Source organism: Crinia signifera, chromosome 8 (genome assembly GCF_055691185.1).
Source record: "Crinia signifera chromosome 8, ASM5569118v1, whole genome shotgun sequence".
NCBI lineage: Eukaryota > Metazoa > Chordata > Amphibia > Anura > Myobatrachidae > Crinia > Crinia signifera.
This window is the reverse complement of record NC_139224.1, coordinates 196,979-269,067: the sequence shown is the minus strand read 5'-3', so window position 1 is coordinate 269,067 and position 72,089 is coordinate 196,979. Positions and strand designations below refer to the sequence as shown.

Here is a 72,089-nt window from a genome sequence, read left to right as displayed (position 1 = left end):
TTCTTATTTTTCCTTTTTGTTTTTTAAATTATTCTCTATTGCCGGCGCCTAGCGACTGGTGCTCTGGTCGATGGCGCCCTTCCCTACCTCTGAGAAGTTTTTTTCTCTATTTCGGGATTTAGGTATGCCTCAGGTTGGGTGGGGTATACAGGGTGGGTTTGGGTGGTCTTTTCTATAATTAGCAATACTTTTATGATACTACTTTTTATGCTCATGCGTCTGTGCTGTTGCGGGTGGGTGGGGTGGCCGATCCTGCACTTACATTTGCCCCATACTCCCTTTACTATGGCTAAGCTCACCTTTCTTAATTGGAATGTGCGTGGGTTAAATGACAAGATTAAAAGATCACTAGTACTCAGCCACATAAAATATACCCCTGGCAGTCTTTTTAAATTAAACTCACTTAGTAGGAACCACTTAAAAAGCCCTGGGTGGGTTGGGCCTATCATTCAACACACACTTCAGCCTCTAGAGGAGTTTCTATTCTTATACATAGAACTGTGCCATTTTGTATGGAACAGGTACAAACGGATCCGGGTGGGCGCTTTATTTTTTTTTTTAAATGTACACTTAACTCTCTGTTATCTTAGCAGCAGTGTACATTCCACCCCCCTATACACATGAAATTCTTAAAAAATTAGCTGCATTCATGACCCTGTATCCTTCCACTCCTATCATATGCTTGGGCGATTTTAACAACGTTTTAAACCCTCAGTTAGATAAGCTATCCACTGTTGATTTCCCCCTCACATACTCTCTCATCTTCATTCTCTGAACTGCTCCTTGAGATGGGCCTGGTTGATGCCTGGCGAGAGAAATACCCAAATACGAAACAATACTCTTGTTTCTCTCTCCTATTCCTCCTCGAGATAATTATTGCCCCGGGTTACCCAGATTAAATATGAAAGCAGAGGCATCTCCGATCACTCTCCCCTTACATTATCCCTCGATTTTGGCTGTCAATCTGGTCAGAGGATCTGGAAACTCAATCCCTTCTGGCTTGAACGTATAGGTCCACCTTCCGAACTTGAGGCTGAGTGGGAGGAATCTTTTATGCATAACTCTTCCAGTGTCTCCCCTATGCTCTTATGGGATGCCTTTAAGGCGGTCGCCAGGGGTACCCTCATCCAGACTATATCTGCTTTAAAAGCTCAATATAGGAGGCGGGAGGAGGAACTGGAGCTGGCCTGTATTACTGCTGAGCTAGCCTATTTGTCAGACCGCTCAGAGATGTCAAAAACCGCATGGCTGATGGCCCAGAGGGAATGGACCTCATATCTGGAAGACAAGGCCAAATATAAATTATTATTCTCCTCCCACTCTGCCTATGCCACTGGAGACATGCCGGGTAGTTTCCTGGCACATCTAGCTAGAGGCTACCGTCTCAATAATACGATAGTTGTGACATAACGTCCTGATGGTTCCCGAGCAACACTTACACCAGATATTGCAGACGCCTTTGTCGCTTTCTATAAACAATTGTATAACTCCAAACTGGACACTACCCCTGCGGATCTAAGAGCTTATATCCGTAATATTCCCCTTCCTTCCTTATCAGAGGACGCCTTAGCTTTCTTAGACTCCCCACTGACCTTAGATGAAGTAACTTCTGCCATTAAATCCTTCCCCGCTAAAAAAGCTCCAGGCACTGATGGCATTCCAGTGGATCTATATAGAAAACATTTAGATTTCCTCGCTTACTGGACCTGTTCCAACAGCTCCTGATGCAGGATTCCTTCCCGCCCTCTATGTCCGAGGCCCTAATTGTTCTCATCCCCAAACCTGGCAAAGACCCCACCCTCCTCGAATCCTACCGTCCAATCTCCCTGCTCCCCACGGACATTAAGATCCTCGCCACCAGGCTGAACCAGGTCATAGAACACCTTATACATTCGGACCAGACAGAGGTTGATTTATGGGGCATGAACCCAATCAACTTACACCAACTCTTTACCCATCTGTAGTTCCCTCGCGGGGACTCCCGCTTCTCGTCATTGTATCCCTGGACGCTGCTAAGGAGTTTGACTCTGTGGAGTGGGATTTCCTCTGGGAGGTAATGACTCGAATGGGTATTGGCCCTGTGTTTATTAGATATATCAAACTGCTTTATTCTGGACCAGTGGCGAGGATCTTGGTCAACGGTTTTGTTTCTCCCTCTTCCCCTTTATCTAGGGGCACTAGGCAAGGTTGTTCCCTCTCCCCAGCCCTATTTGCTATCGCAATTGAACGCCTGGCGTGCTTGATTAGACAATCCCCTGTCATACAAGGCCTTACCTATTGTACAAGGGAGGACAGGATTGCACTATATGCAGATGATATTCTGTTATTTTTACAGAATTAAGTTTTCTCCATGCCTGCAGCTCTTCCGCTTATTGATCTGTATGGGAGATTTTCTGGTCTTTCGATCAACTGGGACAAGTCCTGTATTATGCCCCTGTTGGGGGAAGGGGTGCCCCTCCACTCCAGAAATTTCGTTACCCCTCCAATGGTCAGACTCCTTCAAATATTTAGGTGTCCTGATCTCTAATGATCATTGTCAATTTATACCATTAAACCTTGATCCTTTGATAACAAACCTTTGCTCTAAAATACGAATTTGGACTAAGTTGCCATTAACTCTAACTGGCCGAGTAAACTTAATTAAAATGGTTTTCCAGCCTAAACTTTTGTACATTCTCCAACAGTCCCCGGTGTACATCCCCCAGGGACTCTTCCATACAATCAATGGCCTGCTCTCATCCCTCATTTGGGCCCATAAGCGTCCACGTATTAAGCTCACTGTAATGACTCGCCCTAGAGACAAAGGAGGTTTGGGGCTCCCGGCGCTTAAGATTTATTACTACTCAGCCCAGTTGATATTTATTCGACAGTGGCTCAATGAATGACTCCTCTGCCCTCTATGCCCAACTCCTTTCACAAGCGTTCCCGAATCTATCCCCTCTACAAGTCCTGCTCAGTGCTAGCACAAACTCCACCGTCATCCCCTTAGTCAGACAAGCAATTCTGATTTGGAAACAGGTTCACCGTATGATGGGTGGGCAGGGCTGGGACCCTGAAACTTCATTAGATAATTATCTCTGCTTACCTGAACTAGCTCTGTTAGAAGTCACAGCAGTCTGGGCTCGTATCTCCTTGCTTGGCGACTTATACAAAGATAATGGCCTTAAAACCCTACACTCTGATTTCTCGGTACAAAACTCACTTTTTTAGATATCTACAGCTGCGTCATGCCCTTTCTGCCCAATTTTATGCCGTACCTCCAACACTTTTAGATTCCGCGGTGAAGACAATGGTTTTGAATTCCCCCGATTTCCATTTAATCTCCCATTTATTTTTTTATTTGCATTTTCTTTTAAAAAATTATTAACATACAAAAAGGACCCTCCCATCTTTTGGCGTCCTAAAGAGGTACATTACATAAAGACAAAATGACATTAACATTTACAATACATATACACTTATACACTTATACAAACTACAAGTATTGTTGACTGGGTGGATTGCTTATAGTATACTTTCCTAAGTCTAAATATGCAACGGTATGGGCCATTCTACCCTCGGGCTCCTCCCACCTGCTAATTTCTCCCTAATATTCTCTTCCGGGAGATCTCCCAATCTATCCATAGTTTTGTGTTCCTATCCTTTTGATTTTCCCCTAAGGTATCCATCTTATAGCTATATTCAATTTTGTTTATTACTTTCTGGGAGGATGGTACTAGTTCTTGTTTCCACAGTTGTGCAATGGTCGCAATTATTGCGGATATTATTTGGTTTAATAGATATTTCTTTGAGGCTGTTAAGCCTTCTGGGGCAATATGTAGTAGTATCAACTGTGGTGTTAATTGTATTACCAAGCCCAGCCTCTCAGCTAGCAATATTTTAATATCTGCCCAAAAGCTCTCTAATTTCACACAAGACCAGAATATATGCTTTATATCCGCTCTTTCCCCGCATCTCCAACACCCATCTGGGTGGTCAGGGGAGAAACTATTGATTTTAGCTGGGGTATAATAAGTTTGGTAAAAGATTTTAAAGTACCTTTCGATATGCACTATGGATTTGGACATATGATTAATTGTCTTAAATAGTTTTGACCATTGCTCCACTTCCCATTCGAAGTTTAGCTTTTTTTTCCCACTTTTGCTGCCATATCGTTTTCCTTTTATACTCCTGTTCTTCTTTGGTTAGAGTTCTATACCAAAAAGTGATTCCTCCCCTCTTTTTCAATCCATATATATGGTGTAAGTACTCTGCAGGGAGTGATGTCCATTCCCTTGAGGAAAAGATGTCCGACTGCAAGTAGTGTCTAATCTGCAAAAATTTATAAAAATCGGAATTTGGGACACCAAATTTATTCTTAATCTGTTCAAATGACATTAATTGTTTATTAATATATAGGTCTGCGAGTATTTTTATAGAGAGTTTTCCCCATGCTTCTAAGTCCAAATTTGGGATAATTTTTGTTAGGGCACCCAGAGGTAGATGTGCTATCGGGGAACCTAGGAGGTTTATTGTTTCTAAGAATTTATGCCAATTGTGGAGTATAGCTCTCATACCTTTCGGTAGATCGCTACACTGGTTTCCGACAGCAGGTGGGAGCCATATTAAGTGTTCAAAGGGAATTGACGGTTTGTTATCCACTTCTGGGTCTGGTCTTAGATCTTTACCCATAGGGCCACATACTACCTTAATTTGATCAATAAGAGTGGCTGATTGGTATAATACTAGGTTCGGCAGCGCGAGGCCACCTCTATCCTTTGGGAGCATTAAGTATTTCTTAGTTATTTTAGCACGTTTATTCCTCCAGATATATTTATTGAGTATGCTATTAAATCTATCCACCCAATATTTAGGGAGTGCTTTTGGGAGGGCACGGAATAGATATAATAGCTTCGGTAGTAAGAACATTTTCAGCATAGCAATTCTACCCATTACTGATGCCTCTATGTTCATCCAGGTATTATTTTTTGTGTTCAGTTGGTGGAGAAGAGGGGCAAAGTTGAACTCTATCAGATTCTCCTTCCATCTAAATCTTTATTTTCCTTTCAGAAAATCTCGCTCCTTAGGATCGAGATTTAGTGGAAGAGCCTCAGATTTATCTGTATTCAATTTATAATATGATACTCTAGAGAATTCCTGAATAATATTCAAGAGCACAATCAGAGCATGCTTAGGGTTTGTCAGGAAGAGCAGCACATCGTCTGCATATAATAGTATTTTATGCTGGAATTTATTTATTATGGGACCCGTCAGTTCTTTTGCTTGCCTAATGGTTTCTGCTAGTGGTTCGATCGCTAATACGTAGATTACTGGGGAGAGCGGGCAGCCTTGTCTTGTCCCATTTGTGATCTTAAATTTGAGTGACAAGAAGCCATTACAATAAACTCGTGCAGATGGCGGTGAGTATAATGCCAGGATAGCCTTCACAAAGCTCCCGTCAAATCCATATTTTTCCAAAGCTTTCTCCATGAATATCCAGTTTAAGCAATCAAAAGCTTTTTCTTCGTCCAGAGACAGAACCACCAGCTGAAAATCTTTCTTAACTGCATATTCCATGATGTGTATTGCTTTATGAATATTGTGTATACCTTGTCTCTCCCGGACAAACCCTGCCTGTTCTATCTTTATTAGATCTTTTAACATTGGGGTAAGTCTATTAACTACCATTTTGGCAAAGATTTTAATATCAGTATTAAGTAATGCAATTGGCCGATAATTATTAGGGAGTGTGGGGTCTTTCCCCTCTTTCGCTATCATGACTATCTTTGCTTCCAGCATCTCTTCTGGGAATTTTCCCGTTCTGTTTATTTCAAGAAAAACCTGGAGTAGGGTGGGCGCTATTTCGTTCTGAAAGTCTAGAAAGAAGTTGTTAACAAAGCCATCTGGCCCCGGTGTTTTGTTTAATTTAAGAGTTTTTATTGCGCCCATTACCTCCCCCAAGTTCCACGGGGCATTAAGCTGTTCCCTCTGTTGCTGGGTTAATTTTGGCAATTCTATGTCCGCAAAAAAAGCATCTATTTGCTTTGGGGATGGTTGAAATGTCTGTCTTCCCTCAGATTATATAATTTACTCAGATAGTCTGCGAAAATGTTAGACATTTCCGCTGGGTTAGTTATTTTTTCCCCTTTTTTATTATATAATGTAGTTATTGAGCTTTTAATCCTTCTGCCTTTGATTTTTTTAGCCATAAATTTATTAGCTTTATTGGCCTCCCCATAATATTTTTGTTTGAATCTATCCATTTGTCGATTTATTTGTTTAATATTTAAAGATTCTAGCTCTTCTCTTATCTTAAGGAGATCGGTCAATATTTGATCATTACTTGGTTGTTCTTGATGGCTTTTCTCAAGTTTTTTAATTTGCTCTTCAAAGTTAATAAGAATTTGTCGTTCCTGTTTTTTTAATCTGGATGATTTTCCCCCGAATTACTGCTTTCAAGGCACACCACATATTTATTGCATTAGTTTGTTGAGGATTGTTGAATATGAGATATTCCTCTAAGGCTTCTTTTAGTACTTTTTTTGTATCTTGTGCAGAAAGAATATAGTTTGGGCAACGCCAACTTCTAGGCATTATGTTAAATGCCATATGTTGCCACACAATTAAGAGGGGTGCATGATCAGAGAGCGTTTTTGGCAGAATGTCCTCTCTTTTTATATTTTGCAAGGTAATCCTATCCGTGAACACAAAATCTATTCGCGAATAGGATTTATGAACAGCTGAAAAGAACGTATAATCCCTAAGGGTCGGGTGGAGTACTCTCCAGATGTCATACATTCCGGCTTTATGTGTAGTATCGTAAAATTTGTCCACAAGATTTTTATATACATGGGCTGATCTTGAACTTTTCTGTTCTGATTTATCCAGTTTAACATCTTACTAAGTTAGTCTCCCAATACAAACAATGCTCCCTCCGCTATCGAGTTGAACTTCTTCCAAAAAGCTCTCAAAAAACCCATCTGTGAGCTATTAGGCACATATACTGAGGCAATTGTGACATTTTTATTATTAAGGTTCCCCTTTAGTATTAAGTATCTTCCTTCTTTATCAGTTATTTGTAAATCTATCTTTATCTTAACCTCCTTTTCTAATCAGTATTGCTACTCCCGCCTTTTTCCTTAATGCACTTGAAAAATAGGCCTCAGTATATTTACCGTCCCGCAGACTGGTTTGCTGCACTTTTGAGAAATGAGTTTCCTGCAGGGCTGCAATCCCAACATCTTGATCATTCAAATATTTCAAAATTTTCCACCTTTTTTGAGGGGAGTTTAACCCTTTCACATTCAGGGACATCAATTTCATCAGGCTACCCATATCGTTGCATAATCTCTATTTCGGTAATTCGTTTCCGCCCTGTCAATACACATAACACATACAAATACACATTTCCCATCACCCAAGACAATAAGGTGCTATGTCCCGCACCAAAGAACTCCCCTCTTAAGGAGAGTCGCATAAACATTATTAGGGGGTAGCAACTATATTTTCCCCCTCTCCTAAGTCCAAATTTCTTATAGTTATCCGAGGCCCGTACTTAACTGAGCTCATCAGGTTTCCTCCAACCATTTATGCTAGGGCCCTAGATCAAGGCCAATAGTGGGGTCGGGGCCAGACATGAGGAGAGGGGGAGGGGGAGGGAGCGGGGGAAAAAAAAACCCCAGCTTGGGGACACACACAGGCAAGGAGAAGACGGTGAATTATGGTTCCCATTTATTGGGATCAACAGTTTTCTATGGTGCTATGTGTGATTCCTACTCTTAATCTATACAGTGTATACGTGCACCTAATTCCCTTCATTTTTTAATCCTCTATGAAATAAGGCTTTAAGTGATATCTCTCTTCTTGGCATACATGAAGTATTTTTAGTGTATCGGTCCTTCCGTGATCACACCATGGAGAGGAACTACTCTATTCGGTGTCCCTTTATATGTGAACTAAGGTTAAGCTTGGCTGTGGGCTTCATACATTTCCATCAAATGCTAACAGTGAGCTGTGGAAAAGAAAAAGAAAAAAAACAGAAAAAAGGGGGGTTCAAGGGGTGAGGGTGGAAGTAGATTTGCTAACACAGGCAGGGAAGGAATACTGACATCTCCAATCATCTGGTGTACCATTCCCCACTTCTTTCGAACCCCTTCTGTTCAGGAGGGAGGTAGTACCAATCTTTTTATATACAACGCGATGTCACCCCTCCTTCTCTTTTCTCCTTCCCCCTCTCTCCCTTCTTCCTTGTATTTCTAAATAAAACATCATATACATTGTTAAGTGCAGTCTAAAATCACCGTGAGAGGTGGCTATTAATATCTTCATTCTCCTATCTTTATTCTAAGATTCGAGCATAAGGCTTATAGGTTACATCATTCATCTATAGTCATCAACTTAAGTATGGCAGACCCCCCCAAAAAAAAGGAACCCTAAAAGGACTCCCTCAGTACCTCCCCTCCCCCCCCGGCTCCCAGTCCCAAGCTGAAATCTGGTTCGGTTGGAGTTTGTGCTAAGTCGGGCTATCGTTCTCCTTCTTTTAAGTAGCAATTACAGAAGTCCATTCTTGTTGTACGACACTTAATATTTCTCCTCCTACTTTCTGGACTTGCAGATTCCATTGCTTTAGGCCCTCTCTTGCCTCTTCCTCAGATTTCCAGATTTTCACTACACCTTCATGCGACACAATAAGCTTCACAGGAAAGCCCCATTTATATTTTATTTTATCTTGTCGCAGTGCTGCTGTAATTTTAGAAAATGTCCTCCTCTTTGCCAGGGTTGCAGCTGATAGGTCCCCATATATCTGGAGGTCTCCCAGTACCTCCACCATTCTGGTCTCATTTCTGGATGCCAGGAGAATTTGTTCTTTTATATGGTAGTAGTGCAGCCTTAGGATTACATCTCTTGGCAATTCCACTTGTACAGTTTTTGGTTTGGGTAACCTATGTATCCTGTCGATAATGAAAAATTCTTTTGGGACCTCTGGGAGAATGTTGCAAAATAGGTCTGAGGCAAATTGATTTAGCTGGGCATCTGGGATTTTTTCAGGGATCCCCCTGATTTTTATATTATTATTACAGGGCCTTACCACAGTCTGCTGGTCATAGGGAGAGGTCTGCAGCAACCTCCAGGGTTTGCAGACCGTTATTAAATGTCGCGCCCTGCGATGACGTCAGACGCCGCTAGCACCCGCGCCTAGGCTGCCGCCGCTCCATGATTACGTCAGACACCGGCTGCACGTGTTTCCCCATACTCTTCAGAGCCTGCGCCTATATTTAGCATCAGACACCGACATCTGTAAGTCCCGCTGCAGTCTGTTTTCACCGGACACCTCTACCCTAACTGCGCTGGGCGGCAGGGTCCCTCAGCAGACGGACACCACAGAAATCCGATGCCTCATTCGCTTACTGCACTGGGCAGAGCAACAGGACCGCAGCTCTTCACAGGGTAAGCCATCCATCTACCCGGAAAGGAGAAAAAAAAAAAAAAAGCCTTGTGGGGGCGGTCCTTATATAGGGGCAGTGTTTTTGTTTCCTTTCCCGATATCTACCCTGGAGGGCTTAACCCAGAAGTATGCTGCCATGGGGAGGTAGAGGAAAAGTAGTTCTGTATTATAGGACAAAATGTAACTGGCTCTACCATTAAAGGATTCTTGTAGCCAGAAAAGTTGCCTGGATGTTACAATGCAACTGTCATAGTAAAGTGAATCTACCATTCTATTGAGGCGGATATGATTTTGCATTCACATCTTCAGTGATCTTATCACAGAACCAGCCTTACTTTTTATTGCTAGTGATGTCATTATTCCCAGATAGGTTAGCATTTAAATACAGGCCATTGTTACACTTATAAATAAGCAGAAAAGGCTAGGATTATCTGTGGTACATTAGTGGCACTGTAAACAGCTCATTTTTATGGTATTTCATTTTCATGCACAATACCATTTTTCTTTTTTTCTTTTTTTATCTAACCGAGCTACACATGCATTATACAGACACCTACTGTCATTTTAAAATGTGCAACTTTTCTATTTGTGCCTTTAAGAAGAACACCTTGACAAATACAAAAAAACACTACAGAAAGTAAAGCTAGACACAAACAAGGGGAAATAGATGCCAGGTGGTAAACCTACTTGAAGTGATGTATGTTCTTCAATGCATTGATACATTTACCAAGAGTCAATAAAGAAGTATTTATATTGCCACTTTCTTTCAGCCTGTCTCCTCGGTTTAGGGTTTTGGTACATCTTTCCGAACCTGCCAAATCACATAGGCCCTTATTCTGATCTGTGCGGAAATTCCCGCATTCTTACGGAGCGGTCCGCACGCCACGGTGTTTTTCCGCATGCGGCCAACGTCCGTAGAAACGCCCACGTGTACTCCGCATTCGGACGGACTCACTCGTTAAGAACAGGGCGTGTTTACGGACGACATACAAACCATGCGTGTGCGGGAGAAACACTCCGATTCGGCACGGTATCACAGAGTATTACAGAGTATGCTCGGGAATACCGCATCCGAACGGGAGCCAAGCGGTGCTACCGCACGTAAGCGGAGTATTTCCGCCAAAAAACCCACTATGAACTATCTTCTGCAAAACATCACATGACCCACTTATTCAATTACCTAGCCTCATAAAAAACAGCTTATTTGGAATTGGAATCAATTAGATTCCAATATATCCTTACAAGCATGCCTAACACATGCATAGCACACATTAACCCTTACAGCAATGTAAGTGCAATGGTTTCTATTACACCCTGTGTCAAACATTATAAACAATCTACACATATACTATGTAAAGTGCAAATAAAACCGACAACTGTGAACTTGCATAAACATTTTATTAACATATACATTTAGCAAAAGTGAAAAACAAATAAATTAAAATTTAAAGCAGCTGGTCTTTCAAGTCCTGCAGGTCAGCTTGCAGGAGCCGGAGATGGTGCTCAACTCTCATGAGGGCCCCACGCACCCCCTCATCTGCCGGTGTGGTGTCATCTGTGGGCATGTCAAAGGGGCCAAAATTAGTCATGTTATTCATGCATACATTTCACATACTACGACATAAATTGCACAAATGCTAGGTGACATGTGTGTATATATATATATATATATACAGATATATATCTATCTATGTAGACAGATAGAGACACACATAGATAAATATATATGACACATACATATATACATACATGCAAACTTATTTGCTACATAGTGTATTTTTGGCCCTCCACCCTTAACTCTGCAGAAGACATAACAGTCATATTGTTTCTTCGCAGTCACAACCCACCCATGACTAACCAATGACAAGCAGGTCATGGCCTCCGTCAATAAGAACTTGTCACAATCTGCTCACTCTAAGTTCAGTGATGGTTGGTGGCATGGGAGTTATGCAAATGTCAGGAATGCACAATACACATCCTCAAAATCATAATTCTGTCTAAACCAAACTACAATTCTGTGAGGGACAAAAATAAATCAGAACTACAGGGGGGGTTTAGGTAGAGGAGGCTCCTGGGACACTGCCAACTTGTGACTCCATTCCAAGGTAGGCCGGCCCATACTCCATTTCTAGCATACATCCTACAGTTGATAAATAACATTGACCAACAATATAGATTCCACTATTTGATGGGTCATAATCAACGCTTGCAGCAGGTGAATTTAATCCACAAATGAACCACTCATCCCTTTACTCCAGGATCCTGTTTAACTACAACGGTTATGTGGCATTCAAAATGGAGCTCCAACCCATCCCACAAACCGGTGTAATTCAGAGGTGTCCTGGATGAAAGGGATGCCTTGGACACCCCATCTAACCCGTACCTGTATCTGTAGCTACCCACTTTGGGGTCTATATGAATAGTATGGGCCCAAAATTTTGTTATCAACACTGACACATAACAAATACCTGTACAATAACTTCATGAATGATGCATTATGTTAACATACCAATCTCCTGAGATTCCGGGGCCTGGCACGCCTCCTCCCCATCGTCATCCGACTCCTCCGGGGCAACCGTGGCCTCCTCAGACCCCTCCTCCTCCGCCTCCGCCACCGCCTCCTCCTCCTCCTCCGCCACCGCCTCCTCCTCCTCCTCCTCCTCCTCCTCCTCCTCCTCCTCCTCCTCCTCCTCCTCCTCAACCCACACCTCCTCCTCCGCAACCAACACCTCCTCCTCCGCAACCAACACCTCCTCCTCCGCAACCAACTCGGCTTCAACATCCTCCTCCACCACCTCCTCACGCCCCTCCTCCTCCTCCACCACCATCTCCTCCTCCTCCACTTCCTCCTCCTCCACCATTGCCGGCACCTCCTCCTCCTGGTCTTGGCCCTCCTCCTGTGCCAGGGCTGCCTCCGCCTCTTCACGGGCCTGTTGTGCTTGGGCTCGTGCTGTGTGTTAGAAAAAAACATCATGGTCAATGTGGGGTCATTGGGGCACATGTAGTAATCCATAACAAGACATATATGGAAGGGTGATAATGATGGCAAACTATGCAGGAAAGTAGCTCCTTACTGTTAATGGATTCAAAATAGTGACATTTAAATTAGTATGTGATTGGTAGTAATTTGTTCACACATTACAACCCAGCCATTTATCACTGTGTAACACATATTAGATCTGGCACATTGTATGCATCAGAATCCTCAATGCTATGGCATTACATATAAAAGCCACATGACTGCATGTTAACCAGGAAGAAGCACACATAACAGTCTATGGACTTTTAAACCCATGGACACCCAGTTATCATGAGACACATTTTATTGTTTATATATGCTATGTTGTAAGTGCGAAATTTCATAGCTAAAATACTCACATTCCGCAATTTCGCCCCTTAGTTGTGTCAGCAGCTGGGGCTGGCGCCTGCGGAGGTCGGACCACCGCCTCTCCAGCTGCCCGAGGGACCTACGCACCCGAGTGCGGGCGTAAATCCGGCGCCCTGCCGCAGCGTAAGCCCTCCGCTTATGGCGGTTGGTTATGAAGGGCCCCGCACGGCCCAGCCTTGTCTCCATGACGGAGACAAGAACTCGCAGCTCCTCATGCGTGAAGGGTTCTGCCCTCCGTGTCTCCGCCATGTTGACAATGGCATCTATCAACCAATCAGGTGGTGGCATTGGTTGATCACAGTTATTTGTGTTAATAACTTTATTGTTCATTTTTACATTAACAGCGTCTCTGCGCCAACACAAATGGTGACAAATTCGCATGCCTTCAAAACCGTAGTGTTGATGTATGGCAATGAACAAATCTGATATATATAAAACACAGTGTGTATGCACTTAGCAAATCCAATGACGCCTCGCTCCGCCAAGCAACGCGTGCTATAGCTTAGCAACGCATAGCTGTAGTTAGCATTATTTACTGTATGCATCTATGTGTATGCGTACATTTATGTGTAAAAGACACATACACACACTTGCAGGTATCCTGAGACCACCATTATCCAACAGCCCTGCCTGCCTGCCTGCCTGTCTGCCTGCCTGTCTGCCTGCCTGGCTGCTCCTTGAAATGTAGAAACATGTGAATAAATTCTAATATCATATATATAGATATATATATATATATATATATATATATATATGCAAACAAATCAGACATCAACACATGATAAAATCCCAAACACATTACAGAAGAAATCAATGTACTCACCAGTCATCAGGGATAGTATCAACTACAAAAATGAAGATAGAACAAACACATAAGATCCCTTGTCCAAGGTCTAATAATTAGCACCTATATAGAACTTCCCCCAAAACTCTTCACATATGCTAAATATCTCCTATTTCTTTGCCATTAGGAGGGCAGGCTGGCTAATGTTGGTTTTGTAACACTGACAACTAACACACGGGACTTATTTGAAGGGGTGATTGTGACTAAAATGGGTGTGTTATGTCAACTCAATAACATGTACCTGAAGTATCTTTGCGCCACAGAGTCCCGCAGCTGGTATCCCCTCCGGCATTCAGGGGCGCGGGATGGGCGCATGGGCGGATCTTGCGGCTCAGATGGTACCTCCCACTCCTCAAAGGGTATCTCACGCCGCACAGCAATGTTATGCAAAAATACACACAGGCCCACGATCCTCGACACCATTTCAGGCGCATATTGCAAGTCACCACCAGTGCGGTGGAGCACTCTAAATCGACCTTTTAAAAGGCCAATTGAGCGCTCCACCACTTGCCTGGTGGCAACATGCGCCACATTGAATGCCTCCTGTGGGCCCGGTGCTGGGTAGCTGTACGGCGTAAGTAGCCAGGGCGTACATGGGTAACCGGAGTCACCCAGAACCCACGCATCACGGCCTTCCAGCTCTTGTAGTCTTTGCCATATCCCGGTTTGTCGGATGACATGAGAGTCATGGGCACTTCCGGGAAACTTCGAGTTGAAGGCGAGAATTTCCATGGATGGGCCACATACCACCATCACGTTCAGTGAGTGGAACAATTTGCGGTTCCTATATATCTTCTCACTTCGAGATGGAGGCACAAATGGTACATGGGTGCCATCCACAGCCCCTATCACATTAGGGAAGCCAGCAATTTGTTGGAAGGCGTGCTGGCTTCTGCGCAGGGTCTCGGGGGCAAATGTCATGGCCATGAAGTGCCCCTTGCGCCTGAACATGGCCGACGTCACACGCCTCAGGATTCGGCAGAAGGCCGGCTGAGATATTCCAGCAAGTACTGCCACTACTTGTTGGAACGATCCTGAGGCGCAGAAATGCAACACCGCCAGCAGCTGTGTGTGAGGCGGAATTGCTGTCGTGATCCCGTGTAGAGGTTCCAAATCGCTCTGAATTAGGTTGAGCAGATCCAGAATTACATTTGGGGGTAACCGGTACCTAGTAAGTACCTCATCATCGGGCATAGCAAACAGAGTCACCCGTGTGCGATAGATTCTAGCACGTCCTGGCCTCCTTGGGCGACGAGTGGGGAGAGCCGCAAGTGCCCTTACCCTCCTCTCCATGTAGCGCAGAATAGCTTCTGCAACCTATAAAGAAATGAACATAAATACTGATGCACCTATGCACATAATGGCCATATCCCACTACAAATTGATTTGTAGCCTTCAATACGTACAATAGATGGCCGCCCCGTGTAATCCCGCAGATCCATTTGACTCTCTAATGATGACACAATAATATGAACTCAATACACACCGTCCAAAACACACAGATAAAGGTGTCAGCATTTTTTGCCAACATCATGTACTATGAGACATTTCATCTATTGCTGGGACATGTTGTCCTGCAATAGATGAACCCACACAGGTTTAAGACCTGTGAGTGAAATAGTGAACATGTGACATGTTGCAATAATGATACACACACTTTGCTGGCCCAACAATCTGTAGGCAGTGAGGCAATGGTGCATACCTTCATACACTTACATAGTGAATGGATATCATATCTACAAGGAGCATGGAAGAGCTTACCTTAGACCCTGACAAGTGGTGATCTGGAGACAACTGATTCTACCAGCAACTCACGATTTATAGGGCTCTCACATGTGTTGTCTATAACAGTAGAGATGAGTATTGCCTGACTTGTGGCGTGGATTCTCTAAGGGAATGGGCTACTTTTAGCTTGCAATGAAACGCCATCATACGACAGTAGTCATGAATCAAATGTCATGTCATGCTAGCAAATAGCATGTGTATTGTGCAATAGTCCCAGGTGTATCCGAAGATTCTATGCAATGTTATCATTGGTGACCAGTATTTCATGTAGAACTTTCGCCAGGTTTTCCACAATGGAATTTCCGCCACCGTATGCGGCGCGAAAGAACAGCGACGTACGCTCACGCACGGAACGCAGCTGCCGCTGATGTCCGCCAAACAGGATACTCAAACAGTATAAAAAGGTGTATTACAGGGTGACAATGTTGTTGCTAACATGTCTGGCTCCCAACCAGAGTTAGACCCAGAGCTCCAGCAACTTTTTGCCCAGCTGGACTCCAGCACCACCTATGTGCCACTGCACATGCAGGCAGTGGGTAATGAGGAGCCTGCTGGCCCTTCTACAGCAGGCCAAGCTGCACATGACCATTCGACAGCAGAGCAACCAACACCTGGCCCTTCTGCAGCAGCCCAACCTGCAGCTGGCTCATCTGCAGCATCAGCAGATTTGTTTGGAACACAACAGGGGACTTCACAAGGTAGTACCATGGCCAGCACTTCAAGTGCAGCGACTGGTGCCAGGGGGCGTGGCCAGGGACGTAGCAAGGGGCGAGCCAGTGCAACAGCCGAACCACCAAAAAAAAACAAGGCATATGAAGCACAGGAGCTGGCCATCCTGGTTCCCCGAGCACGTGATTGGATAGAGTGCCCATCCGAGAAGCTGACACACACACGCCGATGGAAGATTTGGGAACAGATAACGGCAGAGATTAATGCAGTTGCGCCACAAGTTCGTGAGACGGACCATGTGAAGAAGAGGCAAGTTGTTTTGTCATACATGTGCCCAGTAATAGCCAAGTAATGATTTAATTGATGCTTATATGCATTTTGCAAATGGCACATGAGGTTGTTACGATACACATACATTATTGCCATGTTATTTCCTTGAGAGTCAGAGTAGGGTGATTGTGAATGTGTATTGTAACGGTTGATATCATAGTTGCATGTAATATTATATATGGGACATTAATCACATGTTGTAAGATGTAGCACATAGCAATGGCTGCAACAGCTAACATTGGGAGTGACATGTATTAATATGTCAACTTACATTGCAGGTGGCAGGACTTCAAAACCAACCTGAAGAGGAAGATGACCAAGCGGTGGGAACACAGCCAGACATCTGGGGCCGGCCCCATGCCATCAGGGCTAGAGCTCACCCCCCTGGAGGAGATGGCGGAGAGCTGTATCTCAGTTGAGGAGATCAGGGGGGTGAGCACGATGGATAGCGAGGCCCCAGCTGAAGTGTTTGCGTCTTTTCTGGAAGGTAAATATTGGTCATGCCATAAACTTGTGCAAGTAATTATCGTAGAATGTCTCCTAATTGTGTTTATCTTTTCCCACAGACACCCCACCGCTTGGTGAGGACTCTGCTCAGGAGGTGGAGGAGTCCGTGCCACCTGGCCCCAGAGGTAGGCCTGTGCAGCAGCAGGCATCGGGCCAAGCCGATTTGGCCGCCTTGGCCCAGGTGCTTGTGGACATCAACCAGCAGGGAGATTTGGCATCAGAACGGATGCGTAGGACCGAGGAGATCCTGGCGAGCTTGGTCAGCACCCAGCAGTCCATCGCTGGGAGCATGCAGGCCATGGCTGAGTCACATCAGGCCATGGCTGCAAGTGCTCAGGTGCTGGCCGAGCAAGCCACCCGCCAAAATGATCTCCTCCTCCACCATAATGAGCTTATGGTGGAGCTGGTTACCAGCAACAGGGTCCTAATGTCATCCGTTTCTGGTGCATTACCAGCGGAAACACTCCCTGCTGGCAGGAGGGGTAGACCAGCCAACCCCTCCACATCATCTGCTCCACCTGCACCAGCATCTGGGCGTCCCCGAAGAGCTGCTGCACAGGCCAAGGAGCCTACCAAGGCCAAACGTGGTCGGAAATGAACTTGTGGCCGCATTAATCTCTACCGTTATGTGTTCCCAAATCTTCCATTGTGCTGTGTGTGTCAGCTTCTTGTGTCCAATCACGTGCTGAGGGGAACCAGATGAGCCCTTGCTTCATATGTCCTTTGTGGTTCCCCTGTTGCCCTCTTGTGCCTGGCATTACTGTCAGCTGTACTTGAAGTGATGGCCATGGTACTATCTGGTGAAGTCCCCGGTTGTGTTCCAAATGAGTCTGCTGATGGTGCATATGAGCCAGCTGCAGGTTGTCCTGCTGCAGAAGGGCCAGGTGTAGGGTGCCCTGCTGGAGAATGGTCAGGTGCAGCTTGCCCTGCTGTGGAAGGGCCAGCAGCCTCCTCATTTCCCACTGGCTACATGTGCAGTGGCACATAGGAGGTGCTGGAGTCCATCTGTGTGCTATTATATTTTTGTTTTATTATTATTTATTTTGCTGCATTCCTGGCATGTTGTTTATAGTTTTGATGTTTAATTTTATGGTCATTGCATGACAGTGGCATTGACTGTGACATGAATATAAATAAATGTGTTTACTTTACCCAAAATGTGTGGTTTCATGAGTACATGTCGAATACACATGTGTATTGCTAGTATTAATATTCTGTCATGTCAATTGTTAGCAGTTTTTAAGTGTCTGAGAAGTACAGCATATGTGGGGGACTAGTAATGTTTCCTTGAAGCAGCAATGGTTTCAATTAAAGCACTGACAAGCGGCCTATTAGTGAGTAATGAGTAAAGGAGTAGATTGTATTGGGTTCAGGTGTTAATGGTTGTAGTCATTAGGCGTACGTTCGCCTACCGCATGAACGAGTGGTGTCCGCAAAGCAATAGTACACTTGTGGACACCGCACATTTCAGCCCTTTTTGCTCGCGTGCATTCGGAGTGGTTTCCGAATGTACGCCCCCCAACATAAGTGTACTCCCCCGTGTCCGCCCATGTTTCCGCCCCGTTTTGCCCACTTTGAAACTACGCCCATGTGTCATTCCGCATGACGCCCATAATACGCCCCTATTTCCCGACTGATAGCGGTGAGCAGTTTTGGACGGTCTTTGTCCGAACTGGTACCGAGTCAAGGCGTGGCACATGCGCGTAGCGTTCTCCACGCATGCGCAGACGCCGTAAAGACGCAATCCGTAAGAACGCGGTAAAGTCCGCATCAATCAGAATAAGGGCCAAAGTGCTAATCTAGAAACAAAGAAAATTCCATCAGATTTGTTATTAGTGTATAAGTGTAAGGTAGGTTTCTGTGGAACAGAACTTTACTTGGGTCTTCCTAAAAGCTGTGTATGGCAGCACGAAGCCTGTGAAAAATACTTTAGGAGCATAAGCCTTAACAGCAGCTTGACAACTAACATACCCATATGCCCCTTTCTAGGCCAACCAGTATCCTTATTAGTGGATACTCCGATCAGAGCTGGTAATCTCACATAATGGCGGAGAGCTAATTAAGCACTCCAGTTTTGTAAACATAAATCTAATCGATTTTAAACAGTTAAAGGCCTCATTTAGCACTGTTTTAATCCAGGTACAGAATATGTACGGGGAAAAAACATCGAATTATACTCACCGATAATTCCTTTTCTTCTTAGAGATCCCATGGCAGCCATACTTAGGGATATTTCCCCTTTCCTCAGCTTAGACAGGGTGATTTTTTTCCACATAGGCTCCGCCCACCTCAGGTACATAAGCCTACTCCTCCCCTTCCTTTATGTCTTTTGAATGTCTCCTAACTCATTTGGAAATAAATCATCCAGTACATAGGGAGGGATCTTTTTTGTGGCTGCCATTGGATCTCTAAGAAGAAAAGGAATTATCGGTGAGTATAATTCGATGTTTTCTTCTACGATCCCCATGGCAGCCATACTTAGGGACATACCAAAGCAAAAAAGGGAGGGAGACCATATTAATGCAACATTATTTATTTAAGGCACTTTTCAGCACATTTTCCCCAAAGTGGGCGGAAGGAATGTGTAAGGCATAATGCCTAGTGAAGATATGCACAGACAACCAAGTCGCGGCTTGGCAGATGTCGGAGAGGGAAGCTTGAGCCTTCCTAGCCCATGAGGCAGCCATAGCTCTTTTCGAGTGTGCTCTTACGATCTGTGGAACAGTTCTTCCTTCTTGTTCGTAGGCAAAGATGATGAGACTTCGAATCCACCTTGCCAAGGTTTGTTTAGAAGGCACAAACCCCTTGTTTGTTCCTTCCGTAACGATAAACAAATGTTTTGTTTTTCTAATTTCTTCAACTCTTAGTAGATAAAGCGAAATAGCTCGTACTAAATCTAGAGAATGTAATTCTTCTTCCTCAGGATTAGTAGGATCATCATAGAATGTTGGTAATATAATCTCTTGATTCAAATGGAATCTGGATACAACTTTCGGAAGAAAGTCTGGGTGTGTTCTTAACACCACCTTATTTGGAAACATACTCAGGTAAGGTTCCTCTGCCCACAAGGCTTGGATTTCACTAATCCTTCTGGCCGATGTTATCGCTACCAGGAAAACGACTTTCCAGGACAGATATTTAAGCTCTGCTTGTGACAAGGGTTCAAAGGGAGCTTGCATGAGAGCATTTAGTACAATGTTGAGATCCCAAGGTACTACCATAGATTTTCTGGGAGGCCGCATTTTCTTTATGGCCCTACAGAATCTGATCACTATCTCTTCCTTCGCCAACTTGCGATCTAGCAATACGCTCAAGGCTGATATCTGACACTTTAATGTGGATACTGCTAGGCCCATCTGGAACCCCTCATAGAGAAACTGAAGGATCCGAGCTGTAGTAGTCTGTGAAATAAGAGTGGAGTCATTCTTCCATAGCAGGAATCTACGCCACACCCTATAATAGGCCAAGGAAGAAACTTCTTTCCTAGCCTTCAATAGAACATCAGCAACTTGCTCAGACATGCCATTTTGCTTCAGGAATTGCCTCTCAGATTCCAAGCCCTGAGACAGAATATCCCTGGATTGGGATGATGTAAAGGTCCCTGGTTCAAGAGATCTGAAGATATTGGGAGGATCATAGATTCCTGTATCGCCAGTTTGAGTATTGCAGGAAACCAAGGTCTTCTCGGCCAGAATGGTAATATTGCTATTACTGACACTCCGTCCTCCTGCACCTTCTTCAACACTCGACCTATCATCTGGACCGGTGGGAATACATAGCCCAGTTGACAATCCCATTTGACTGAGAACGCATCTGTTGCTGTCGCTGTTGGAAGATAGAACCTTGAGTAAAATCTCTCTACCTTGAGATTCACATGAGAGGCCATGAGGTCTATGTCTGGCTTCCCAAACCTCTTTACGACCTTCTGGAAGACTGAAGTTTTCAGCGCCCATTCTCCAGGTAGAACTTCCTTTCTGCTTAGATAGTCTGCCACTATATTCTCCTTCCCTGGCACATATAGTGCTGAAAGAGATATCAAGTTTTTTCTCGCCCAAGGTACTATCTTCTGCATAATGTCCATCAAGTCTCTGCTTCTCGTACCCCCTTGATGATTGAGGTGTGCTACCACCGATATATTGTCCGAGAAGATCTTGAGATGCTTGCCTTCTATCAGGGACTTGAACTGGCAAATAGCTCGCCATACTGCTAGGGCTTCTCTCACGTTTGATGTCAGCTCTGATTCTTCTTGAGACCATCTTCCTTGAATGTTGTGTTCTGCAATATGCGCTCCCCAACCCACAAGGCTTGCATCTGTAGTAAGATTGATGAACCGAGGTAGTTGAAGGTCTGTTGACTTGAGTTCTAGATCTTGTGTCCACCATTTTAGAGAGTCTTTTACCTCCTTTCCCAAGACAATTCTTTCTTGATTGCTTTTTGACAGCCTCACATAAGGCAGGAGCTTCCACTGAAGAGGACGCATGTTCCATTGTGCCCAAGGCACTGTTCCTATCGCCGAGGTCATCATTCCCAACAATTGAAGGCCTAGGCCTAGATTGATAGATTTCTTGTGCCGAAGTTCTGCAGCCAGGGTTTGTATCTTTACACACCTTTCTTTGGACAATGAGATTTGAAATTGAGCAGTATCGATTAATACTCCAAGGAACTGTATTTTCTGTGATGGCTGTAGTTGACTCTTCTTGATGTTTATAACCCAGCCGTGTTTCTCCAAGTAGTGTATCACTATCGACAAACTTTGTCTTGTTTGGTTGACAGAACTTCCTGCAATCAAAAGATCGTCCAGATAGGGCCATATCTGTATTCCTTTTAGTCTCAATTGTGCCACTAGGACAATCAGCATCTTTGTGAACACTCTGGGCGACAAAGTGAGGCCAAAGGGGAGGCATCTGAATTGAAAATGATGACCCAACAGGTAGAATCTGAGGAACCTTCGGTCTGACTGATATATGGGTACGTGGTAGTAAGCGTCTTTCAAGTCCAGAGAGACTAAGAAATCGTTCTTCTTGATCCCTGCCAGTATGGATGTTAGAGTTTCCATCTTGAATCTTGTCTTTTTCAGATACATATTTAGTTTTCTTAGATCTAGGATAGATCTGAAATCGCCTGAGTGCTTTTTTACTAAAAAAAGATTTGAGTAAAACCCTTTCTTCCAATGCGCCCTTGGTACAATTTCTATTGCTCTTGATTGTATCAATTGGTCCACTATCTTTGTTAGAGCTACTCTCTCCATCCTGTTTTCTGGAGGACGAGACTTCATAAACTTGTTTGCTGGTTGATAATGTTGGAATTCTAAATGATAACCCTGTTTCACAACTGTGATCACCCACTTGTCGTGGATAGATTCTTCCCATATGCTTGCGAAGTCTAAGAGTCTCGCCCCCACCTGACCCGATTGACGATAGTGTCAATCGGGTCTTCCATGCGAATAAAGTTAACGGAACTTGTATCCAGAATAACTCCTACATACATTACCCTTTGTGAAGGCTTGAGGTGACTTTTCTGGTAAATTTATTAACCAACCATGCTTTTTCAGAATCTAGAACCAGCTTTGTCCAAATTGACACCCCCTGTATCCAACCAAACCATGGCCTCCTAAAATTTCTGTCAGGCCTATAAGTCTTTACTTCCTTGTAGTTTGTTGTCGAACAACAAGGACTTTTGTTGAATTGACCTCTTCTTGTAGTTTTATCCTGGGGTAACCACACAGACTTACCCCCAAAAATTTGTGACAATTTCATCCAATTGTTGGCCGAACAGATATTTTCCTTGAAAAGGTAATTGATATCAGCTTATTCTTTAACGGATTGTCAGCCGCCCATGGCTTTAGCTAGAGGGCTCGTCACTGCTGTTACATTGCATCTCGTTGCCAAACGCACTACATCTAAAGAGGTGCCGCAGAGAAATTCCACCGCCATTTGAATATTCTGAACCATCTTCATCAACTCTGTTCTTTATTCCGTCTAACATATCAGATTCAATGTCCTGACACCAGGACTTTAGATGTTCTCGCCATTGCTGAGGATGCCTTTATTGCAGCTCCTGATGTTACATGCTGCTTTCTTAAATTCATCTCTATTTTCCTCTCCATAGAGTCTTTAAATACATTTGCATCCTCCAGTGGAAAGGTGCGTACACACGTACAGATTTTCTGTCTGATCTATCTGGTGGGAACAAAAACCTGGAAATGTATGGGAGCATATGATAATCAAATGTCCCCCCAAATGCAGGAAAACATAATACATTTATCAAAGCATATATTTTTTTTCTGTTTTCCTGCATTTGGGTGGACATTTGATTGTCATACTGTATGCTCCCATACATTTCCAGGTTTTTGTTCCCACCAAATAGATCAGACAGAAAATCTGTACGCACCTGAAGAGTTGTTTTCCTTGATAAGCGGATCTAGTTTTGGTGCTTCCTCCCACGTTTTAACTGGTTCTGGGTCAAATGGGTACATCTTTAACACCCTTAGTGGCACTGCCACTTTCTTATCTGGGTGAAGCCACTCCTCTTCCACCACATCTTTTAATGTTTTGGATAATGGAAATTGCTTCACCTTTTTCTTATCTCTAAATAGGTCTTGAAGCTTCCCCTCTTCTTGGGGGTCTTCAATATTAAGTGACTTATGTATAAAGGGACAACAGGTAATCGAGCAGATCTGGGTTAAAATCTATTTCTTTTTCCTGAAATAATTCTCTCTTCTGCCTCTTCCTCTGTCCTAAATGCCGGGCCTGCCTCAGATTCATCTGAATCTGTAATCACGTAAAGTAGAACGCCAATGGCGGAAATCTCGTAATATGACTGATTTCCACATATATAAGACTAGCTACCACTCCTACTGCAATGCTTTTGACACTGCCAAACATACTACCAATCTCTCATCTCTTCTCATGCCACCAACCCTAAATCTCTTCTGTACCCTCCCCCTCCAGCTACCATCAGTGCACAAGAACTTGAAAAAGGGGTATATATTCTACTAGAGAATAGAGAGGGTGCCCTTAATATGAGTGGTCTTTCTTTGCAGCTGCTTGGTAATACTCTTTCTTCCCCACCTGAACCCTCAGACACTTCATAAAAAAAAAAAAAACTCCTGTGCTTATTCCAACCTTAACTAAAATCTGCATTCTCTCTTGCTACTGGTACTTTTCCTTCTCTGCTCAAACATGCAGTGATTACTCCCATTCTAAAAAAAAACAATTCTGACCCTTTCTCTCTAACTACCATCCTATCTCTCAGCTCCCATGCCTTTCCAAGCTACTGGAGAGACTTGTCTATTCTCGCCTCACACACCCTATTAGACCCGCTTCAGTCAGGCTTTCGCTCTCAACACTCCACTGAGAAAGCACTGACTAAAGTGGTGAATGATCTGGTAACTGCTAAAGTCTAAAGGCCATTACTCACTACTTATTCATCTAGATCTTTCTGCTGTGTTTGTAGAAGAGTGTGATCCACAGTGTCAAACACTACACTCCCTAGGTCTTAATGATGCAGCCCTTTCCTGGTTAACATCTTACCTATCTGACCGCTCTTTCAGTGTTCGCTTCTGACTACTTCCTCTTCACTACCTCTGTCAGTCGGAGTTCCGCAAGGCTCAGTCTTAGGTCCTCTGCTTTTCTCAGTCTATACTTCCTCTCTGCAAACTATTCAGCTCTTTCAGATTTCAGTATCACTTGTGTGCGGATGATACTCAAATCTATCAACCCCAGAGTTGTCTCCAGTGGTTTTGGGCCTAGTCTCTGAATGTCTCTCTGCCATCTCATCTTGGATGTTTTCTCGCCAACTCAAATTTTCCAAAATGGAATTACTTAAATGCCCGCCAACTAAGAACAGTTACCATCCGGATATCTCCATCGCTGTTGACAACTCCACAATCTACCCTACTCCACAAGATCATTGCTTAGGGGTCTGAACTGTCCTTTCTTCCCCACATTCAATCGGTCTCCAGATCATGTTACATGCATCTAAAAAACATATCCAAAAAACATATCCAAAATACGACCCTCTCACACAAGACACTACTAAATCTCTTATCCATGCACTCGTTATAACCCGCATTGATTATTGCAATAGTCTCCTAACGGTCTTCCCAAGAACAGACTCTCACCACTGCAATCAATTTTAAATGCTGCTGCTAGGCTGATCTTCCTTGCAAGACGCTCATCGTCTGCTGATCAGCTCTGCCAGTCCCTCCATTGGTTGCCTGTAGCTTACCGTATTCAATATAAAACACTTCTACTCGCATATAAAGCTATTAACCATACTGCACCAGCTTATATCTCTACTTACCACAAAATATATCTCCCATCTCGACCACTCCGCTCTGCACAAGATCGGAGTCTCTCTTCTGCACGGATCACTAGCTCCCACTCACTATTACAGGACTTCCATTGGGCAGCTCCCATCCTATGGAATGCCCTTCCACGCACAATAAGCCTCCGAACTTTCATGTGTTCCCTGAAAACTCACCTCTTCAGGCAAGCCTATCATATTTAAGTTCTACACGCATAACCCTCTGAGGTAATTATGTATTATATAGCTTCCTTTCTGGACTTGTAACTTGGTGGGACTGCTATGCTATTACTGGTGCCTGTCCTTGCATTTCCCTCCTATATCCCTATAGATTGTAAGCTTGCAGCAGGGCCCTCCTACCTCCAAGTCTGTCTGTTGTTACCCAGTTTGTTTTATCACTGTCTACTATTGTAAAGCGCAACGGAATCTGCTGCACTATATAAGAAACTGTAAACAAAAATAAATAAATCTGAAAGTACCACCCTGCTCCTTTTTGTAAGTGCTTTTGCCAAATCCTCTTTGGTAATAAAAGTATCTGCAAGTGCTATTTTTAACATTGCCACCAGCTCAGTAATTTGAGGTATCCCCTACATTTAATAACAAGTAGAATCCGAACATTTCTCAGGTAAGTTTTTATTACATAATGAGCACTTTGCTGTACTGTATGTAGCTTTCACTTCAGCTTTCTCCTTACTGGTCTCTGACCTATCAGAAAGCCAGAGAAGTATATCATTACATTCCTCGGATACATCAAAATGCCTAGAAAAAAAAAATCCACAAAAATAAAAAACTCCTGGCTTAATGGGATGCTTTTGCTCATCATCCATTATAATACCAGTAAGTAACACTGTGTTTGTACACTGCCAAAAATGAAAATACTTTGGCCTAAGAAACTGCATACTTAGCAAAAAGAATGTACCATATCCCCAGCAGCGCTGCTGCTTTACAGGGCCTTACCACAGTCTGCTGGTCATAGGGAGAGGTCTGCAGCAACCTCCAGGGTTTGCAGACCGTTATTAAATGTCGCGCCCTGCGATGACGTCAGACGCCGCTAGCACCCGCGCCTAGGCTGCCGCCGCTCCATGATTACGTCAGACACCGGCTGCACGTGTTTCCCCATACTCTTCAGAGCCTGCGCCTATATTTAGCATCAGACACCGACATCTGTAAGTCCCGCTGCAGTCTGTTTTCACCGGACACCTCTACCCTAACTGCGCTGGGCGGCAGGGTCCCTCAGCAGACGGACACCACAGAAATCCGATGCCTCATTCGCTTACTGCACTGGGCAGAGCAACAGGACCGCAGCTCTTCACAGGGTAAGCCATCCATCTACCCGGAAAGGAGAAAAAAAAAAAAAGAAGCCTTGTGGGGGCGGTCCTTATATAGGGGCAGTGTTTTTGTTTCCTTTCCCGATATCTACCCTGGAGGGCTTAACCCAGAAGTATGCTGCCATGGGGAGGTAGAGGAAAAGTAGTTCTGTATTATAGGACAAAATGTAACTGGCTCTACCATTAAAGGATTCTTGTAGCCAGAAAAGTTGCCTGGATGTTACAATGCAACTGTCATAGTAAAGTGAATCTACCATTCTATTGAGGCGGATATGATTTTGCATTCACATCTTCAGTGATCTTATCACAGAACCAGCCTTACTTTTTATTGCTAGTGACGTCATTATTCCCAGATAGGTTAGCATTTAAATACAGGCCATTGTTACACTTATAAATAAGCAGAAAAGGCTAGGATTATCTGTCGTACATTAGTGGCACTGTAAACAGCTCATTTTTATGGTATTTCATTTTCATGCACAATACCATTTTTCTTTTTTCTTTTTTTTTATCTAACAGAGCTACACATGCATTATACAGACACATACTGTCATTTTAAAATGTGCAACTTTTCTATTTGTGCCTTTAAGAAGAACACCTTGACAAATACAAAAAAACACTACAGAAAGTAAAGCTAGACACAAACAAGGGGAAAAAGATGCCAGGTGGTAAACCTACTTGAAGTGATGTATGTTCTTCAATGCATTGATACATTTACCAAGAGTCAATAAAGAAGTATTTATATTGCCCCTTTCTTTCAGACTGTCTCCTCGGTTTAGGGTTTTGGTACATCTTTCCGAACCTGCCAAATCACAAAGTGCTAATCTAGAAACAAAGAAAATTCCATCAGATTTGTTATTAGTGTATAAGTGTAAGGTAGGTTTCTGTGGAACAGAACTTTACTTGGGTCTTCCTAAAAGCTGTGTATGGCAGCACGAAGCCTGTGAAAAATACTTTAGGAGCATAAGCCTTAACAGCAGCTTGACAACTAACATACCCATATGCCCCTTTCTAGGCCAACCAGTATCCTAATTAGTGGATACTCCGATCAGAGCTGGTAATCTCACATAATGGCGGAGAGCTAATTAAGCACTCCAGTTTTGTAAACATAAATCTAATCGATTTTAAACAGTTAAAGGCCTCATTTTAGCACTGTTTTAATCCAGGTACAGAATATGTACGGGGAAAAAACATCGAATTATACTCACCGATAATTCCTTTTCTTCTTAGAGATCCCATGGCAGCCATACTTAGGGATATTTCCCCTTTCCTCAGCTTAGACAGGGTGATTTTTTTCCACATAGGCTCCGCCCACCTCAGGTACATAAGCCTACTCCTCCCCTTCCTCTATGTCTTTTGAATGTCTCCTAACTCATTTGGAAATAAATCATCCAGTACATAGGGAGGGATCTTTTTTGTGGCTGCCATTGGATCTCTAAGAAGAAAAGGAATTATCGGTGAGTATAATTCGATGTTTTCTTCTACGATCCCCATGGCAGCCATACTTAGGGACATACCAAAGCAAAAAAGGGAGGGAGACCATATTAATGCAACATTATTTATTTAAGGCACTTTTCAGCACATTTTCCCCAAAGTGGGCGGAAGGAATGTGTAAGGCATAATGCCTAGTGAAGGTATGCACAGACGACCAAGTCGCGGCTTGGCAGATGTCGGAGAGGGAAGCTTGAGCCTTCCTAGCCCATGAGGCAGCAATAGCTCTTGTCGAGTGTGCTCTTACGATCTGTGGAACAGTTCTTCCTTCTTGTTTGGCAAAGATGATGAGACTTCGAATCCACCTTGCCAAGGTTTGTTTAGAAGGCACAAACCCCTTGTTTGTTCCTTCCGTAACGATAAACAAATGTTTTGTTTTTCTAATTTCTTCAACTCTTAGTAGATAAAGCGAAATAGCTCGTACTAAATCTAGAGAATGTAATTCTTCTTCCTCAGGATTAGTAGGATCATCATAGAATGTTGGTAATATAATCTCTTGATTCAAATGGAATCTGGATACAACTTTCGGAAGAAAGTCTGGGTGTGTTCTTAACACCACCTTATTTGGAAACATACTCAGGTAAGGTTCCTCTGCCCACAAGGCTTGGATTTCACTAATCCTTCTGGCCGATGTTATCGCTACCAGGAAAACGACTTTCCAGGACAGATATTTAAGCTCTGCTTGTGACAAGGGTTCAAAGGGAGCTTGCATGAGAGCATTTAGTACAATGTTGAGATCCCAAGGTACTACCATAGATTTTCTGGGAGGCCGCATTTTCTTTATGGCCCTACAGAATCTGATCACTATCTCTTCCTTCGCCAACTTGCGATCTAGCAATACGCTCAAGGCTGATATCTGACACTTTAATGTGGATACTGCTAGGCCCATCTGGAACCCCTCATAGAGAAACTGAAGGATCCGAGCTGTAGTAGTCTGTGAAATAAGAGTGGAGTCATTCTTCCATAGCAGGAATCTACGCCACACCCTATAATAGGCCAAGGAAGAAACTTCTTTCCTAGCCTTCAATAGAACATCAGCAACTTGCTCAGACATGCCATTTTGCTTCAGGAATTGTCTCTCAGCTTCCAAGCCCTGAGACAGAATATCCCTGGATTGGGATGATGTAAAGGTCCCTGGTTCAAGAGATCTGAAGATATTGGGAGGATCATAGATTCCTGTATCGCCAGTTTGAGTATTGCAGGAAACCAAGGTCTTCTCGGCCAGAATGGTAATATTTCTATTACTGACACTCCGTCCTCCTGCACCTTCTTCAACACTCGACCTATCATCTGGACCGGTGGGAATACATAGCCCAGTTGACAATCCCATTTGACTGAGAACGCATCTGTTGCTGTCGCTGTTGGAAGATAGAACCTTGAGTAAAATCTCTCTACCTTGTGATTCACATGAGAGGCCGTGAGGTCTATGTCTGGCTTCCCAAACCTCTTTACGATCTTCTGGAAGACTGAAGTTTTCAGCGCCCATTCTCCAGGTAGAACTTCCTTTCTGCTTAGATAGTCTGCCACTATATTCTCCTTCCCTGGCACATATAGTGCTGAAAGAGATATCAAGTTTTTTCTCGCCCAAGGTACTATCTTCTGCATAATGTCCATCAAGTCTCTGCTTCTCGTACCCCCTTGATGATTGAGGTGTGCTACCACCGATATATTGTCCGAGAAGATCTTGAGATGCTTGCCTTCTATCAGGGACTTGAACTGGCAAATAGCTCGCCATACTGCTAGGGCTTCTCTCACGTTTGATGTCAGCTCTGATTCTTCTTGAGACCATCTTCCTTGAATGTTGTGTTCTGCAATATGCGCTCCCCAACCCACAAGGCTTGCATCTGTAGTAAGATTGATGAACCGAGGTAGTTGAAGGTCTGTTGACTTGAGTTCTAGATCTTGTGTCCACCATTTTAGAGAGTCTTTTACCTCCTTTCCCAAGACAATTCTTTCTTGATTGCTTTTTGACAGCCTCACATAAGGCAGGAGCTTCCACTGAAGAGGACGCATGTTCCATTGTGCCCAAGGCACTGTTCCTATCGCCGAGGTCATCATTCCCAACAATTGAAGGCCTAGGCCTAGATTGATAGATTTCTTGTGCCGAAGTTCTGCAGCCAGGGTTTGTATCTTTACACACCTTTCTTTGGACAATGAGATTCGAAATTGAGCAGTATCGATTAATACTCCAAGGAACTGTATTTTCTGTGATGGCTGTAGTTGACTCTTCTTGATGTTTATAACCCAGCCGTGTTTCTCCAAGTAGTGTATCACTATCGACAAACTTTGTCTTGTTTGGTTGACAGAACTTCCTGCAATCAAAAGATCGTCCAGATAGGGCCATATCTGTATTCCTTTTAGTCTCAATTGTGCCACTAGGACAATCAGCATCTTTGTGAACACTCTGGGCGACGAAGTGAGGCCAAAGGGGAGGCATCTGAATTGAAAATGATGACCCAACAGGTAGAATCTGAGGAACCTTCGGTCTGACTGCTATATGGGTACGTGGTAGTAAGCGTCTTTCAAGTCCAGAGAGACTAAGAAATCGTTCTTCTTGATCCCTGCCAGTATGGATGTTAGAGTTTCCATCTTGAATCTTGTCTTTTTCAGATACATATTTAGTTTTCTTAGATCTAGGATAGATCTGAAATCGCCTGAGTGCTTTTTTACTAAAAAAAGATTTGAGTAAAACCCTTTCTTCCAATGCGCCCTTGGTACAATTTCTATTGCTCTTGATTGTATCAATTGGTCCACTATCTTTGTTAGAGCTACTCTCTCCATCCTGTTTTCTGGAGGACGAGACTTCATAAACTTGTTTGCTGGTTGATAATGTTGGAATTCTAAATGATAACCCTGTTTCACGACTGTGATCACCCACTTGTCGTGGATAGATTCTTCCCATATGCTTGCGAAGTCTAAGAGTCTCGCCCCCACCTGACCCGATTGACGATAGTCATTGTCTTGGATTTCCTCTGTTCGCACCTCGAAAGGAACTACGTGACAGAGCACCTCCTCTTCTATTATACTGGCGCCCCGGTCGGTAACTTCTGGCGTCTCTGAATTGCTGTCTAGATGAAGTAGGAATAGGAAATTTATTTTTCTTATCCTGGGGCAGGCGAACGGATTTTCCTCCAGTTATTCTTTGGATCATAGCATCCAATTTCGCCCCGAACAAAAAATTTCCCTCAAAGGGTAGTGACGCTAGGCTATTCTTTGAATTTGCATTCGCACTCCAATTCTTCAACCAGAGAGCTCTTCTCGCCACTACCCCTGCTCCTACAGATTTAGCAGAGAAAGCAACTATGTCTAGAGAAGCTTCACATATATATTGTATAGTCTTTTGCATAATCTCAAAATTTTTCAACAAGTACTGCCTTGATATTTTATCCTCTATATCTTTGTGCATTTCAGTACTCCATAATCTGAGCGCTCTAGTTGACGAAGCCACTGCTATGCCTGCTCTCATAGAAATGGATGATGCCATGTGTGTTTTCTTCAATGAATTCTCAATTCTTTTCTCCATGGTATCCTTAAAGGAAGCACCATCCTCTAAAGGAATCGTGGTCTTAGAGGTAACTTTCGCCACCGCAGCATCTACTTTAGGTACTTCGCACCAGCTTAATAGCTGCTCATCTTTAAATGGATAAATCTTTTCTATCCTGGGTATCTTACCCAATCTTCTATCCACTGAAAACCATTCCTTAGCAATCAGCTCCTTCATCACTCGACACAAAAAACCATCTGCAGGCTCACCTCGCTAGAGCAGTATCAGTCTTATGGGGGGAAGGATCCATGATGCGCAGCAACAGCAGACACTCCAGTACACACTGAGACCGCCGAACAACTGAATAAACCAGCATGGGCTGCTTGATTTTTATCCCCAGCTGTATACCCGGAAGTACTCTCTCGCACAGGTCACTAGACCTGTTAAAATGCCCCTCATTGAGCCGCCCTCTGGGCGCAATATCCGGGACTTCACTTCCGGTACACGCGCTCCGGCGTGTAACACTGCCGGCATGTACCGCTGTCGGCATGTACCGCTGTCTCCCTGTGAACTCAGCCAGAGGAGACGCGCTAGAAACTGCAACAAGCTGGACGCTGGAACGGGGATGTGACTTGCCGCTCAGCTGACCCAGAGCTTACCGTGACAGACGGGGAAACATCGCCGCTGACAGGTGAATTCTCCTATGCGCTGCTGACGTCTATCTATAAGTGCAGGGTAGAGCTGAAACAGGGATTGTTGTCTTGTGTCTGCTGGAGAGGCAAACCAAGGACAGTGAACGCTTTGTGGGCGCACTCTTTACTTAATATCTTGAATGTATATAGTGGAATTAATTTAAAATTTAACTTTTAATGAGAACCGCTTAAAAAAGTGGGGCGCAATGAAAATAAAGCATATAATATTGGTGGTATTGTTGTGTGGTTGTCTTTTATTGATATTAAATACTATCATCCAAATACATCATTTTGGACCACACTTTTATATATCATTTACTGCATGTAATCAACACAGGTATGTAGACCTGGGTGACAGTAGGCCGCAGAAATGAGTTGATCCCCCGGGATGAGGATTCATTTTTAGGGGGGTTTTGGAGGCTACCCCACGTCACTAGTCAAGAAAATTTGATTGCTAATAGTACGGTTTTAGAACACTGATAGTAGGCGGCTCCAAAGCTGCTTATCTGGTGATCGTGCGACCCCAGATGGATAATACCACACCTGGACTTCTCCAGGGGTCTCCCACCCGGATACTGTCCAGGCCCTTCACTGCTATCAAGAAATATATGAAGTAACGATATTAAGCTGATATCGCACAGTGGATTTGATCAAGGTCAAATATGCACAGTTGCACTTATGAAAAAACAGTTCCTCTGAGTTGTATTGCCACGGTTGAGTCACAAAAGAAAACAGTACATAAAGGTTAGTCACAATGTATCAGTGTGACAAAAAAAGGAGACATTGGGGCTGAGAATTGTCTGTAGCAGTTACTGATACCTGTAGGCTGACTACAGTGGTTTAGGATTCTGACACTGTAGTTGGCTAGATGGTATTGAGTTTAAATTACTCCAATTTGATCTGATTTACCCAGCAGTGTTTTGTGGCTACATACAGATAGTGGTAGATGCTCAAATTAGTATGGGAAAAGTGTTAATAGAATGTAAGGGCATGCCGCACTAAAGCCACCCAGCCCAACCAGTCCAGTGGCACCACACCCCACACCACTGTTACCCTAAATTGGGTTTACAATTAGTCAGCAAGGCGCCACATGATAATGGCTCCTTACTTGGTATATCTGAACTAAGAGCTACCTACCTTGGAGCAACCCCAGACTACTCCATGTGGCATATCAGGACCTGCATCTAGTCCTAATGCAAGCTCCTCTCTGCCTCTCACAACATACATACAGATAGTGGTAGATGCTCAAATTAGTTCAGTAAAACTTTTCAGGTGCATGCAAGGGAGGGGTTAATACTTAGTAAGTAACAAGACATTGGTTCCCTCGGCACACTGAATAGTTTTAGCAACCAATCTTGAACACTACATGATAATAGAATTCAGAGATATTGGTTACATATACCTGCGCAGGTGTATGATATGCCCCCAAGCCGCGTCAAGGCTTCTCTGTATATTGGGGGTCCCTAGCGCTATATCTAGGTGCAGGGTGTGGCACCCCAAAAACTATCATAAGCTAGGAGGCCCAGTGCGGCATGCCAGTGAGATACTAAGTGTTAATAATTAGTGATAGGAAGCCGAAGCTATACATAAAGGGAGAGATAAATGAAATGTAATTAAAATAGGAGAGAGAGAGTGTTAGTGAGGGAAAAGTGTTAATGGAATGTAAGGGCATGCCGCACTAAAGCCACCCAGCCCAACCAGTCCAGGGGCACCACACCCCACACCACCGTTACCCTAAATTGGGTCTACAGCATGATGGTCGACAGTCATTAGGTTGACACCATTAGGTCGACATGGGAAAATGTCGACATGGTTCTAGGTGGAAAGGTCATTAGCTCGACAATGTCTAGGTCGACAGTCAAAAGGTCGACATGGGGTTTTTCACAGTTTGGGCTGGTTAGGGCTAGTGGTGAACTTGGGTGTTGGTGAAGGACCGTGCGCAGGATACTCTAGTTACCTGCAGGGTTCACAAGCAGGTTCAGGTACAGGGGCAATCTCGGACGGCATTGCCTCTGAGCGCTGCTCCCCCCTATATTTACCCACTCTATCTTGACTGTGCAATTCATGCCATTGATTCAGATTATGTGTGAGAGACTCTAACTGCATATTTTACAGCGCACCAACTGCTAACCATGATAGCCACAAAACACTGCTGGGTAAATCAGATCAAATTGGAGAAATTTAAACTCAATACCAGTGACAGAATCCTAAACCACTGTAGTCAGCCCACAGGTATCAGTAACTGCTACAGACAATTCTCAGCCCCAATGTTTCCTTTTTTTGTCACACTGATACATTGTGACTAACCTTTATGTACTGTTTTCTTTTGTGACTCAACCGTGGCAATACAACTCAGAGGAACTGTTTATTCATAAGTGCAACTGTGCATATTTGACCTTGATCAAATCCACTGTGCGATATCAGCTTAATATCGTTACTTCATATATTTCTTGATAGCATCAAGGTACCTTGTATATGTCTGCACTGTGATATACTATCCACTCTCGTACCACCTATTTAATTACAATGTGCCACTAAAGTCTTGAGGGGTATTTTAAGAATATTTATCTGTGCAATTATATGTGATACTGATAGTTAACTGGAGCAGCTGTCTGTGATTGGCACCCCTACCTATTATACCACCATACCTCACTGGTCTGCCCAAAACCCTTCCGAACTTGGAAGCCAAGCAGTGAAGGGCCTGGACAGTATCCGGGTGGGAGACCCCTGGAGAAGTCCAGGTGTGGTATTATCCATCTGGGGTTGCACGATCACCAGATAAGCAGCTTTGGAGCCGCCTACTATCAGTGTTCTAAAACCGTACTATTAGCAATCAAATTTTCTTGACTAGTGACGTGGGGTAGCCTCCAAAACCCCCCTAAAAATGAATCCTCATCCCGGGGGATCAACTCATTTCTGCGGCCTACTGTCACCCAGGTCTACATACCTGTGTTGATTACATGCAGTAAATGATATATAAAAGTGTGGTCCAAAATGATGTATTTGGATGATAGTATTTAATATCAATAAAAGACAACCACACAACAAAACCACCAATATTATATTGGTAAAAGAAGCGCTCTTAAAATGAAATGGATAAGTGAAAAGATCAATTAGTATTTAAAATAATATTGAGATACTGAATATAAGAATAAGTGTGAGTGGTACCTGTAATGAAAAAATGTGGCGATTAGTTGCAATGTTTACACCCTTTTGGGGAGTTTTTGCGTTTTTTGTTGGTATTTTACGTTTTGGTTAAAAGATGGGAAATACTCCGTGCGGCACTGTCCCTAACTATCCCTAGGTACCTTCCTTCCGTGTTGTTAACTTCTGCGGGAGACGGAGCTGAGATGGTTTGTAGAAGTCAGGCTTGCCACGCGTCCGTGGTAGCTGCTGCGATGTTTCCTCCGTCTTCTACCGTCAGCCGGAAGTTGCCGGAAGTCCTTGCGGCGTGTTGTACGAGGTCACCGCGGGTAGTCGGATCAGCGTGCCGCTGGAGATGGAGATGTGGGGGTAGTTCTCCAACGCGTTTCATGCGTCTTGGCGCACTTTTTCAAGTCCTTGAAAAAGTGCGCCAAGACGCATGAAACGCGTTGGAGAACTACCCCCACATCTCCATCTCCAGCGGCACGCTGATCCGACTACCCGCGGTGACCTCGTACAACACGCCGCAAGGACTTCCGGCAACTTCCGGCTGACGGTAGAAGACGGAGGAAACATCGCAGCAGCTACCACGGACGCGTGGCAAGCCTGACTTTTACAAACCATCTCAGCTCCGTCTCCCGCAGAAGTTAACAACACGGAAGGAAGGTACCTAGGGATAGTTAGGGACAGTGCCGCACGGAGTATTTCCCATCTTTTAACCAAAACGTAAAATACCAACAAAAAACGCAAAAACTCCCCAAAAGGGTGTAAACATTGCAACTAATCGCCACATTTTTTCATTACAGGTACCACTCACACTTATTCTTATATTCAGTATCTCAATATTATTTTAAATACTAATTGATCTTTTCACTTATCCATTTCATTTTAAGAGCGCTTCTTTTACCAATTTACTAGTTAATCAATTTATAGGAGCAGCTGAAAAAATTAGGTTAGCGCGGAACCATCCCACCTCTCACCAATATTATATGCTTTATTTTCATTGCGCCCCACTTTTTTAAGCGGTTCTCATTAAAAGTTAAATTTAAAATTAATTCCACTATATACATTCAAGATATTAAGTAAAGAGTGCGCCCACAAAGCGTTCACTGTCCTTGGTTTGCCTCTCCAGCAGACACAAGACAACAATCCCTTCTTCAGTCTAGTTACTGAACGCAGGGCGCACCACCAGCACCACAACTACCAGCATCAGCCTGAGTAGTTTTTATGTTGGTTATAGATCACTGATAACATCAAACCACCTTAATTTCAGCTGTAGCGGGTCCACCCCTCCCTTTTTTCATAGAGCTGAAACAGGTCTCCCTGCAACTTCTTCTTCCCCCCTGCTTAGGTGAGCCCTGAAAATTAAAATAACACCCTGCCCTGTCTAAACTTATAGGAGACAGGAAAAAAGACATAGAGGAAGGGGAGGAGTAGGCTTATGTACCTGAGGTGGACGGAGCCTATGTGGAAAAAAATCACCCTGTCTAAGCTGAGGAAAGGGGAAATATCCCTAAGTATGGCTGCCATGGGGATCGTAGAAGAAAATTAACCACTTTAGCTAAATTGAGAAATTCAGAATTAATGGTCCCAAATTCATACTGGGTAGTAAACTTCGCTTACTCAAGACAATAACGGTGAGACCTGTAAAGAATCAGAAAAAATAAAAATGGACTACTCCTAAAGGAGACAGTGCAGGTGTATTTGAGACTTCTCCATGTTGTAAGACAGATAGTTTAGAATAAAGGACAATTCCACCCAAATTATCCTGTAACCTAGATACATTTTTGGAAAGTGGGTGTGAGCAATCCCATAGATATATTCACAGCATTTTTAATTTTTGTAGCTTTAAAAAATAAATAAACAGGAGTCTGATATTTGTAGAAACTACTACAAAGGGTGTTCAGGGTGAGAAATAGTGATACAGAAATCATATGATTGTGCAGAGCCATCAGATTGTGGTGTTGTTATACATGTAGTGTTATCACTTGGTAGGCTGCTCATCAACATCTGTTTCTGCCAGTAAGGGGTTAATGACCGATTTTTTGTTTGGGGGGGGGGGGGGTTCAAATAATGTAAAACTAAACAAACAAAAAACCTGTGCTATTAAGTTGTGTGCATATTTGTGGTCCCACAGTAATACATACAAGTGTGGCTAGCATCTTGGTAAAGCAATAGACTAGTAATTCCCAAACAGTGAGCCTAGGCACCCTGGGGTCCAAGATTAAAATAAGATTTATGGTCAAAGCGAAGTATATATATAATAATATTATAGAAGTGCTGGCAGCTGCCATTCATAAAATGTGAACATTCAGAACCACAACTGAACTTAAGTGTAACCAGTAAGCACCAATTACTTGGTTTCATTTTTTTAAATCAATAAAAAACGACTTTTGGACTTGTCTTGAATAAAATAGAGACTCTAGGGTGGCAGGATTGAAGAAAAGTTTGGGAACCACCGAGTTAGGTTTCCTTCAACTATTTTAGAAGACATGGAGGTAAATTCAGTAGTACATAAGAAATAGTCAAAAGGACTTTGGTAAGATTGTATGAGCTGGCCGGATTTTAAAATCAGTTAAAAAGCCCCATGCTTCTGGCATCTCTGGATAATTCTAGAGCAGCACTTCTTTTCCAGGTCACATATGTGCAATAAACTTACATAAGCAGAAGACTATATTCCTTCTACAGAGTATACATATACAATACAGTTGCATAATAGAGGATTAACACATCCAATGTGACCTTTACTTTTTTGCATATACTTCACTTTAGATACTGAATATGTGCAGGAAAAAACCTTAATATATAAGAACATGGTAAAATAGTAGCTCACCTTTAACAAAGGAGAATCCTTTAATAACCTGGGCAAGCTTTAATTGTTTTCTTTTATAAAATGTGCGCCCCGACATGGGATCTAGCAGATCAAAAATGCACTCATTGTAGATCTCACAGAAGGAAACCCAAACAGAGTATCTGATCGATCCATCAAGCCTGAAATAATCTTCGATTTCAGAACGGACTCTGGAAGACTCTGAGAATCCTCCAGCAACTACAGGGTGAAGAACAGAACAAATTCAGAAGCCGAAGAATAGAGTGATACAGCCACGATGACCGTTCCTGCACCTATGGTGAGTAAACCCCTAGATAAAGTAAGGGGTACTTGTGTATTATCACGACGCCCAATTAGCATACGTACGGCACCGTAGGGAAATCGCATTTTAGTGGCATGCAATGCGATTTGTAAAGTTAATTTATTCACTGCTTTTGCCCCCAGGCCATCGTATGCGATTTTTTGATCGCATGCGATTTCCTGGGGTAGAATGCCATGACTTTAGGTATACAATAATATGATTGTATGTCCTAAAAACAGGTTTAACGCACCCCCCACCCGAAGCGTGGCAAGTGCAGAGCCCCGCGAGGGGTGGCGGAACGCGTCCTCCGACTTTCATTACCCCACTATCAACGTCGGCGTGGAGTTGACTTTATATAGTGTGTTGCGAGCGCAGCGGGGGGACACTGAATTCATGTATAGTAATCCGCTGTGCTCGCCACGCTATATAAAATCAACTCCATGCCGACGTGGTGTGGATAGTGGGGGAGGGGTGTGCATTAAACCTATTTATACCTAATGTCATCCCAGAAAAGTCGCATGCGATTTTGCGGGAGGTGCGATGCCATGCGATGAGATGAGAGCAGTGAATAAATTAACTTTATAATCTCATGCCACTAAAATGGCATGCGATTTCCCTAGGCAGAATAGCCATCTAAGCATTTGGCGTAGTGGGCGCCGTGATAATACTCAAGTACCAAGTAAGGCTTTAAAGCAGTGGTTCTAAAACTGTGTGCCGTGGCTCCCTGGGGTGCCTCGGGTTGGTGGTCCTGGACCAATTCAAATTATTCATGATTATTTATGGACAAAACCAGTGCTGGTGGCTGCCAATCATAAAATATGTGTACAAACAGAAGCAAATCCTGCCCTTTACCACATAACTGATCCTAAGAAGCACATAAACAAAATTTACTTAATTTTATATATTTTTCGGCCCTAGGGGTGCCGTGGAAAAATTCTGATACTCTAGGCCAGGCATGGGTCCTCAAACTGCGGCCCTCCAGATGTTGTGAAACTACAAATCCCAGCATGCCTTGCCACAGTGTTAACACTACCTTATAGCAAAACTGTGGCAAGGCATGCTGGGATTTGTAGTTTCACAACATCTGGAGGGCCACAGTTTGAGGACCCATGCTCTAGGGTGCCGCGATTCAAAAAAAGATTGGGAACGCCTGCTTTAAAGCTAAAGACACATAAGAAAAATCGAAAAGGCTTTAAAAGTTCATAAGCCAAATATTACTTAGTAGCGATAGATGTCAGGCTGGTTTTAATTTCAGGGTTACAACACGCAACTCAGACTAGAATACTTTTTTCCTGCTTTGGAGGTTTGCATATAGGCCGAGGTAGTTTCTGCTGGCATTATGATTTAAAAAGAGTAAACACAGTTGTTTGAAAATAAATAGCTTCACCCAACCACTGACCATGAGTGACAGAAAAGTTTGTGAGTTATCATTCATATTCCTGACAAATGGCCAGAAAATCACAAATTCTGCTAGAGTAAGTAAGCTTATGAGCACAACACACACATATATATATATATATATATATATATCTCCCACTGATCATGATCATTAGTTCCTCAGGGGCTGCCCTGTGGCTCATCTTACAGCTCTAGCGGAATACAAAGGCTGCAAGTTTCTGCATACAGGACAACAAATCAGAAGCAGCGGTCTTATGATATGGAGAATGTGTGGGCGAATAAGCCGCTGCAAACTCCTCTACAGATATTTAAGGGTGCTGAATAGGAAGAACTCCAAGTCTATTTATTAGTGCAGCTTTAGAATGATTAATCAGTTTTATTGCAGAGTACACAATGGTGGCAGACCTATGTAAACCAGCAAACTTTGTTCTGTGTTTATAGATGGCAACACTCCCAGGATTATGCATTACCTTCATCACTTAGAAAATCTGTATCCGCAGATGTTCTACTGTTGTCACTCCGAACGCTACAATGAGAATCAACCTAAACAAAAAAAATAAAGTAAGAAAAAAGCACCTGTATAGGAAAGCATTGGGGGAGGGAGTCATTGGAGTCAGTTAATTGATTTACAATGATTATAAAGCATACTGCATTAGCCCTTTTAGTGCCAATCAGTGAGATGTGCAAAATAACCGGCCAGCATTGCTCACATTTGTTATACAAATAAAAAAACTAAAAAAGGGGTGTTGGGAGATGTAATTTTATCTCTCCTTTACCTGATAGACCTCAATGTGATGACTCCTTAGAATTCCGTGAGAGAGAGACCCTGTATAGTAATGATCAATAATCGAAGACCAAGTATGCAGGGTACAACTCTGCCTTTAATGTTACAGATTACAGGTATATATATCAGTAGACAAGAAAATGAACATTGACCTATACATTTAATTGGACCAAAAGTGGTGCATAGGGGTGGCTCTGACGTAGGGGGATACTGCATCAGCAGAACTACATGTTTGGTAAACTTTTGTACTCAGCAAGAAGTTTGCACACTGGACAAATAGAGTTTGCACTCGACATAAAACAGGGATGGGAGGGGGGAGGTCAAGGAGCAGACAAAAGACAAAGAGGTTACACAACAGACGTTTAGGATATAATAAAGACAGCTATGTACACATAGAATCCTACAATCCCCTCTTAGAATCATGTTTGTTATATTACATGATTCTTACACGTAGATTCTTCTTCTTTCGTTGTTCTTGTACGTACATAGCATAATCCTCGGGGGTAGGGGGGCCACGTGTCAAATCAGTATACATAGTGGGTGTAGCAGTATCAAGGTACTTAGAAGCTACCTTTTTACAAAGTGGGAAAACACAATAAGCAGTAATCACAATGAATATCAAAACTACAAGGATAATGATGCCTAGTTGTGCAAGTGCGTGTTTCCAATTGTTCATCCATCCAAACCAATCAGCCCAGGGGTCAGAGACACCTGAGTTCTTCTTGAGTTCAATGGAGAGATCCTCTAATTTTTTAATAGCTAAGGTTATTTTGCCATTGGCACCTGTGTTGTCAGGTATGTACGTACAACATCCTGCAACCTTACTAATATATACACAAGTTCCTCCCTTCTCAGCAAGAATCATGTCTAAAGCCATACGATTCTGGAATGTCATTTGTGATGTGGCTTCCAACTGTTCTGCAATACCTTTCAACGCATCTCTGGTATCATTAACAAATCTCTGTTGATTATAGTACATATAATTTATCCATGCTACATTCTTATTGATTGTCACAATGGGTATCAGTGATTCAAAGCCGGCAGCAACTTCGTCTCATGCTTTGAACTCATCTGGGACCCCTCTTGGGACACCAATAGTGTCGATATACACATGAGGATCAAAACTTTCCTTAGGTGTTTCTCTTTTACTTCTAATAATGTCTAATGGTTTTGTTGTGGGTGCAGGTGTGGGTATTTCAATGCTGGAGGGTAGAACGTGGATAGGCATAATGATTTTAGCCAGGGCACATTCTCCTTTCCATGTGTTTTCGAGTCTGGTTCTAATCTTCATATCACCACAAATAAAATAAATATCACCAAGGGATTTTTTCATTATGGGCATAGCAAAGAATCTGCGAGTGGCACAGAATCATTCAGGGAATACTTTCAGATCAACTCCATTGGTGGTATTTGAATAGTAACAAGTATAATTTCCTGGATAAATGGTGATGGTGTTACCTGGGTTAGTATTTTTAGACAAAATGGGGTAATTCCTTTTCCATGACTCACATTCATTATCTAATGTCTTATTACCAGTGTACAGAGTAAAAAAGCATTTATCCTCTGATTCTGGTATGTTCAGAGGGACAGTACCTAGATGAGGTCTAGATTTAGCACATACATAACAATCAGTATTATTAGTTTTATGAGCATTGTACTTCATCCATTCTAACCAAAAATTGACATCTGAATATCCAGTTTCCATAGCCATGCTATCTTCATAAGTAGGGTTATCAATGGCTACCATATCCTTGAACTTAACTATGTGTGGCATAAGAGGCTTGCCTGTGTCGTCCCTTCCCCTCTGTGCACTGGGGATATAGTTTTTATCATTATACATATCTTGTAGACGGAAGGTTTGTCGGTGACCCAAGTCTCCTATACCTCTGGGGTAGTAAATTCCAAATACGTACAGGCCACTGTCTTGGGGGCTGGGGTTTTCTATATTTATCGTAAACTGGCAGGGCTTAAGGGTCTTAGGTTTCCAGTACCCGTGGGGTCGATCTGCGTTAGAGGAGGTGCAGCTGGTGGTGGGCCTAGAGATAGTCATTCTATCTATGAGGGCCCTGTCATGTTTGTCTTTCCTGTTCAGGGCCTCGGTGGGGCGGTAACCCCACTTGTTCCCTGAATTCCAAGCTGCCGCCCCCCAATAATCGCAGTTGTGTCCCCAGTCATTACTTGTCACACAAATATAAATGATTTCAGACCTTAAATGGGAATCAAACCGCATGGCTTGATCAATTTTTTCTCTCTTTTTAGCTAGTTCTGGGAACTGAAAATAGTCAAGCACAAATGTGGCAACATGGGTGTTAGATGAATTATACCATAGGGTTAGTAGTTCGTCATCTTGAGTTATATCTACTTCAGCTTCAAGGGGCATATATACTGCAAGACCTAGCAAAATCACTAGGGCTAAGGCGGGGGGAATCATTTCTTTCAAAGTCCCCCTCGGCTTCAGGAGTTTGTAAATCTTCGTCTTCGGTGTCTGCAACCGGCAGTTCTTCTCCAGGGTGGAGGTCAGGGCTGTCTACCCTCGTTAGTACCTCGTCCTCGATCTGTTCTCTATCCGGGACGTTACTCGGGATTCTCTTTACTCTGGATGCGTGTATCCACACCGGTCCTTCGTCTGTAAGAACAGCCATTCTGGTTACAGCGATGACTTCCGTCTCTGGTCCGTATGCAAAGTCTCCTGGGCTCTTGTTTCTCGGCAGGATCTTCACAACGACCTTATCTCCAACCCTGAATGGGTGAGTTGGTATCTGCGGATGAGAAGGATTTTTAAAAATAACATTTTGTTCAGTCTCATCTAGTTTCTGTATTAGGGATCTTACGTACTCATCCCTTATTAGTTCCAAGTCTCCTTCCTGTATGACTAATGGTTTCTTCGCCCAGGGTGTGGGGAAAGGCCTACCCATTAGTATCTCAAAGGGGGAGTATCCTAAAGTCTTTTGTGGCGTCATTCTAATTTCAGCCAGTATGATGGGAAGGACTGCCTTCCATTTGCTAAAGGTACCGCCTGTTGCTTTTCTCAGTTTATCTTTTAGAGTTCTGTTCATGCGTTCCACGATACCTGAACTCTGGGGATGATATGGAATGTGGAATTTCCATTGGATTTGCAAGGCTTTAACTAAAGCTTCAGTGACTTTTGCAGTAAAGGCTGATCCTTTATCACTATTGATTTGTAGTGGGCATCCCCATCGCGGAATGATCTCCTGCGTGAGAATACGGGCAACTGTTTTTGCGTCCTCGGACTTTGTTGGAAATGCTTCTGGCCATCGCGAGAACATATCAACTATGACCAAAGCGTATTCTTGTTTTCCTGTACCTGGTATATGGGTAAAGTCTATTTGCAGGTGAGTGAACGGGGTTGTTGGATACTGGAGATGCTGGTGTCTTGCTTTATCTGGGTTATTTGGGTTGTTCCTAAGACACACAATACATCTGCTAACATATTGGTTTACAAGTTCTTTTGCATTTGTAATATAAAAGTCATTGGTGAGGAGCAGTGTTGTTGTGGTTTTACTCTGGTGACCTACTCCGTGGTAGTGTGCTATGAACAGTGAAGCACTTGTTTGGGGGATGCACGGTTTCCCCTCTTTGCAGATTAATCCAGTCCGTGGATTCTTCTGCAGAATTGGATATGTCCAATCTGATAAATCAGAGTTAGAGGCAGCCGCCTGTAGCTCCGTAAGTAAATATGTGTCATCTAATGACGGTGGCGAGATTACGGTCAGTGTGAGATTGTATGTGGATGTAGTGGCAGCACGTTTAGCAGCAGTGTCAGCAAGGGCATTGCCCCGCGAAATATCGTCCTTTCCTCCGGTGTGTGCTTTGCAGTGGAGGATGGCAATGTGTGAAGGCAATGTGATTGCATGTAACAAATCAGAAATGAGTTGGGCATGAGAGATGCCTTTCCCATCGGCGCCTGTGAAGCCTCGGCGCTGCCAAATCATGCCATGGTCGTGAACAACGCCATAAGCATATTTGGAGTCTGTGTAAATGGTGACAGGTTTTCCTGTGTACAAGTGACAAGCTCTAGTGAGAGCAATTAGTTCAGCAGCTTGTGCTGATTGCAGAGGAACTGCTTTTGCTTCAAGGACAGTTTGAGGAAGTTTAACTACTGCGTAGCCTGCCTGGTACGTGTTGTCATTTGGTCGACTGCAAGAGCCGTCAACAAAAATTATGTCGGCGTCGGGTATGGGTACAGTCGACATGTCACTTCTTGGTGAAGTTTCTGAGTCGATAGTCAGAGAGCAGTCATGGGGTGGTGGAGGTTCATCGTCAGGTTCTTTTAAGCCTAAAAGGGCATTGAGTACAGGAACAGGTCCTGCTGTGTTTGTTGCATATTTTATGACAAGAGATGGGTTTCCTAGGAGGAGCACCTCGTATCCACTGAGTCTCTGAGCTGACATATGCTGTGTATGTAAGCCTTTGAGAATTGTGAGGACATTGTGTGTAGTGTGGAGAACAGTGCAATGTCCTAACGTGAGTGTGGCAGCCATTTCAACAACCATTGCACAGGCAGCCAGTGCTCGAAGGCACGCAGGCATTCCTTGTACAGTGACTGGCATTACTTTGGAAAAGAATGCGACAGGTCGCAATTTGCCTCCATGAAATTGTGTTAGCACGCCTGCCATAGTCTTACAGGTGTCCCTTGCAAACAAGTGGAATGGCAAAACACAGTTGGGGAGGCCCAGAGCCGGACTTTTAACTAACATTGACTTTAACTTTTCATATGCAGCTGACATTTCACTTGACCATTGTATGACTTTGGGTTTGTCACTGAGAGTAGCTTGTCTCAGAATGTTATCATAATAGGAACAATCAGAAATCCACTGTCTGCAGTAATTTACCATTCCCAAGAAAGATAACATTTCCTTCTGGGTAGTTGGGGTGACCAGGCCCAATACAGACTGTATGCGTTGTGGGCTGATTTTCCTTTCTCCTTCAGAGAGCACAAAACCCAAGTAATTGACATGACTTTGACACCATACATTTGTGTAGCAGACACAAGACAACAATCCCTTCTTCAGTCTAGTTACTGAACGCAGGGCGCACTACCAGCACCACAACTACCAGCATCAGCCTGAGTAGTTTTTATGTTGGTTATAGATCACTGATAACATCAAACCACCTTAATTTCAGCTGTAGCGGGTCCACCCCTCCCTTTTTTCATAGAGCTGAAACAGGTCTCCCTGCAACTTCTTCTTCCCCCCTGCTTAGGTGAGCCCTGAAAATTAAAATAACACCCTGCCCTGTCTAAACTTATAGGAGACAGGAAAAAAGACATAGAGGAAGGGGAGGAGTAGGCTTATGTACCTGAGGTGGACGGAGCCTATGTGGAAAAAAATCACCCTGTCTAAGCTGAGGAAAGGGGAAATATCCCTAAGTATGGCTGCCATGGGGATCGTAGAAGAAAATTAACCACTTTAGCTAAATTGAGAAATTCAGAATTAATGGTCCCAAATTCATACTGGGTAGTAAACTTCGCTTACTCAAGACAATAACGGTGAGACCTGTAAAGAATCAGAAAAAATAAAAATGGACTACTCCTAAAGGAGACAGTGCAGGTGTATTTGCGACTTCTCCATGTTGTAAGACAGATAGTTTAGAATAAAGGACAATTCCACCCAAATTATCCTGTAACCTAGATACATTTTTGGAAAGTGGGTGTGAGCAATCCCATAGATATATTCACAGCATTTTTAATTTTTGTAGCTTTAAAAAATAAATAAACAGGAGTCTGATATTTGTAGAAACTACTACAAAGGGTGTTCAGGGTGAGAAATAGTGATACAGAAATCATATGATTGTGCAGAGCCATCAGATTGTGGTGTTGTTATACATGTAGTGTTATCACTTGGTAGGCTGCTCATCAACATCTGTTTCTGCCAGTAAGGGGTTAATGACCGATTTTTTGTTTGGGGGGGGGGGTTCAAATAATGTAAAACTAAACAAACAAAAAACCTGTGCTATTAAGTTGTGTGCATATTTGTGGTCCCACAGTAATACATACAAGTGTGGCTAGCATCTTGGTAAAGCAATAGACTAGTAATTCCCAAACAGTGAGCCTAGGCACCCTGTGGTCCAAGATTAAAATAAGATTTATGGTCAAAGCGAAGTATATATATAATAATATTATAGAAGTGCTGGCAGCTGCCATTCATAAAATGTGAACATTCAGAACCACAACTGAACTTAAGTGTAACCAGTAAGCACCAATTACTTGGTTTCATTTTTTTAAATCAATAAAAAACGACTTTTGGACTTGTCTTGAATAAAATAGAGACTCTAGGGTGGCAGGATTGAAGAAAAGTTTGGGAACCACCGAGTTAGGTTTCCTTCAACTATTTTAGAAGACATGGAGGTAAATTCAGTAGTACATAAGAAATAGTCAAAAGGACTTTGGTAAGATTGTATGAGCTGGCCGGATTTTAAAATCAGTTAAAAAGCCCATGCTTCTGGCATCTCTGGATAATTCTAGAGCAGCACTTCTTTTCCAGGTCACATATGTGCAATAAACTTACATAAGCAGAAGACTATATTCCTTCTACAGAGTATACATATACAATACAGTTGCATAATAGAGGATTAACACATCCAATGTGACCTTTACTTTTTGCATATACTTCACTTTAGATACTGAATATGTGCAGGAAAAAACCTTAATATATAAGAACATGGTAAAATAGTAGCTCACCTTTAACAAAGGAGAGAATCCTTTAATAACCTGGGCAAGCTTTAATTGTTTTCTTTTATAAAATGTGCGCCCCGACATGGGATCTAGCAGATCAAAAATGCACTCATTGTAGATCTCACAGAAGGAAACCCAAACAGAGTATCTGATCGATCCATCAAGCCTGAAATAATCTTCGATTTCAGAACGGACTCTGGAAGACTCTGAGAATCCTCCAGCAACTACAGGGTGAAGAACAGAACAAATTCAGAAGCCGAAGAATAGAGTGATACAGCCACGATGACCGTTCCTGCACCTATGGTGAGTAAACCCCTAGATAAAGTAAGGGGTACTTGTGTATTATCACGACGCCCAATTAGCATACGTACGGCACCGTAGGGAAATCGCATTTTAGTGGCATGCAATGCGATTTGTAAAGTTAATTTATTCACTGCTTTTGCCCCCAGGCCATCGTATGCGATTTTTTGATCGCATGCGATTTCCTGGGGTAGAATGCCATGACTTTAGGTATACAATAATATGATTGTATGTCCTAAAAACAGGTTTAACGCACCCCCCACCCGAAGCGTGGCAAGTGCAGAGCCCCGCGAGGGGTGGCGGAACGCGTCCTCCGACTTTCATTACCCCACTATCAACGTCGGCGTGGAGTTGACTTTATATAGTGTGTTGCGAGCGCAGCGGGGGGACACTGAATTCATGTATAGTAATCCGCTGTGCTCGCCACGCTATATAAAATCAACTCCATGCCGACGTGGTGTGGATAGTGGGGGAGGGGTGTGCATTAAACCTATTTATACCTAATGTCATCCCAGAAAAGTCACATGCGATTTTGCGGGAGGTGCGATGCCATGCGATGAGATGAGAGCAGTGAATAAATTAACTTTATAATCTCATGCCACTAAAATGGCATGCGATTTCCCTAGGCAGAATAGCCATCTAAGCATTTGGCGTAGTGGGCGCCGTGATAATACTCAAGTACCAAGTAAGGCTTTAAAGCAGTGGTTCTAAAACTGTGTGCCGTGGCTCCCTGGGGTGCCTCGGGTTGGTGGTCCTGGACCAATTCAAATTATTCATGATTATTTATGGACAAAACCAGTGCTGGTGGCTGCCAATCATAAAATATGTGTACAAACAGAAGCAAATCCTGCCCTTTACCACATAACTGATCCTAAGAAGCACATAAACAAAATTTACTTAATTTTATATATTTTTCGGGCCTAGGGGTGCCGTGGAAAAATTCTGATACTCTAGGCCGGGCATGGGTCCTCAAACTGCGGCCCTCCAGATGTTGTGAAACTACAAATCCCAGCATGCCTTGCCACAGTGTTAACACTACCTTATAGCAAAACTGTGGCAAGGCATGCTGGGATTTGTAGTTTCACAACATCTGGAGGGCCACAGTTTGAGGACCCATGCTCTAGGGTGCCGCGATTCAAAAAAAGATTGGGAACGCCTGCTTTAAAGCTAAAGACACATAAGAAAAATCGAAAAGGCTTTAAAAGTTCATAAGCCAAATATTACTTAGTAGCGATAGATGTCAGGCTGGTTTTAATTTCAGGGTTACAACACGCAACTCAGACTAGAATACTTTTTTCCTGCTTTGGAGGTTTGCATATAGGCCGAGGTAGTTTCTGCTGGCATTATGATTTAAAAAGAGTAAACACAGTTGTTTGAAAATAAATAGCTTCACCCAACCACTGACCATGAGTGACAGAAAAGTTTGTGAGTTATCATTCATATTCCTGACAAATGGCCAGAAAATCACAAATTCTGCTAGAGTAAGTAAGCTTATGAGCACAACACACACACATATATATATATATATATATATATATATATATATATATATATATATATATATATATATCTCCCACTGATCATGATCATTAGTTCCTCAGGGGCTGCCCTGTGGCTCATCTTACAGCTCTAGCGGAATACAAAGGCTGCAAGTTTCTGCATACAGGACAACAAATCAGAAGCAGCGGTCTTGTGATATGGAGAATGTGTGGGCGAATAAGCCGCTGCAAACTCCTCTACAGATATTTAAGGGTGCTGAATAGGAAGAACTCCAAGTCTATTTATTAGTGCAGCTTTAGAATGATTAATCAGTTTTATTGCAGAGTACACAATGGTGGCAGACCTATGTAAACCAGCAAACTTTGTTCTGTGTTTATAGATGGCAACACTCCCAGGATTATGCATTACCTTCATCACTTAGAAAATCTGTATCCGCAGATGTTCTACTGTTGTCACTCCGAACGCTACAATGAGAATCAACCTAAACAAAAAAAATAAAGTAAGAAAAAAGCACCTGTATAGGAAAGCATTGGGGGAGGGAGTCATTGGAGTCAGTTAATTGATTTACAATGATTATAAAGCATACTGCATTAGCCCTTTTAGTGCCAATCAGTGAGATGTGCAAAATAACCGGCCAGCATTGCTCACATTTGTTATACAAATAAAAAAACTAAAAAAGGGGTGTTGGGAGATGTAATTTTATCTCTCCTTTACCTGATAGACCTCAATGTGATGACTCCTTAGAATTCCGTGAGAGAGAGACCCTGTATAGTAATGATCAATAATCGAAGACCAAGTATGCAGGGTACAACTCTGCCTTTAATGTTACAGATTACAGGTATATATATCAGTAGACAAGAAAATGAACATTGACCTATACATTTAATTGGACCAAAAGTGGTGCATAGGGGTGGCTCTGACGTAGGGGGATACTGCATCAGCAGAACTACATGTTTGGTAAACTTTTGTACTCAGCAAGAAGTTTGCACACTGGACAAATAGAGTTTGCACTCGACATAAAACAGGGATGGGAGGGGGGAGGTCAAGGAGCAGACAAAAGACAAAGAGGTTACACAACAGACGTTTAGGATATAATAAAGACAGCTATGTACACATAGAATCCTACAATCCCCTCTTAGAATCATGTTTGTTATATTACATGATTCTTACACGTAGATTCTTCTTCTTTCGTTGTTCTTGTAGGTACATAGCATAATCCTCGGGGGTAGGGGGGCCACGTGTCAAATCAGTATACATAGTGGGTGTAGCAGTATCAAGGTACTTAGAAGCTACCTTTTTACAAAGTGGGAAAACACAATAAGCAGTAATCACAATGAATATCAAAACTACAAGGATAATGATGCCTAGTTGTGCAAGTGCGTGTTTCCAATTGTTCATCCATCCAAACCAATCAGCCCAGGGGTCAGAGACACCTGAGTTCTTCTTGAGTTCAATGGAGAGATCCTCTAATTTTTTAATAGCTAAGGTTATTTTGCCATTGGCACCTGTGTTGTCAGGTATGTACGTACAACATCCTGCAACCTTACTAATATATACACAAGTTCCTCCCTTCTCAGCAAGAATCATGTCTAAAGCCATACGATTCTGGAATGTCATTTGTGATGTGGCTTCCAACTGTTCTGCAATACCTTTCAACGCATCTCTGGTATCATTAACAAATCTCTGTTGATTATAGTACATATAATTTATCCATGCTACATTCTTATTGATTGTCACAATGGGTATCAGTGATTCAAAGCCGGCAGCAACTTCGTCTCATGCTTTGAACTCATCTGGGACCCCTCTTGGGACACCAATAGTGTCGATATACACATGAGGATCAAAACTTTCCTTAGGTGTTTCTCTTTTACTTCTAATAATGTCTAATGGTTTTGTTGTGGGTGCAGGTGTGGGTATTTCAATGCTGGAGGGTAGAACGTGGATAGGCATAATGATTTTAGCCAGGGCACATTCTCCTTTCCATGTGTTTTCGAGTCTGGTTCTAATCTTCATATCACCACAAATAAAATAAATATCACCAAGGGATTTTTTCATTATGGGCATAGCAAAGAATCTGCGAGTGGCACAGAATCATTCAGGGAATACTTTCAGATCAACTCCATTGGTGGTATTTGAATAGTAACAAGTATAATTTCCTGGATAAATGGTGATGGTGTTACCTGGGTTAGTATTTTTAGACAAAATGGGGTAATTCCTTTTCCATGACTCACATTCATTATCTAATGTCTTATTACCAGTGTACAGAGTAAAAAAGCATTTATCCTCTGATTCTGGTATGTTCAGAGGGACAGTACCTAGATGAGGTCTAGATTTAGCACATACATAACAATCAGTATTATTAGTTTTATGAGCATTGTACTTCATCCATTCTAACCAAAAATTGACATCTGAATATCCAGTTTCCATAGCCATGCTATCTTCATAAGTAGGGTTATCAATGGCTACCATATCCTTGAACTTAACTATGTGTGGCATAAGAGGCTTGCCTGTGTCGTCCCTTCCCCTCTGTGCACTGGGGATATAGTTTTTATCATTATACATATCTTGTAGACGGAAGGTTTGTCGGTGACCCAAGTCTCCTATACCTCTGGGGTAGTAAATTCCAAATACGTACAGGCCACTGTCTTGGGGGCTGGGGTTTTCTATATTTATCGTAAACTGGCAGGGCTTAAGGGTCTTAGGTTTCCAGTACCCGTGGGGTCGATCTGCGTTAGAGGAGGTGCAGCTGGTGGTGGGCCTAGAGATAGTCATTCTATCTATGAGGGCCCTGTCATGTTTGTCTTTCCTGTTCAGGGCCTCGGTGGGGCGGTAACCCCACTTGTTCCCTGAATTCCAAGCTGCCGCCCCCCAATAATCGCAGTTGTGTCCCCAGTCATTACTTGTCACACAAATATAAATGATTTCAGACCTTAAATGGGAATCAAACCGCATGGCTTGATCAATTTTTTCTCTCTTTTTAGCTAGTTCTGGGAACTGAAAATAGTCAAGGACAAATGTGGCAACATGGGTGTTAGATGAATTATACCATAGGGTTAGTAGTTCGTCATCTTGAGTTATATCTACTTCAGCTTCAAGGGGCATATATACTGCAAGACCTAGCAAAATCACTAGGGCTAAGGCGGGGGGAATCATTTCTTTCAAAGTCCCCCTCGGCTTCAGGAGTTTGTAAATCTTCGTCTTCGGTGTCTGCAACCGGCAGTTCTTCTCCAGGGTGGAGGTCAGGGCTGTCTACCCTCGTTAGTACCTCGTCCTCGATCTGTTCTCTATCCGGGACGTTACTCGGGATTCTCTTTACTCTGGATGCGTGTATCCACACCGGTCCTTCGTCTGTAAGAACAGCCATTCTGGTTACAGTGATGACTTCCGTCTCTGGTCCGTATGCAAAGTCTCCTGGGCTCTTGTTTCTCGGCAGGATCTTCACAACGACCTTATCTCCAACCCTGAATGGGTGAGTTGGTATCTGCGGATGAGAAGGATTTTTAAAAATAACATTTTGTTCAGTCTCATCTAGTTTCTGTATTAGGGATCTTACGTACTCATCCCTTATTAGTTCCAAGTCTCCTTCCTGTATGACTAATGGTTTCTTCGCCCAGGGTGTGGGGAAAGGCCTACCCATTAGTATCTCAAAGGGGGAGTATCCTAAAGTCTTTTGTGGCGTCATTCTAATTTCAGCCAGTATGATGGGAAGGACTGCCTTCCATTTGCTGAAGGTACCGCCTGTTGCTTTTCTCAGTTTATCTTTTAGAGTTCTGTTCATGCGTTCCACGATACCTGAACTCTGGGGATGATATGGAATGTGGAATTTCCATTGGATTTGCAAGGCTTTAACTAAAGCTTCAGTGACTTTTGCAGTAAAGGCTGATCCTTTATCACTATTGATTTGTAGTGGGCATCCCCATCGCGGAATGATCTCCTGCGTGAGAATACGGGCAACTGTTTTTGCGTCCTCGGACTTTGTTGGAAATGCTTCTGGCCATCGCGAGAACATATCAACTATGACCAAAGCGTATTCTTGTTTTCCTGTACCTGGTATATGGGTAAAGTCTATTTGCAGGTGAGTGAACGGGGTTGTTGGATACTGGAGATGCTGGTGTCTTGCTTTATCTGGGTTATTTGGGTTGTTCCTAAGACACACAATACATCTGCTAACATATTGGTTTACAAGTTCTTTTGCATTTGTAATATAAAAGTCATTGGTGAGGAGCAGTGTTGTTGTGGTTTTACTATGGTGACCTACTCCGTGGTAGTGTGCTATGAACAGTGAAGCACTTGTTTGGGGGATGCACGGTTTCCCCTCTTTGCAGATTAATCCAGTCCGTGGATTCTTCTGCAGAATTGGATATGTCCAATCTGATAAATCAGAGTTAGAGGCAGCCGCCTGTAGCTCCGTAAGTAAATATGTGTCATCTAATGACGGTGGCGAGATTACGGTCAGTGTGAGATTGTATGTGGATGTAGTGGCAGCACGTTTAGCAGCAGTGTCAGCAAGGGCATTGCCCCGCGAAATATCGTCCTTTCCTCCGGTGTGTGCTTTGCAGTGGAGGATGGCAATGTGTGAAGGCATGTGATTGCATGTAACAAATCAGAAATGAGTTGGGCATGAGAGATGCCTTTCCCATCGGCGCCTGTGAAGCCTCGGCGCTGCCAAATCATGCCATGGTCGTGAACAACGCCATAAGCATATTTGGAGTCTGTGTAAATGGTGACAGGTTTTCCTGTGTACAAGTGACAAGCTCTAGTGAGAGCAATTAGTTCAGCAGCTTGTGCTGATTGCAGAGGAACTGCTTTTGCTTCAAGGACAGTTTGAGGAAGTTTAACTACTGCGTAGCCTGCCTGGTACGTGTTGTCATTTGGTCGACTGCAAGAGCCGTCAACAAAAATTATGTCGGCGTCGGGTATGGGTACAGTCGACATGTCACTTCTTGGTGAAGTTTCTGAGTCGATAGTCAGAGAGCAGTCATGGGGTGGTGGAGGTTCATCGTCAGGTTCTTTTAAGCCTAAAAGGGCATTGAGTACAGGAACAGGTCCTGCTGTGTTTGTTGCATATTTTATGACAAGAGATGGGTTTCCTAGGAGGAGCACCTCGTATCCACTGAGTCTCTGAGCTGACATATGCTGTGTATGTAAGCCTTTGAGAATTGTGAGGACATTGTGTGTAGTGTGGAGAACAGTGCAATGTCCTAACGTGAGTGTGGCAGCCATTTCAACCATTGCACAGGCAGCCAGTGCTCGAAGGCACGCAGGCATTCCTTGTACAGTGACTGGCATTACTTTGGAAAAGAATGCGACAGGTCGCAATTTGCCTCCATGAAATTGTGTTAGCACGCCTGCCATAGTCTTACAGGTGTCCCTTGCAAACAAGTGGAATGGCAAAACACAGTTGGGGAGGCCCAGAGCCGGACTTTTAACTAACATTGACTTTAACTTTTCATATGCAGCTGACATTTCACTTGACCATTGTATGACTTTGGGTTTGTCACTGAGAGTAGCTTGTCTCAGAATGTTATCATAATAGGAACAATCAGAAATCCACTGTCTGCAGTAATTTACCATTCCCAAGAAAGATAACATTTCCTTCTGGGTAGTTGGGGTGACCAGGCCCAATACAGACTGTATGCGTTGTGGGCTGATTTTCCTTTCTCCTTCAGAGAGCACAAAACCCAAGTAATTGACATGACTTTGACACCATACATTTGTGTAGCAGACACAAGACAACAATCCCTTCTTCAGTCTAGTTACTGAACGCAGGGCGCACCACCAGCACCACAACTACCAGCATCAGCCTGAGTAGTTTTTATGTTGGTTATAGATCACTGATAACATCAAACCACCTTAATTTCAGCTGTAGCGGGTCCACCCCTCCCTTTTTTCATAGAGCTGAAACAGGTCTCCCTGCAACTTCTTCTTCCCCCCTGCTTAGGTGAGCCCTGAAAATTAAAATAACACCCTGCCCTGTCTAAACTTATAGGAGACAGGAAAAAAGACATAGAGGAAGGGGAGGAGTAGGCTTATGTACCTGAGGTGGACGGAGCCTATGTGGAAAAAAATCACCCTGTCTAAGCTGAGGAAAGGGGAAATATCCCTAAGTATGGCTGCCATGGGGATCGTAGAAGAAAATTAACCACTTTAGCTAAATTGAGAAATTCAGAATTAATGGTCCCAAATTCATACTGGGTAGTAAACTTCGCTTACTCAAGACAATAACGGTGAGACCTGTAAAGAATCAGAAAAAATAAAAATGGACTACTCCTAAAGGAGACAGTGCAGGTGTATTTGAGACTTCTCCATGTTGTAAGACAGATAGTTTAGAATAAAGGACAATTCCACCCAAATTATCCTGTAACCTAGATACATTTTTGGAAAGTGGGTGTGAGCAATCCCATAGATATATTCACAGCATTTTTAATTTTTGTAGCTTTAAAAAATAAATAAACAGGAGTCTGATATTTGTAGAAACTACTACAAAGGGTGTTCAGGGTGAGAAATAGTGATACAGAAATCATATGATTGTGCAGAGCCATCAGATTGTGGTGTTGTTATACATGTAGTGTTATCACTTGGTAGGCTGCTCATCAACATCTGTTTCTGCCAGTAAGGGGTTAATGACCGATTTTTTGTTTGGGGGGGGGGGGGTTCAAATAATGTAAAACTAAACAAACAAAAAACCTGTGCTATTAAGTTGTGTGCATATTTGTGGTCCCACAGTAATACATACAAGTGTGGCTAGCATCTTGGTAAAGCAATAGACTAGTAATTCCCAAACAGTGAGCCTAGGCACCCTGGGGTCCAAGATTAAAATAAGATTTATGGTCAAAGCGAAGTATATATATAATAATATTATAGAAGTGCTGGCAGCTGCCATTCATAAAATGTGAACATTCAGAACCACAACTGAACTTAAGTGTAACCAGTAAGCACCAATTACTTGGTTTCATTTTTTTAAATCAATAAAAAACGACTTTTGGACTTGTCTTGAATAAAATAGAGACTCTAGGGTGGCAGGATTGAAGAAAAGTTTGGGAACCACCGAGTTAGGTTTCCTTCAACTATTTTAGAAGACATGGAGGTAAATTCAGTAGTACATAAGAAATAGTCAAAAGGACTTTGGTAAGATTGTATGAGCTGGCCGGATTTTAAAATCAGTTAAAAAGCCCCATGCTTCTGGCATCTCTGGATAATTCTAGAGCAGCACTTCTTTTCCAGGTCACATATGTGCAATAAACTTACATAAGCAGAAGACTATATTCCTTCTACAGAGTATACATATACAATACAGTTGCATAATAGAGGATTAACACATCCAATGTGACCTTTACTTTTTTGCATATACTTCACTTTAGATACTGAATATGTGCAGGAAAAAACCTTAATATATAAGAACATGGTAAAATAGTAGCTCACCTTTAACAAAGGAGAATCCTTTAATAACCTGGGCAAGCTTTAATTGTTTTCTTTTATAAAATGTGCGCCCCGACATGGGATCTAGCAGATCAAAAATGCACTCATTGTAGATCTCACAGAAGGAAACCCAAACAGAGTATCTGATCGATCCATCAAGCCTGAAATAATCTTCGATTTCAGAACGGACTCTGGAAGACTCTGAGAATCCTCCAGCAACTACAGGGTGAAGAACAGAACAAATTCAGAAGCCGAAGAATAGAGTGATACAGCCACGATGACCGTTCCTGCACCTATGGTGAGTAAACCCCTAGATAAAGTAAGGGGTACTTGTGTATTATCACGACGCCCAATTAGCATACGTACGGCACCGTAGGGAAATCGCATTTTAGTGGCATGCAATGCGATTTGTAAAGTTAATTTATTCACTGCTTTTGCCCCCAGGCCATCGTATGCGATTTTTTGATCGCATGCGATTTCCTGGGGTAGAATGCCATGACTTTAGGTATACAATAATATGATTGTATGTCCTAAAAACAGGTTTAACGCACCCCCCACCCGAAGCGTGGCAAGTGCAGAGCCCCGCGAGGGGTGGCGGAACGCGTCCTCCGACTTTCATTACCCCACTATCAACGTCGGCGTGGAGTTGACTTTATATAGTGTGTTGCGAGCGCAGCGGGGGGACACTGAATTCATGTATAGTAATCCGCTGTGCTCGCCACGCTATATAAAATCAACTCCATGCCGACGTGGTGTGGATAGTGGGGGAGGGGTGTGCATTAAACCTATTTATACCTAATGTCATCCCAGAAAAGTCGCATGCGATTTTGCGGGAGGTGCGATGCCATGCGATGAGATGAGAGCAGTGAATAAATTAACTTTATAATCTCATGCCACTAAAATGGCATGCGATTTCCCTAGGCAGAATAGCCATCTAAGCATTTGGCGTAGTGGGCGCCGTGATAATACTCAAGTACCAAGTAAGGCTTTAAAGCAGTGGTTCTAAAACTGTGTGCCGTGGCTCCCTGGGGTGCCTCGGGTTGGTGGTCCTGCACCAATTCAAATTATTCATGATTATTTATGGACAAAACCAGTGCTGGTGGCTGCCAATCATAAAATATGTGTACAAACAGAAGCAAATCCTGCCCTTTACCACATAACTGATCCTAAGAAGCACATAAACAAAATTTACTTAATTTTATATATTTTTCGGGCCTAGGGGTGCCGTGGAAAAATTCTGATACTCTAGGCCGGGCATGGGTCCTCAAACTGCGGCCCTCCAGATGTTGTGAAACTACAAATCCCAGCATGCCTTGCCACAGTGTTAACACTACCTTATAGCAAAACTGTGGCAAGGCATGCTGGGATTTGTAGTTTCACAACATCTGGAGGGCCACAGTTTGAGGACCCATGCTCTAGGGTGCCGCGATTCAAAAAAAGATTGGGAACGCCTGCTTTAAAGCTAAAGACACATAAGAAAAATCGAAAAGGCTTTAAAAGTTCATAAGCCAAATATTACTTAGTAGCGATAGATGTCAGGCTGGTTTTAATTTCAGGGTTACAACACGCAACTCAGACTAGAATACTTTTTTCCTGCTTTGGAGGTTTGCATATAGGCCGAGGTAGTTTCTGCTGGCATTATGATTTAAAAAGAGTAAACACAGTTGTTTGAAAATAAATAGCTTCACCCAACCACTGACCATGAGTGACAGAAAAGTTTGTGAGTTATCATTCATATTCCTGACAAATGGCCAGAAAATCACAAATTCTGCTAGAGTAAGTAAGCTTATGAGCACAACACACACATATATATATATATATATATATATCTCCCACTGATCATGATCATTAGTTCCTCAGGGGCTGCCCTGTGGCTCATCTTACAGCTCTAGCGGAATACAAAGGCTGCAAGTTTCTGCATACAGGACAACAAATCAGAAGCAGCGGTCTTATGATATGGAGAATGTGTGGGCGAATAAGCCGCTGCAAACTCCTCTACAGATATTTAAGGGTGCTGAATAGGAAGAACTCCAAGTCTATTTATTAGTGCAGCTTTAGAATGATTAATCAGTTTTATTGCAGAGTACACAATGGTGGCAGACCTATGTAAACCAGCAAACTTTGTTCTGTGTTTATAGATGGCAACACTCCCAGGATTATGCATTACCTTCATCACTTAGAAAATCTGTATCCGCAGATGTTCTACTGTTGTCACTCCGAACGCTACAATGAGAATCAACCTAAACAAAAAAAATAAAGTAAGAAAAAAGCACCTGTATAGGAAAGCATTGGGGGAGGGAGTCATTGGAGTCAGTTAATTGATTTACAATGATTATAAAGCATACTGCATTAGCCCTTTTAGTGCCAATCAGTGAGATGTGCAAAATAACCGGCCAGCATTGCTCACATTTGTTATACAAATAAAAAAACTAAAAAAGGGGTGTTGGGAGATGTAATTTTATCTCTCCTTTACCTGATAGACCTCAATGTGATGACTCCTTAGAATTCCGTGAGAGAGAGACCCTGTATAGTAATGATCAATAATCGAAGACCAAGTATGCAGGGTACAACTCTGCCTTTAATGTTACAGATTACAGGTATATATATCAGTAGACAAGAAAATGAACATTGACCTATACATTTAATTGGACCAAAAGTGGTGCATAGGGGTGGCTCTGACGTAGGGGGATACTGCATCAGCAGAACTACATGTTTGGTAAACTTTTGTACTCAGCAAGAAGTTTGCACACTGGACAAATAGAGTTTGCACTCGACATAAAACAGGGATGGGAGGGGGGAGGTCAAGGAGCAGACAAAAGACAAAGAGGTTACACAACAGACGTTTAGGATATAATAAAGACAGCTATGTACACATAGAATCCTACAATCCCCTCTTAGAATCATGTTTGTTATATTACATGATTCTTACACGTAGATTCTTCTTCTTTCGTTGTTCTTGTACGTACATAGCATAATCCTCGGGGGTAGGGGGGCCACGTGTCAAATCAGTATACATAGTGGGTGTAGCAGTATCAAGGTACTTAGAAGCTACCTTTTTACAAAGTGGGAAAACACAATAAGCAGTAATCACAATGAATATCAAAACTACAAGGATAATGATGCCTAGTTGTGCAAGTGCGTGTTTCCAATTGTTCATCCATCCAAACCAATCAGCCCAGGGGTCAGAGACACCTGAGTTCTTCTTGAGTTCAATGGAGAGATCCTCTAATTTTTTAATAGCTAAGGTTATTTTGCCATTGGCACCTGTGTTGTCAGGTATGTACGTACAACATCCTGCAACCTTACTAATATATACACAAGTTCCTCCCTTCTCAGCAAGAATCATGTCTAAAGCCATACGATTCTGGAATGTCATTTGTGATGTGGCTTCCAACTGTTCTGCAATACCTTTCAACGCATCTCTGGTATCATTAACAAATCTCTGTTGATTATAGTACATATAATTTATCCATGCTACATTCTTATTGATTGTCACAATGGGTATCAGTGATTCAAAGCCGGCAGCAACTTCGTCTCATGCTTTGAACTCATCTGGGACCCCTCTTGGGACACCAATAGTGTCGATATACACATGAGGATCAAAACTTTCCTTAGGTGTTTCTCTTTTACTTCTAATAATGTCTAATGGTTTTGTTGTGGGTGCAGGTGTGGGTATTTCAATGCTGGAGGGTAGAACGTGGATAGGCATAATGATTTTAGCCAGGGCACATTCTCCTTTCCATGTGTTTTCGAGTCTGGTTCTAATCTTCATATCACCACAAATAAAATAAATATCACCAAGGGATTTTTTCATTATGGGCATAGCAAAGAATCTGCGAGTGGCACAGAATCCTTCAGGGAATACTTTCAGATCAACTCCATTGGTGGTATTTGAATAGTAACAAGTATAATTTCCTGGATAAATGGTGATGGTGTTACCTGGGTTAGTATTTTTAGACAAAATGGGGTAATTCCTTTTCCATGACTCACATTCATTATCTAATGTCTTATTACCAGTGTACAGAGTAAAAAAGCATTTATCCTCTGATTCTGGTATGTTCAGAGGGACAGTACCTAGATGAGGTCTAGATTTAGCGCATACATAACAATCAGTATTATTAGTTTTATGAGCATTGTACTTCATCCATTCTAACCAAAAATTGACATCTGAATATCCAGTTTCCATAGCCATGCTATCTTCATAAGTAGGGTTATCAATGGCTACCATATCCTTGAACTTAACTATGTGTGGCATAAGAGGCTTGCCTGTGTCGTCCCTTCCCCTCTGTGCACTGGGGATATAGTTTTTATCATTATACATATCTTGTAGACGGAAGGTTTGTCGGTGACCCAAGTCTCCTATACCTCTGGGGTAGTAAATTCCAAATACGTACAGGCCACTGTCTTGGGGGCTGGGGTTTTCTATATTTATCGTAAACTGGCAGGGCTTAAGGGTCTTAGGTTTCCAGTACCCGTGGGGTCGATCTGCGTTAGAGGAGGTGCAGCTGGTGGTGGGCCTAGAGATAGTCATTCTATCTATGAGGGCCCTGTCATGTTTGTCTTTCCTGTTCAGGGCCTCGGTGGGGCGGTAACCCCACTTGTTCCCTGAATTCCAAGCTGCCGCCCCCCAATAATCGCAGTTGTGTCCCCAGTCATTACTTGTCACACAAATATAAATGATTTCAGACCTTAAATGGGAATCAAACCGCATGGCTTGATCAATTTTTTCTCTCTTTTTAGCTAGTTCTGGGAACTGAAAATAGTCAAGCACAAATGTGGCAACATGGGTGTTAGATGAATTATACCATAGGGTTAGTAGTTCGTCATCTTGAGTTATATCTACTTCAGCTTCAAGGGGCATATATACTGCAAGACCTAGCAAAATCACTAGGGCTAAGGCGGGGGGAATCATTTCTTTCAAAGTCCCCCTCGGCTTCAGGAGTTTGTAAATCTTCGTCTTCGGTGTCTGCAACCGGCAGTTCTTCTCCAGGGTGGAGGTCAGGGCTGTCTACCCTCGTTAGTACCTCGTCCTCGATCTGTTCTCTATCCGGGACGTTACTCGGGATTCTCTTTACTCTGGATGCGTGTATCCACACCGGTCCTTCGTCTGTAAGAACAGCCATTCTGGTTACAGCGATGACTTCCGTCTCTGGTCCGTATGCAAAGTCTCCTGGGCTCTTGTTTCTCGGCAGGATCTTCACAACGACCTTATCTCCAACCCTGAATGGGTGAGTTGGTATCTGCGGATGAGAAGGATTTTTAAAAATAACATTTTGTTCAGTCTCATCTAGTTTCTGTATTAGGGATCTTACGTACTCATCCCTTATTAGTTCCAAGTCTCCTTCCTGTATGACTAATGGTTTCTTCGCCCAGGGTGTGGGGAAAGGCCTACCCATTAGTATCTCAAAGGGGGAGTATCCTAAAGTCTTTTGTGGCGTCATTCTAATTTCAGCCAGTATGATGGGAAGGACTGCCTTCCATTTGCTGAAGGTACCGCCTGTTGCTTTTCTCAGTTTATCTTTTAGAGTTCTGTTCATGCGTTCCACGATACCTGAACTCTGGGGATGATATGGAATGTGGAATTTCCATTGGATTTGCAAGGCTTTAACTAAAGCTTCAGTGACTTTTGCAGTAAAGGCTGATCCTTTATCACTATTGATTTGTAGTGGGCATCCCCATCGCGGAATGATCTCCTGCGTGAGAATACGGGCAACTGTTTTTGCGTCCTCGGACTTTGTTGGAAATGCTTCTGGCCATCGCGAGAACATATCAACTATGACCAAAGCGTATTCTTGTTTTCCTGTACCTGGTATATGGGTAAAGTCTATTTGCAGGTGAGTGAACGGGGTTGTTGGATACTGGAGATGCTGGTGTCTTGCTTTATCTGGGTTATTTGGGTTGTTCCTAAGACACACAATACATCTGCTAACATATTGGTTTACAAGTTCTTTTGCATTTGTAATATAAAAGTCATTGGTGAGGAGCAGTGTTGTTGTGGTTTTACTATGGTGACCTACTCCGTGGTAGTGTGCTATGAACAGTGAAGCACTTGTTTGGGGGATGCACGGTTTCCCCTCTTTGCAGATTAATCCAGTCCGTGGATTCTTCTGCAGAATTGGATATGTCCAATCTGATAAATCAGAGTTAGAGGCAGCCGCCTGTAGCTCCGTAAGTAAATATGTGTCATCTAATGACGGTGGCGAGATTACGGTCAGTGTGAGATTGTATGTGGATGTAGTGGCAGCACGTTTAGCAGCAGTGTCAGCAAGGGCATTGCCCCGCGAAATATCGTCCTTTCCTCCGGTGTGTGCTTTGCAGTGGAGGATGGCAATGTGTGAAGGCAATGTGATTGCATGTAACAAATCAGAAATGAGTTGGGCATGAGAGATGCCTTTCCCATCGGCGCCTGTGAAGCCTCGGCGCTGCCAAATCATGCCATGGTCGTGAACAACGCCATAAGCATATTTGGAGTCTGTGTAAATGGTGACAGGTTTTCCTGTGTACAAGTGACAAGCTCTAGTGAGAGCAATTAGTTCAGCAGCTTGTGCTGATTGCAGAGGAACTGCTTTTGCTTCAAGGACAGTTTGAGGAAGTTTAACTACTGCGTAGCCTGCCTGGTACGTGTTGTCATTTGGTCGACTGCAAGAGCCGTCAACAAAAATTATGTCGGCGTCGGGTATGGGTACAGTCGACATGTCACTTCTTGGTGAAGTTTCTGAGTCGATAGTCAGAAAGCAGTCATGGGGTGGTGGAGGTTCATCGTCAGGTTCTTTTAAGCCTAAAAGGGCATTGAGTACAGGAACAGGTCCTGCTGTGTTTGTTGCATATTTTATGACAAGAGATGGGTTTCCTAGGAGGAGCACCTCGTATCCACTGAGTCTCTGAGCTGACATATGCTGTGTATGTAAGCCTTTGAGAATTGTGAGGACATTGTGTGTAGTGTGGAGAACAGTGCAATGTCCTAACGTGAGTGTGGCAGCCATTTCAACAACCATTGCACAGGCAGCCAGTGCTCGAAGGCACGCAGGCATTCCTTGTACAGTGACTGGCATTACTTTGGAAAAGAATGCGACAGGTCGCAATTTGCCTCCATGAAATTGTGTTAGCACGCCCGCCATAGTCTTACAGGTGTCCCTTGCAAACAAGTGGAATGGCAAAACACAGTTGGGGAGGCCCAGAGCCGGACTTTTAACTAACATTGACTTTAACTTTTCATATGCAGCTGACATTTCACTTGACCATTGTATGACTTTGGGTTTGTCACTGAGAGTAGCTTGTCTCAGAATGTTATCATAATAGGAACAATCAGAAATCCACTGTCTGCAGTAATTTACCATTCCCAAGAAAGATAACATTTCCTTCTGGGTAGTTGGGGTGACCAGGCCCAATACAGACTGTATGCGTTGTGGGCTGATTTTCCTTTCTCCTTTGACACCATTGCATTTTTGTTTTAGACACTTTATGTCCACATTCACTTAACCAGTTTAGCAGTGATATACCATCCTCTCGGCTGGCCTCCTCCGTTGTACTACAGAGTAGCAGATCATCTGCATACTGTAGCAGGACAGAACTCTGGGGGGGGTGCCATGGAGCCAATGTGGCTTGGAGGACTATGCTATAGACTACAGGGGAGTCAATATAGCCTTGTGGTAAACGACACCAAGTCATTTGTTTACCTTCAAAAGAAAAAGCAAAAAGTAATTGGGTCTCTGCATCTATTGGAATGCTGAAAAATGCGTTCTTCAGATCCACAACTGTAAAGAATGCTGCGTCTGCAGGGATGGCTGAAATGAGTGTGTTAATGTCTGGCAATATTGGTGCAATTGGGACTATGAGGTCATTTACTTTCCTCAAGTCCTGTACAAATCTAATGCTTCCATCAGCCTTAGCGACCGGGTTGATGGGTGTACAATAAGGTGAAATAACATATCTGAGTATTCCTTGTTGTAGGAATTCCTGTATCATTGGTCTAAGACCTTCAATTTTCTCTTGTGAGAGTGGATACTGTTTGATGTACACATGGGGTGAGTCTGGTTTGAACTTTGCTCTATACGGTGTACAATGTATATGTCCGGTGTCATAAGGACCACTGGCCCAAACTTGTGGGTTGACTGTGTCAAGTGTTGAGTCAAAAATCTGCGTTGACAAAAAATGAGGTGAAGTGACGTGGAGTCCACTTCCCTTTGGTGAAGGTGATATTGAAATGCTCAGTTTGCTAAAGAGATCCCTCCCCAACAAATTAACAGGGCATTCTGCAATTACTCTGAATTGATGTTTACCAAGATAATGTCTTTTCTCTGATTCTACCGTCAAGTGGTCAGTTAAGTATGTGTCAGTGGGTATCCCGTTGATTCCCATTGAAGTAGTCTTTTGTAATTCACCATCATAGTGTAATGAACACAGAACACTGGTTGTGGCCCCACTATCTACCAAGAAAGATAATTTCTTTCCATTGATATACAGTGTTAATAGGGGTGCTTCTTCCCAGTGGGTGGTGAATTGTGCAAAAGATGGGATACCCTCCTCCGGGCCCCTTCACAGTGAGGGGTCAGTCCAGTCAACTCTAAAACGTACATGGTCTTTGACTGGTGTGTTATCATGTTGGGGTCTGTGTGGGCCTTGTGGAGGTCGGTAAGATTGCTGTGGTCTTTGGGGTGGGAATGGACATTCCCTAGCCCAGTGTGTGTTTTGACCACAATTATAACATGAAGTTTCTCTTTTCATAACTTCATGAGGGCCCCTGTTCTGGTTGGGTGGGCGATGAGTGCCATTGTGTTGTTGAGGTGGCCTAAAGGGTTTCCTTTGGCCCTGGTATGGTTTCCTTCTATATGTGTCTGGTTCCTTATTGTTGTGTTGGTAACTATGGGTAGGGGTGGCGGCGGGCTTTTTCATTTCAAAACAGCCTGCGGCCTCTTTTTCATATAAATGAGTTTCAAAGTTTTCAACAGTATCAGAGGTCCAGGAAGAGACGCTCTGTTTTACTGCGGTGGAGATGGAAAAGTGCAGATTACTGATGAAAGTGGAGATGAGTAGGGAGGACATCTCTAGAGAAAGTCCCGCCTCCTCAGTCCAACATTTCTTGAATCTTTTCCAAAATTCAGTGACTGTTTCAGTGGCCTTTTGTCTACACGCTACAGCAATGGGTAGGGATGATCGAGTCTTAAATACTTCGACCATATATGCTTCTAATTCAGCCCACATTGCTTTTATTCCATCTGGGTGGTTCAAAGGATATCTATCAGCTCTAGAATCGGTAACTCTTTCACTAATAGTTTTGACCTTTTTCCATGACATTATATGACATTATCGACAATTAGTCTGATATCATCCTGTGTGTAATTTCGGCCTTTACATGCCTTTTTTAAATAAGCAATGCATCCTGATGCAGTGACAGTGGGTTTTGGGCAATGCTTGATTATCCTATTTAGGTCTTCTATCTCAATAGATTTTATGAGAAGTTGGTCTCCAATAGTCATAAATGGTGTATGTGACGCGGTAGGGGCATCATAAGTAGCACCAGATCTGACAGTTTTGGCGCCAAGATCATCAGTTATTAAAGATTGATCTGCGGTTAATCTCTTTTTACTGGTGAGTTGGATTTTTAAAGGTGTTATTTGTTCTTTCTCTTCTTTTTTCTCATCCTCACTGGTTCCTGATTTGGGGAGATCCTCCTCATCTCGGCCAGATGGTGGGGCTGTGGGTTTTAAGACATGATGTCCGACAGCCATTAATTCAACATCTGTGAGTGAGGGATATACTGGACTATAGGGAGGAGGTGACAGATTTTTAAGGGTCTTATTACTCCTTAATTCTTCTATATTGTGTAATTTTGTTGTAACAGATTTTATCTTTCTCTGTTTCTTTGATAAGTTTGTGTCATGCCAGGAGGGGGCAATGATCAGCCATTGTTCTCCTCCTGCACGCATATATTTCATATCCCATTTGGGATCTGCTGTGTACCATGGCCAGGCTTTTTTGTCCTCAAGACAAAGACCTTTGACTATGTCCATAAAGAAGGGGTAATTAGATCCTTCTCTGGGAAAAGGGTTGGGACTTACTGTTTCTGTCCACCCTGCTAAATTGTCCACCCATGGATTAACTAAGAAGTAATCAGTGGATGAATTACGGGCTACATATTCCTTACATGTTTCACCTGGTAATGGGGGTGGATAACAATTTTTCTTACTATTCTTTGCACCCATATTTGGGTCCAAATGTGTTTCAGTATTTGCAATTATGAATGGGAGCGTGGAAAGTTCTTAATACTCAGATCAGGGGCGCCGTCTCAGTCAGGCAGGTCGGAACCTGTGGCAGCAGACTGTGAGGGTTGGTCTTTATCCGAATATTATATGAACTGTATTTCCTTTAAGTACATCCCATTAATATTATACTTAAATACAGAATGTTAGTAAAACAGACCGTCTATGTGACAGTGGACAGAGTCTTGTTGTTATGTGAATACTGTATAGGAAGCCTCACGTAGCGTTATCCTTAAAAATAAGGAAGCATAAGACCGCTAGTCTTTTGGCATACAGTAAACAATATTTTCCTGATGTTATTGTGCGTGAACTTACCAACCGCACTTACAATGTTTATACAGATATCAATTGTGTGTTCACTTACCAACCACACAAAGGATATTCATTTAGACGAACAATCTTAAACATGTAACAGATGAGAGACAGAAGAGAATGGCCATAAAGAGACGAGTGATCAAATTGAGGTCACTAAATCGGACCCCAGGTCCTGTCCATGTGTCCCAGACACAAATGTCAATGTTCAGATCCCAGATCTGTGTGCGCACATTGAAGTGAAGTCCCTGACTTCAGAAGTCCCAGACTTCGTAAAAGTGTTCTTCTGTTCCCGGAACAGAGATACACGGGTTCAGATTCAGACTGTCTGTAATCCCACAAAGACAAAGAGATTAGCCCTCTGTCAATTTGGGGACAGACTCTGAATCCCGGCTACGAGCCCACAGCTGTTGGGAGATGTAATTTTATCTCTCCTTTACCTGATAGACCTCAATGTGATGACTCCTTAGAATTCCGTGAGAGAGAGACCCTGTATAGTAATGATCAATAATCGAAGACCAAGTATGCAGGGTACAACTCTGCCTTTAATGTTACAGATTACAGGTATATATATCAGTAGACAAGAAAATGAACATTGACCTATACATTTAATTGGACCAAAAGTGGTGCATAGGGGTGGCTCTGACGTAGGGGGATACTGCATCAGCAGAACTACATGTTTGGTAAACTTTTGTACTCAGCAAGAAGTTTGCACACTGGACAAATAGAGTTTGCACTCGACATAAAACAGGGATGGGAGGGGGGAGGTCAAGGAGCAGACAAAAGACAAAGAGGTTACACAACAGACGTTTAGGATATAATAAAGACAGCTATGTACACATAGAATCCTACAAGGGGGTACAAAAGATTCTATTTCCTATACAAGGTAAACGTTACATTGTCATGATGAGCAATGTATGCTTGACAATGGTCACATCTATTTTGACAAATTCACTTGGCAATGAAAGGGTTAAAATCATGTCTGCTTAATGTTCTCAGTAACCTCCGTAGATTTTATTAACAGACGTTCAGGTAAAACAGAATTTTTTTCTTCTTTAAACAATCAAAAAGGCAGAGAAGAAATGGGAGGTGCATATAAGTTTGACCCCCCATCCCTGTAATTTAAAGGGGGGGTCGTCGATCCTATTAATTATGAAGGGTATAAGATGCCGCTTCAGAAGCATTTAAATGCCGACAATGGCACCCAGTGTCATGGTACATTGGTGCTAATTGTGCCCTCAGTAGAGAGGGACCACTGCCCAAATGAATCACACCAGTGAGGTCAGTCGTGCTGCACTGTAAATCAGGCAATATCATATGCCCCACTATTCAGTGTAGTTAGGACCGAGGTATTGTTCATTAAATTCTATAGTTTGTAAGCTTGCAAGCAGGGCCCTCCTGCCTCTATGTGTCTGTTATTACCCAGTTTGTTTTATCACCGTTTCCTACTGTAAAGCGCAATGGAATTTGCTGCGTTATATAAGAAACTAAATAGTGTGTATGGCCAATCCCAGAGTCCAGAAATGAAGGTACTGTGGCAGACATTTGCTGCAGTCCCTTTAGGTTACATTTGGGGGGACACTTAGTTGCAAGTAATTCCCCTACCAATCCGAAAACCAGCTTTTCGGGTGCGATCATGCAAATATTGTTTGACAAAGAGACCCCTGTGACAAAAGCCAGACGACATGTATAATTACTGCACACACCTCTTTAGCCTGGAGAAGAACACTAGTTTTAATTGCAGCTTCGGCATTCACTTGTTCTTTTGTTAGCCTTATGTAGTCTCTACATCGGTGAGGTTTTAGGTCCATTTTGTTATAAACCTTTCCTTTAATTGTATTAAAAAGCATTTCCAATTACCCTGGGCTTATAACTATTTTTAGGGCCCGATATTGCCAGCCCAGTACTAGTTTGGCTGGGAGCGGGGTTGGAGCATATTGTGGACTGCTGCATGGACTGGGGGTGGTCGGTGGACTGAGCCGGTGTTTTTTTTGGTTTTGAAGGGTCCTCTGGCTGGAGCTGAGAGTGGGTTGGTCCCGGTTCAGGTACCCCCAAAGAACATCTGGAGCAGGGGGATAAAAGTGTGCAGTGCTACATTTTACCTCATCTCACTAACTCAGTTTGTTAGCCGTGAAAAAAAAAAAATAATAATAAAAAAAAAGGGGGCCTACCCCTTCCCTAGCCGTGACTTTAACCTTACAAAACTTAAGTGTACTGAATTACCATCCAGTCTGGTTTAGGGGGGGGGTCCGGGCACCTGCGAGCGAACGACAAGTGACTGTATTAAGGGTAAAAATGGGGAAAACGGGCCAGACAGCCGCTGCAGCGAGGTTGGAGAAGTATGCTCGCTCTCAGGCGGGGAACAGTTCTCAGACGCAATCTAGCACTCCGTTATCTACCCCTACCAAAGAGAGTAAAACCCCGGTGGTCCCTGAAGTTACGTTGCAACAAGTGCTTGAGGCAATTAATACATGTGAGACCCGCCTGGGTGAACAGATTGGTAAGGTCCAGTCTGATATTTCCTTGCTGAGGAGCGATGCTCAACTATTGCGTGAGAGAGTAACTGAGGCCGAGACCAGAATCTCAGTTGTAGAGGATCTGGTTGGCCCATTACAGTCCCAGGTCAAAGCCATGAGTGGCCAAATCTCTGAAATACGGTATAAAATGTCGGACATGGAAGGCCGTCTTCGACGGAACAATATTCGATTCTTGGGGTTTGAAGAGAGGATAGAGGGGGCAGCTCCAGAGAAATTCCTGACAGACTGGCTGATACAGATTTTTGGGGACAAGGCTTTTTCAGCTCAGTTTGCCATTGAGAGGGCCCATCGGGTTCCCGGGCGGGCCCACCCTCCGGGAGGTCCACATCGGACTCTAATTGCCAAATTCCTAAATTTCAAAGACCGGGATACGGTCTTAAGGTTGTCCAGGGATAAGGAGGACTTTGCATATAATGGCAGTAGGATTGCTGCCTTCCCGGATTTTCCTTTAGAAATTCAGAAGGACCGGGCAAAATTTAGGGATGTAAAAATTCGTCTGCGGGAGTTGGAATTGAAATATTCTATGCTCTATCCGTCCAAATTGAGAGTTTTGGCGGACGGGGCTACGAAATTTTTCTTCACTCCCGGGGAGGCGGCCAGGTGGCTAGATGTTACCTATCCTGGAAAGAAACAGGTCTTAGCAAGCTGATTACATGTTTTTCTGTGTTTTGATGCATTTATATTCTTACATGGATATCGCTTTATATTTTTTTCTCTTGGATTTGTTTAAGCTTAGTCCTGTATAGAGGGCCCTGCGGAATGTGGGCGTGGCATCATGGCAGAGTGTGCTAGGCCCTGAGCATATTCCGAATGGGCACCTTGAATTATGCCTTGATTAAATATTTTTGAGGAGCGTTTCCTGTGAAAAGAAACAGGGCAACTGATGTGCGGTCGTGAGCTATTAGTATGACTGTTATTTATTTATTTTTTTTTTGTGTGTTTTTTGATAGCTCTCGTCCGCCGCTATATATAAATCCTGAGAGTTGTGGAGCAGCAAGCTGATAACATGTTTTTCTGTGTGTTGATGCATTTATATTCTTATATGGATTCCGCTATATATTTTTTCTTAGACCTGTCTATGCTTAGACCTGTATAGAGGGCCCTGCGGAATGTGGACGTGGCATCATGGCAGAGCGTGCTAGGCCCTGAGCACATTCCGTATGGGCACCTTGAATTATGCCTTGATTAAATATTCTTGAGGAGCGTTTCCTGTGAAAAGAAACAGGGCAACTGATGTGCGGTCAAGAGCTATTAATATGACTGTTATTGATTTTTTTTTGTGTTTCTTTGATAGCTCTCGTCCGCCGTTACATATAAATCCTGAGAGTTGTGGAGTGGTGTGGTAAGGGGGGGGGGGGCGGGCTTCTTTGGTGGTCATTAGTAAATTGCCCCCGGGGCGCATGTATCTGTGTTAGGGTTGGGGCATGGTGTGGATGGGGAGTAGGGATTTAGGTATACCAGGGGGGATGGGTATACAGGGAGGTGGGGGGGGAGGGGGGGGTTCTCTGTGTGTTTGTGGCTGTGTATGTGTTTTTTTTTTATTTTTTATTATTATTATGTCGTTAGTCATAGCAGCTTTAAGAATAAACCCTCCGCTAAGTGGCCCTTACGGTGCAAGGTACTGTGGGCCGGGCCAAATGGGGTAATGGGTTCCTGTTGTAGAGGATCTGATACGGGTAAAGTGAGGATTGTTATGTTTGATGTGTTCTAAATGGTTAAATTCTTGACCTGGAATGTCAGAGGCCTGAACTGCAAGATTAAAAGAGCTCTTGTGATGAAGCAGTGTAAGGGCCTAGAGGCTGACATAATATGCTTACAAGAGACCCACTTGACGAAGGAACGGGCAGGATCCTTAAAACGTCCATGGATTGGACAAATCTTTCAGGCTCCCTTTTCCTCTTCTTCTCGAGGGGTAGCGATCCTCATCAAAAAAACTGTGGTATTTGAAGTAGGATGCGTTAAGATCGATCAGGGGGGAAGATTTATATTTTTGGAAGGTGCTATTGAGCATGTGCGGTTTTGTATTTTGACTGTGTACATCCCACCCCCATTCTCCTACGATGTGGTAAGAATGGCGGTGGAATTTGCGGCTTCTTTCCCAGAAAATTTAGTGATTTGTTTAGGGGACTTTAATAAGGTCCTCCAACCCCGGCTGGATAGATGGAACAGGTCCGAGAAGGATATAGTTAGAGAAGGTAATAGGTTTTCTGAGTTCATTGAGGAAATCGGGTGGAAAGATCCCTGGCGGATGAGGAATCCCGAGGCCCAGCAGTTTTCGTGCTATTCCCCCTCCCATAGATCGTTCTCTCGGATTGATCTGATTCTTGTATCAGATCAAGCCCTTACTAAGGTCAGGCATGTTGAT

At 43.1% G+C, this 72,089-nt stretch overlaps 1 protein-coding gene and 1 pseudogene across 1 annotated transcript; one reads left to right on the top strand and one right to left on the bottom strand.

Moving 5' to 3' along the window:
• The first annotated feature begins 34,880 nt into the window (after window positions 1-34,880).
• Window positions 34,881-34,999, top strand: LOC146029789 (5S ribosomal RNA; annotated as a pseudogene).
• Window positions 35,000-56,704: 21,705 nt separating this feature from the next.
• On the bottom strand, window positions 56,705-61,327 carry LOC146025604 (uncharacterized). Its single transcript, XM_083155530.1, has 2 exons — window positions 58,784-61,327; window positions 56,705-56,835 (listed from the first exon to the last, which is right to left on the bottom strand). Exon 1 carries the CDS (start codon window positions 61,325-61,327, stop codon window positions 60,152-60,154), a length of 1,176 nt encoding a protein of 391 aa, XP_083011656.1. The 3' UTR covers window positions 56,705-56,835; window positions 58,784-60,151.
• Window positions 61,328-72,089: the final 10,762 nt, after the last annotated feature.

Bases quoted from the DNA above. Each gene is read 5' to 3' on its own strand.
- LOC146025604 (XM_083155530.1), bottom strand. From the start codon at position 61,327: ATGCGGTTTGATTCCCATTTAAGGTCTGAAATCATTTATATTTGTGTG.